This window comes from Oculina patagonica, chromosome 1, assembly GCF_052425735.1.
Source record: "Oculina patagonica isolate OP01 chromosome 1, crgOcupat, whole genome shotgun sequence".
Taxonomy (NCBI): Eukaryota; Metazoa; Cnidaria; class Anthozoa; order Scleractinia; family Oculinidae; genus Oculina; species Oculina patagonica.
The window spans coordinates 13,418,270-13,489,791 of NC_135758.1; the positions used below are offsets into that span (position 1 = coordinate 13,418,270).

General features: G+C 39.6%; 4 protein-coding genes across 4 annotated transcripts; 2 read left to right on the top strand and 2 right to left on the bottom strand.

The window, feature by feature from the left end:
• Nucleotides 1–9,867: 9,867 nt before the first annotated feature.
• LOC144657456 (testis-specific serine/threonine-protein kinase 3-like) lies at nucleotides 9,868–14,305 on the bottom strand. Its single transcript, XM_078517796.1, has 5 exons — nucleotides 13,974–14,305; nucleotides 13,276–13,522; nucleotides 12,181–12,351; nucleotides 10,980–11,149; nucleotides 9,868–10,513 (listed from the first exon to the last, which is right to left on the bottom strand). Exons 1-5 carry the CDS (start codon nucleotides 14,253–14,255, stop codon nucleotides 10,418–10,420), a joined length of 966 nt encoding a protein of 321 aa, XP_078373922.1. The 5' UTR covers nucleotides 14,256–14,305; the 3' UTR covers nucleotides 9,868–10,417.
• A 2,104-nt stretch (nucleotides 14,306–16,409) lies between these two features.
• On the top strand, nucleotides 16,410–40,123 carry LOC144657466 (non-lysosomal glucosylceramidase-like). Its single transcript, XM_078517805.1, has 20 exons — nucleotides 16,410–16,724; nucleotides 16,851–16,939; nucleotides 20,211–20,326; nucleotides 21,201–21,242; nucleotides 22,078–22,272; nucleotides 23,351–23,656; nucleotides 24,232–24,343; nucleotides 24,677–24,830; nucleotides 25,374–25,499; nucleotides 26,193–26,347; nucleotides 26,828–26,932; nucleotides 27,335–27,442; nucleotides 29,181–29,266; nucleotides 29,348–29,413; nucleotides 30,084–30,190; nucleotides 32,813–32,955; nucleotides 33,764–33,882; nucleotides 36,378–36,491; nucleotides 37,371–37,448; nucleotides 37,790–40,123. Exons 1-20 carry the CDS (start codon nucleotides 16,570–16,572, stop codon nucleotides 38,051–38,053), a joined length of 2,640 nt encoding a protein of 879 aa, XP_078373931.1. The 5' UTR covers nucleotides 16,410–16,569; the 3' UTR covers nucleotides 38,054–40,123.
• Nucleotides 40,124–41,120: 997 nt separating this feature from the next.
• On the bottom strand, nucleotides 41,121–56,754 carry LOC144657677 (proton-coupled zinc antiporter SLC30A5-like). The gene is made up of 17 exons (XM_078518036.1): nucleotides 56,629–56,754; nucleotides 55,230–55,352; nucleotides 53,792–53,858; nucleotides 53,623–53,708; nucleotides 53,005–53,092; nucleotides 52,022–52,100; nucleotides 51,695–51,771; nucleotides 50,910–50,994; nucleotides 50,468–50,550; nucleotides 49,740–50,022; nucleotides 48,566–48,756; nucleotides 47,393–47,550; nucleotides 46,809–46,938; nucleotides 45,239–45,431; nucleotides 43,410–43,636; nucleotides 42,587–42,715; nucleotides 41,121–41,777 (listed from the first exon to the last, which is right to left on the bottom strand). Exons 1-17 carry the CDS (start codon nucleotides 56,703–56,705, stop codon nucleotides 41,589–41,591), a joined length of 2,265 nt encoding a protein of 754 aa, XP_078374162.1. The 5' UTR covers nucleotides 56,706–56,754; the 3' UTR covers nucleotides 41,121–41,588.
• Nucleotides 56,755–60,730: 3,976 nt separating this feature from the next.
• LOC144657571 (neuroendocrine convertase 1-like) lies at nucleotides 60,731–69,713 on the top strand. Its single transcript, XM_078517920.1, is given in 14 exon segments — nucleotides 60,731–61,186; nucleotides 62,437–62,541; nucleotides 62,996–63,121; nucleotides 63,864–63,963; nucleotides 64,133–64,170; nucleotides 64,448–64,524; nucleotides 64,958–65,046; nucleotides 65,704–65,876; nucleotides 66,551–66,763; nucleotides 67,091–67,191; nucleotides 68,061–68,291; nucleotides 68,553–69,031; nucleotides 69,075–69,367; nucleotides 69,369–69,713. Coding segments are annotated over 14 exon segments (2,496 nt in total). The 5' UTR covers nucleotides 60,731–60,976; the 3' UTR covers nucleotides 69,630–69,713.
• The last annotated feature ends 1,809 nt before the right edge of the window (nucleotides 69,714–71,522 follow it).

The following is a 71,522-nucleotide window of genomic DNA, read 5'->3' on the forward strand; positions in this document are numbered from 1 at the left end:
TCCCTTGTTACTTCGATGAACTTCTCCTGCGACAAGTTAGCCCTGCGTTACTAGTTGGTTCTCTGTAGAGAATAACAAACGATCTTTTAAAACGTTCTACATTTTAGGGGTTCCAATTAGAAAAATATGAATGACAGCTGACAGTTGACGGATGAGCAGAACTTAAGAACGCGAGAATATTGCCTAGAAGCAGCGCATGCCTAGTGGCGTTTCTCTGTCAACGAGAAGAACTTGGGAGTGCCATAATATTGCCTAGAAACAGCGCATGCCTAGACGCGTATCTCTATTTCGAGCAGAGCTTGCTAGCGCCTGAATATTGTATGCGTCAGAATATATATTTTTAGAGATCTCATTAGCCTATGCTGCAATATGCTTCATTTTGAGCGTGGTCAGAACGAAAAATTACATAAGTTGATAAGTTCGCCGCTCAAAAATCATCAGTAGGCACAGAAAAATATTACTATTTTTATTACGTAATACCTTTAAATTGGACCTTCAAATGCTGGAAACGCAGTTTAATTTTGATATGTTTTGATTTTCATGTTAGTGAAAATTTAAATTTTAGCAACCATTTGATTCCTTTTTGTAAACATACAAAAAAGTGGGCCTGTCTTCGCCGGCCTTAAGAGTGAGTCCGCACGAGAACCATGCAGGCGAGTCTACAGCGCATCTCACCAATTTCCCTCAAATTTGGCACACTTGTGTAACTTCACTAGTACATTAACCATGTGCAATATTTTGGTTCAATTGTTTATTGTTTTGGAGAAATGTCAATCAAACTGTCAGACAGTGGAAAGTACTTAAATTTGACCTAAAAATATTCACCATGTTTGATCCCCTGCTACATGCTAAATATAAAAAGAAATGATACGAAACTTTTACATAAGACAAATCAAGTCCCGAACAATAGAAAAACGTTCAGTAAATTTGTGTCATTTGCTGCGTTTGGCTGAAAGCAAAATTCCAAATCTCCTTATTCAATTCGTATCAAAAAAGTGGGGTTTCAAAAGTCGTTGTTTGTAGACATGCGGCGTTTCTTCAATCGAATTTGAAAGTATCAATAGATTGCCAAGGAAATGGTGTCCCTATTTATCAAATAAAATCTCTGTTAAGTTTAAGAGGAATTACAGGTTCGCATCAATAAATGGTGTTAACTTCGTGACAATATGCAAATGAGCTCAACACGGAAATCGTGATAAGTTCAGAGTTTGTAAAATATAAACTAAATAAAATGTTGCTATAAGAAGTAAAACATCGTTATGAAGCTTTTTGCATAAAAATACTTTTAAATCGTTAGTAGTTTTAACTACTGGAAGTCGTTGGCTGGTAATAAGCAAATTAAACAAATTCAAACGAACACAAAGGTCATACCGACCTGCTGGTCGTACTGCACCAATTTGAAAGATATCCCCACAAGCAAGCATCATTGCATAAAATTAATTTCCTTCAAGGATTTTTGGCATCGCCCTCTTGGTTTGTAAGCTGCATTTTGCCGTATTTGTCAGCACCATAGTAATTTAAGAACAGATGTTATCAAAACAAGTTGGCGGCGAGACATCGAATACAATATCCACCGATCATGAAAACCGACTTGTTTTAGAATTCGGTCGCGTGTTTTGTTCACATATAAAAAAACATGTTTCCACTGCAAAGAAATTATGTAGTCATCGTTTTCATCCAGTAAGAATCTGTGGCACAAGTGGTTTTTGGTGCTGTCGTTCTTCGAAGAACACCGACAATAGTTGATTGCGTGACAGACCGACTTGTGAATTTTATCTCAAATTTCATGTCTCAAATTTCACTCTGACTCAGATTATATTGCGATCGTCATGGCTTCGTTTATGTGCTTTCAAGAAGGACCTGACATTCAGGGGCCATGGGATATGTATTGCATTTGACTCATTTATAAATGATCCAATACGCCACAAATCGCCATGGCTTTAATTTTCCACTTTCTTTTAATTTTAAAAATCTGAAATCGAAAAATTAGCCTTTAATACCGACTTACCGTAAATAATCTTATAAACGCCAGGGCTTTTTAATTTAAGGGGTACATGCGGGAGTTTTAAATAAATATGAGGCGTTTAGTAGAAAAGGGGCATTCATTTCACCAGGAGCCCATGATTTCACTCTAACTGTAACGAAACAAATAGACAAACAAGTATGTAAATATGACGCGTAGTTTGCTCCCGGATAAAGATAGGAAACAGATTTTGTGAGTAGGAGACTACTCTAATCTTTTCTAATGCAAAGCCTAAAGATGTCGTTCACAGATTGTTCGATATCGATGTCTTAATCGTCATCGCATCGGGGTTAACCATGTTGGCTAGCTAGCTCCTTTGGCCCCTTCGATGTCCGAGTGAATCAATTAACTAACTAAAGAAAATTGCGTGTTTTTTACTCCATGAAACGTTTACTTGAATTTTGAGGCGAATATATTTTTTCTTTTTTTATTGAGGAGGGGGGGGGGTGATGGGGGCAGGGAGTGTCTATTAGACACGGGACGTTTATTAATAGAGGCCTCTAATACAAATTTTACACCTCAGGCGGAGGCGTTTATTTAAGAGTGGGGCGTTTACGAAATCATTTACAGTATTTCACTCATTTACATTTATTCTAAGGATTGCCTACGGGAAAAATAAAATAGAACAAAAGAGTATGATTATGAGTATCATTGAAAACGAACTTTCAACAACCTGGTCAAGGCAAAGAGGAATCATGAGTTGTAAAAAGGCACGCTGATCTACACTTATACAAATATTTAATTCCGTCGATACGTCGGTCCGTCATTCTAGCTTTTAATTAGGAAATCAGTAGGAGCACTATCAGAGATACAGGTGATTCCAAATTTGTTGAAACTGTTCTGGATCCTTGTTCCCAGGGTCTTCGTTTCCCTAAACCAGCGGTTGATAAACGAGTTTGGACATTAAATTTCGTTCCAAGAACTTGCGCATTTTCCGTCAGCCTTGACCGAACTGGGCCGTCCTCTGCCCTCTGGGCTATTTATGGTTCCGGTTTAATTGTGCGCATGCACCGGAGACTTGAGATGGAATGATCCGTTCTCGCTCCCAGAGTCTATGGTCCTTCTGTTCTGCGCCAGGGATCGAGACCTCTGCCGTTAATGTCTGTTAAGCTACGCAACGAATTGAAGGCGGGGTTTGGCTGGGAATGAAAAGGAATGAGGCACCGGCGGAGTGGCCCCGAGGCGAAAGCGGAAACCCGACTGAGAGGTAAGTGCTTGGACGGTTGCTATAGAAAACGGCTCCACATCGAGGCCCTTTGAGTCACACTAGGGCTTTCCACAAGTTGCTCGGCAACTTTTTGGCATTTTTTCATGTTTCGAGCAACTTTTTCCCCCTTGGAGCAACTTTTTTCCTCTCGAGCAACTTGTTGCATTTTGAGCAATTTCCAGACCGAAGATTTCCGAAGATTATACGAGTGCTGTTCTAAGGCAAAACGAACTTTTCCGAAGACTTACGACGTTTGCCGAAGATTTTCGAGGGACATCTGAAGACGTTTCAACATTCGGCTCATTCTGTATAAAACATTACAAAACTCGTCAGCAAACATGACGTCATCAATATCTTCACGATTTTTCCCAGTTAAAGGAATCCTTGTCACTTAACAAAATAATATTCCCTTTAATATGTCATTTAGATACTTTTGCTGTAAAATTGCTTAAAACTGCTTTGAAGATCTTACTCTCAAAGGGAAATTAGCATATATTTAGAAAAAATTCTTTTGGTTAGAAGTAGCGTTTTGGATTTTTTGGAGCAACTTTCGATCAACCTTTATTATATGAAGCAACGTTTTTGGATTTTTGGAGCAACTTTTTGAGATATTACGGGCAACTTTTTGGGAAATCTCGAGCAACTTGTGGAAAGCCCTAAGTCACACTGCCCGAAGCCAGTGGAGAGCACGGATGAAAGAAAGAAGGATATAGTGAAGGCTAGAGCAACGAAAAAGAAACTACTTGCAGCAAGCGAGCAGAATGCAAATATACGCGTCAGCATGACGACATGTCGACAGCGCACGAAAGGCATGATCCACGAGGGCGAGGCTGCACCAGGCACGAACTCAAACCAGTTTAAATTCGTGCGACTGATCGCAGTGACAAAATGAGTGAAAGCAGCCTTGTCGCAGCATGTGTGCACTTCTGCGACAAAATATAAACTAACCAATGAGAGAGCTTCATGTATTGAATTCAAAAACTAGTTTACATTCTCCCTCTTCCAAATTCGCTGCAGGTGCACCGAACAAACGCCTTGTTGCAGGGACTTTTTGAAGTAGTACACACGAAGCGATTTGTCGCAGAGAACCTCACTTAAGGTTTATTAGTACTTCATTAGAGTTTTCATTAATTTGAAAGTAATATTGTGTATAATTAATATAAGCTACTTTAACTTTTTCATACATCACATTGATCTGCAATATGGTACGAACAGGAGCTGGAGAGATGGTGGATATAACCCCAGTGTAAAAAGATTGAGTGAAGTCCAATTGGGTATGTAATTATACGCGTTATTAACAAAATCGAACTGCGCGGTCGTTCGATTTTGTTAACAAGGCCTTTGAAAGACCTTTCAATTGGCATTGATGGTTTTGACATCCACACTATAAATCAGACATTCAGTTAGGGAAGCAACATTATTTTTTTGGAGGAGTGGCCAAGTGGGATCAAAAATCCTGAAAAAAAATTGTTTGCAATAGCAAAATGCCCACATAAATTGTTTGAAGACATCAAAAAACATTGTCTGCAGAAATATGCAGCTGGAAAAATTGTTTGGACAGAGAGCGCCACGGAAAGAAATCGTCGGTACTGTACTATACTACGCTTCGAGTAAAACAATGGTCCATTCCAGCGTTTCGATCGAGCACTGAGGCAAGTCTTGAGAGACTGGGTACTAGTCCAAAACAACATGGCGCCCGGGTGAAAAGTAACTTACCGGGCTTATGAAAATGTGAAGTACTGAGGCCATCGCTTACGAGACAAGTGGAAACTAAATCCTTGCAGAATTGTTTGTGAACATTATAACTACCAGGTAGACAGGAGTAAGCGACGTTTTCTCTTTCCAATCTGCACGTGAAGATACGCTTGAATTCGATCGATGATGAACATGTCAAGTGGCTTGTTTACCTTTTCTCACGCTGTAAGTCTGTATTTATGGGCACTAAATAGCCGGATAATTAACATCACGAACCACTTTAGATGCTAAAAGGTTTATTGGATTTATGTAAGCGGTATTTCACACATCCTCAGCCGACCTATCCATCATGTTATGAAACTCGTTCTAAAACTTTCAGAACTTTGTTTTTGTTTTGCTCACATGTACCACATTTTTGTACGCTAAAATCATACGTTCCGATTGAACTTAACATACTTTTTTTGACTTTAATTTATTATTTAGTAAATGTTTTACAAAATAATGGCTAATGGAACCATCAGAATAACGCCGCATCGGCGATATTCAAACGTAATTTTAACCTAAAATCTCTAGTGTCACGCATTGCCCGAAATACCTTACTTTTAAAATAGGTTTACTACTAAACGTAAGAGTGATGAAAAATCTTGATGATATCATTTAAATTGTACTAGGTGATACTAATTACAGTGGTATTTTTATATGGAAAGCTTCAATTCTTGCAGAGATATTTTGGTCGAAAGATGGGTCAAAATTTAGGTATTTTTTGGCTTAAAACCGACCATGGGCACGTTGACCACGATATCTTCCACACGTTAAAGAATTTTGCGATAATATTCTACCTACAGCATTATCATCTCAATATGTAACCCCATGCAAAATATAATGGAAATCTGAGAGGGTCGATGTAGACTCAAATTTTAATATTGCATGGATTTCATATGGACCCTCTCTTAATTTCTCAAGTCCAAATCGGGCCTTTTTTAAATTCCAGCTGAATCCTGATAGACAGATGTTAGAACCATAGAAAAATACCCCGCGCCTTTTTGCATTCGACGAAGGAGAACGCTGCCTAATTCCGTTTTTATTCGAGTTTTTTGGGCTATCTATGTATGTTTTCAATTTGGCCGCCCCAGAAAATTCTTCAGGGGCGAATGACGTCATCTCTATGCCACGTGCTTCGCGATCGTGGTGTTTCAATATGGCGTCCATTTTAGAATCACCCAAACGTGTTTTGTTTGAAGAAGTGGCCGAAATGTTTATCCGATGTTAAAATGATACCGAAAATGACGAGGAAAGCATAACAGGGTTTTATTCAGGGAAGTAGAGTTTTAGTGGCCGTTCGTGAAAAATTATGCGAGCTTCTTCGCGGCGACAGGCACTGGTATTTTTGTTTCTCGCCAACACAACAACAGCGATGAAAGCATAACAGGCTCAAAGCTGGTAATTCATGTACTTTCGACTGTGCTTTCACAGGTGCTTTCTTCGTTCTTTTGCCTTCGCTTATTAATATTTTGAATATTTTTCGCAGTTTTCTCCAAGGTAAGCTGTATAAAGTGAAGTTGTATCTATATTCGAAGCATCAGTACTGAGTAGCAAATATGACTAAAGCTAATTATCAAAAGCTGTGTAGTGGTTTGTTTTCTAGGAAACAGAGGCTGCAATTCGCCCCCGGTGTAGACACCGAATTGTGACGTGTCAACTCAGCTGCTTTACTAAACCGATTTAACTTCTCTCTGCGTACAGACTTGTGAGACTCAATATTATAATACACCAATATATTCCCTTCGGCCACCCTAAGCAAAGCTTAATGCAGACTATTTCAAGTTGTTGAGCCATTTTAAATTATTGTAGAGTTACATCTATTGTATTTTATGATAATTTGCAAGGAAATAAAAAGCTGGCTACATTTCAGTTTAGTAGTCTGTTGTTTACAAATAACTATACAGTGTATGAACATTTTCCAGAGTATCTTCTTGATATACATTGTACTCTATTTTGAATTCATTTAAGACCTTTAACCACTTCGCTTGGCACAATCAAAAGGGTTTTAATATTCTTCTTTTATGGTTTTATAGAAAGATGGGTTGGTACAAGCAGATCAGGTTTCATCAGCTTAGCAATGTCATACATTTTTATACATGGACTTTTCATTGTAGTTTGCACATGACAAACAGTCCTCAGATATCAAGAACATATGGAAATATAATATCATACTTCCCACCCCATACCTCCAGCTTTCCCTGCCCTTCACCCCTATCACCCCACCCTACCGAACGCATTCCACTAAATTTAATTTATGCTAGTTTTATCTTTATTTGCCATAGTGACTTCCGACTGTCCGTGCTTGTGCGAATATTACATACTCATTTGCCAGATAAATATGATTAGTATAATTATACACACTCAGTGATCTTGGTGTTTCAAGCAATCTGATTGGTTCGCTATCTCGGGCTAATGAGCATTATTCACTCCCTACGGAGTGAATAATGCTTGATCCAAACTGAAACAAAATGGCCGGCGTAAACTCGCGTTTCGCCGGCGTTTCTGAATCACAAATACTAAGAATACAAGAAGATGCTGAACCAGAAAAGACAAAAAAAGGCTAAGAAATTTGGCCTGATGGTTTTCAAAGTAAGAGAAGACTACATATTTCGCAATTTGCAGCACAATGTCCACACAACTCGAGTACTTAAACGATAAACCGTCAAGTCGCTCTTCGCCCGGCATCGGCAGAAATGAATACCGCAGATATATCGGCAGGAACATCAAGTGTTATTCAACCAAGATCCTCCACAAATATTCAGGAAAAAGTCTTTGTACGAGAAAACATCCAGTTTTCACCACAGTTCTGCAGACATTCAGTAAGCTTATAATCCAAACTTTCAGGTGGATCCTTCGCCAACTGCTCTTTCAATTTTTCAATTCAAGTGAACTTCAAAAGCTTTGATTCAACGGTCAAAATGTTTTGCAAGCAGGTTTTTGATCAGATTGCAGGTTTGAGTGGTGTTAAAGGACCATTTTGGTAGATTGTGACGAGGATTTTATCGAAGATTAACTAGATTTGCCATGTTTGAACATTCTGTAAACTGTTTCGCGCATGTCTGTTAGTGCCGCTTAGATGTACGTTTTCCACGCATGAATTGAGAGGTCAATTAAATCGACTTTAAATGGTTTCCTTCTGAAAACTTTGAGATCGCTTGGTGTTGAGATCACTTCGTGTGTATATACTAAAACAATTATTCTTTGAAATTTCGGTGAATAGCGGCAGAATATTCACCTCGATTTCAAAGAATAATTGTTAAATGTACCCGCAGACCGAGACTAAAAATTGGCTTAAGCCGCCAGATCGCTAGCCTTCCACGCAGTCGTTCTTAGGGGCGATCGTGTTTCACTCCTCCTCCCCACGAAGGAGGAGGAGTGAAACACGATCGCCCCTAAGAACGACTGCGTGGGAGGCTACCAGACCGCCAGAGTATAATTCACCCTCAGAAACGTTCATATTTGAACCGTTCAGTTACGCTCCGTGAGAGCAAAAACGCAGGTTGTAAGCGAAGTGTTTAATACAACAGTAAATGTAATGTATCGATGTCAAGGAAAAATTTAATGTATGTTTCTTGATAAATTCACGCTAATATGTTCCAAGCGCGCAGTATATTCTCGAGGCCATAATTATATTTTATGAGTACTGGCAAAGTACAACTTTCCAGTGATAATTTTTTTTTTCTACTATAGAAACTGATCTATATTCATTTTATAGAAAGAATTTGATCGCTACACTCAAAGTAAGACAAAAATGATAGGTCACCGTGCTCGTTTACGAGAAAACGATGATTTACCTCTCTTGCGAACCAAGCTGCATAAAAAAAAGCTGAAAATTTTTGTTTACGTGTGCGTGCTAATCACTCGTCAAATTGTACTCAGCAAGGATGCGCAATGCAATACTATGTATGGTTCTATGAATCTAGTCGACGTCGATTACTTCAGTGGGGGCAGTTATCCACAATACGGGCGCTTTTTAGAATAGAAGCACTTATAAGAATGGGGGCGCTATTAGAATGGGGGCGCTTATTGGAATAGGGGCGCTTATTGACAAAAACGCATTCGAAGGGGGGGGCGGTTATTCGGAAGGGGGCGCTCATTGGAAGGAGGGCGCTAAATCGAATCATTACGGTAGTCTAGCTCAACAAAATAGACTTTGATCTTATATGAAAAACTATTCTTATTGTACAGGAATTAAGATAATGAAAGAAATTAAAGATTTTGCCTCGTGCGCACGCCAACGGCACTACCTAAAAACGTGTTTTTTACGGCATTAAAATTTTAAATATCTCAATATCTCTCTTTAAATCGCGATATATTGTAGACAACCGTATGACATTTAAATTCATCATCATTTATCCGTTCTCCAAGTGGAGAATTGGGCCGTAAGCTCTCTGCCTCCAGGCTGTTCTGTCCTCCGCAGCCGATGCTGCTGCTGCCCATGTTCTTAAACCTTTCTTTTCTAGCTCCCTTTCGACAGTCCTTCTCCAAGTCTCGCGCGGTCGACCCCACTTCCGTTTGCCTTCAGGTACCCATGTGAGAGCAATTCGTGGATGTGAGTGGTGATCCATTCTGAGGACGTGACCCAGCCACGTCCATCTCCTCCTTGCCACTTTCTTGCTTATTGACTCCATTCCTGCTCTTGCTCTAATCTCCTCGTTTGTTATCCGCATTGGCCATTGAATTTTAAATTAATGCATTAAAAATGGGGGTCACCGTGCTCGTTTAAGAGAAAACGACCATTTATTTCCCTACCGACCTTAGCCTGAAAGGAATATGACAGTTTTCCGTGTGTGCGCGCGCTCGTGCGCGCGCTAAATGACGCGAAAACTTATGCGCAGCAAGGATGCGCAATGCAATTCAGTGGAATCACCTTAAGCTTTCCGTGCTAATAACTCAAAAATCAGCTTGTTGAGTTTTAATCAGCATGTCATGGTACAGCTTCAAAAAAGTTAAAAAGCGACTCTAACATCTAGGATTGCCTCTATGATATTTGCATGGAATCATGATAGAATAGCACCTGTCCAGATACCTTCTGCTTGTAGGTTATCACTTAGTTACATTTGCTTCATCTTGCGTTTTTCAAAGCTAAAGTTTTCCGGCGTTATATTTTAGTAACTCGTTTAATGGCCTCTTACGGACTTCAGTCCTCAACCTAAATACTCAGCTTATAAATCATGATACTCGCCTATTTTCGGTTCTCGGAGAGGCATGCTCACAATCAACTGCCCTTTAATAGAGATGCAAATACAACTTGCAATATTCCAAAAGGCAGTTACTCCCTTTACTCGGTTTATCACGTACTGGTTCTAAACTTGGGACAACAAAAACTAAAGTAGTTCTGTTTCCGTCATAAATTTTATCTGATTGACTCTTAAAATAATTCCTTTTCCTTAGACAAAGAAGTTAAATTAAAATAGATTAAGTGCGGCATCTAATTTGACAGTTAATGTTCAGACATCTTTTAACCAGGGATGTTCCATTGTTTCCGTGAGAGTGATTCGTTCTCTAACATTAGTCGTCAACATTTTCCTTATCAGGTCTCTTATCTGAAAAGAAAAAGAAAAGAAAACAAAGAATATAACCTGGGGGCTCTAGAAATGATAACCGAATTAAACTTAGACTGCAAGCAGTCTCTCGTTTTGCTTTAAAATCCATGGAACGAATTCAAATGTAAGAAACGCGAGCGAGATCGAGCGCGAAGTTTGAGCGGCGAGCAGCGAAGCCGCGGAGCCGCGAGTAGCGAGCACGCCAGGTCGAGCAAAAAAGAGGGACAGTCTTTTTTCGCTCGGACTGGCGCCTGCACTACTCTCAAACTTTTGCGCTCGATCTCGCTTGCTATTCTCACGTTCGTTTCACAGATTTTAAAGAAAAAGAGAGACTACTGGCAGTCTAAATTAAACTAAGTTACATGACGATGGAAAGGCTGGGAGACTGGTATACTGGTTCTTCCCTGAGATGGCACGAAGAGGGAATCTGGAAACTAAGTTAAAACAAATTCTGAAATCGTGTTACCTGAGCAGACAGGGTAAAAGCCGTGATGGGATATTCCAGTTTCCCAGAGGTTGTTTCCTGCAAAAGTTGTTTAGGATCAGAGTCATCAAATGGGAAGCGGCCACATACCATGGTGTATAGAACTACACCAAGACTCCATACGTCACTAGCCATGCCATCATACGGGATACCTGACGGACAAGACAAGCAGGTAAGAGGGAGCTGCTAGCTGTTATACTATGAAGAGTGTTGTTTATCACACAAGAGGATTTTGCGTATCAGAGTATTAACTAAACGCTTCACAACGGAGTATGAGCACAAGTTAAGGAACAATTCTGTTATGTTCTGTGTTTTTGTTTCAAAGTTCACGATTTATCAGTAAACGATCTAAATCCTAGTTTATGCCAAAAATTTCGCCGCGTTCTTCTACACAGTACATATAATCAGCCAAAGATCTCTTGGGACTGAAGGTTTGGACACTGCAGACCAATCCAACCAATCTTGTTCTCAGGACCCTCGTTCCAATTTGAGGCTGACTAGTTAAGTAGAGGTCCTGGGAAAGTGAAAGGCGTGAAATCGCGTAACACGTGATAATCGTGCTCACGCGCACTGGGCCTGGATGCCATTCTCGTGGGCGTACTTGTACGTGCACTTCGATGTGAAGGTTCTTGTGTAGACTCTCATGAGGGCATCTGATCTTTCTTGAGCATAACATGGCCTCAAACAGAAAACAGTGGACGGACTGGACTTGTTCACAGCTAATACTAGTCACGCTACTACAAAACTGACCAATCAGGTCAGCTAGCAGTTCTTCACCTAACTGTTTTAAAATGAATAACAGTCTTTGACAACCCTGGACATTACAAGACTTCTCTTATACAGACAGAATAGTTTCAAATTAGACTCAAACTTTTGTTTCAATCGCGCAACCCATAAGCCAGTGCAGTTTCTGGTCTCGGTTTAACTATCTCTGGTACTCAGGGTACCAGAGTGAGATGTCTTGATATAAATTAAATTATCCATAATATTGCTATGATAATCGGTACTGTAACTCGATCACCTATAAATATACATATATGTCAGTTTTATGTTAACTTTTTTTAGATAAATAAGTAGATTGAGCACATTTTTTCGGAGATATTAGTCATTCTGCTGACCCTGTTTGTCCGAGGAAAAATACAGTTTATCAGATCAGCTAGGAGAATTTGTATATTGGAATTACCTTGTAGTATTTCAGGAGCCACGTACGCGTATGAGCCACAGAATGTTCTACTTCGAGTTCGCTGATCCTCATCCATTCCTATGTAACGAGCGAAGCCAAAGTCTGTCACAATTGGCTCGTTATTTTCAGATAGAAGAATGTTTTCAAGTTTGAGGTCCCTGTGTGTCACTCCTAAAAGGAAAGAGAGTACAAGAATCAGATTTAGATTTTTAATTAAATATGCAGTTATCAAATTTTATCTATACATCTGTTCTCTTATTGTAACCTCGTTCCCAGGGCGTTTCCCTGTTAATTACCAAGGAAAAAGCCCTAGGAACGTGGTTCAGTTGATCTTATTGCTGACTCCTACCCAGCCGCTATTTACGCGATTTTAGAGTGAGAGAAGATTGGACACAGGAGTGAATTGCGGTGCTGGGAGTCTAGCTTTCTTTTGCGTCTTCGATCCCAGAACGTCTTTTGCGCCACCTCCTTCAAGCCGCCAAAACTGATCTCTCTCCAGGCTCCCTTTGCTAGATCGTCTATAGCGACTAGGCTCGAGTCAGCTCTTATTGATGGTAAATTGCGTCGTAATATTGTCAATTGGAGTTACACTCAACACACTGTGAACAGTTTGGCAAAAATTTCAAGCTACGCATAATGGAGCAATCGACGTGTCTGCGCATTTATTATAAGTTATCCAATGAGCATGCGAGAAAGTTGACAATTATTGTAAAAAAAATTGTTACTATCTGCTTCGACTGCAGAGGTGGCATGACAATATAATAAAACTTTCAATAAAAGGTTTAACGCACTTGTGATGTCGCGTTTCAAACACGTTACGCTGATTATTCTGCTGTTAATTGCTTTTGATACCGCTAAAGATTTATCTTTGACAAAAAACGGTCCAGTCCCGCGAAGAAAACGGAAGTTAAATGGTAAAGGTACGGGCAGCGAAGCCGTGACCTGCGAGTAGCACGCGCGTGGTTGTCCGTGCTACTCGGTACACGTTGTTTCGACGCTCGTGTAGTATCGCGCTCGCCCGCTATCGCGTTCGTCCCCACGGGTTTTAGAGAAAAAAAACAAGACTACTCGCAGTCGATTTGTTTTGACACTTACCCTTCTTCTGGCAGTGTAGAACACCATCTACGATCGATTTAAACATGACCTTGGCCTCATCTTCTCCCAGTTTGCAGCGCTCATGTAACAAAGAAAGAAGATCTCCTTTTGGAGCCAATTCCATGACAATGAAGAACTCGTGCGCTCCATCAATAAGGTCGTATACACGGATCACATTCTTGTGGTTCAACCATTTCAGAATCTCGATTTCTCTCTTTAGAAATCTGTCATGTTTCCCTGTACCGCTCTTTAAAATATTAACAAAAAATAAAAGTTTTATTTTATGTAACATAACGAGAAACACCTCGTAAAAGTCCTGAAACACATATAGATGGCTTAATGAGAACCAAACCAACCATTTGCATCCATTAAATTAAAGAATAATCTTAGAATAACGATTGATAATTATAATTTGCGCAACTCTGTTGCGCGTGCGCATCAATTCGTTAAGCCATGAATGATGGAATCAGTCTCTTCCGACCCAAAAGAATTTCAAATCAGAGGAAGGGCCTTAGCTTATAAAGGACAATACAAAGCTATCTATGTGCTGTATTGTAATTTGGCTAAGAAAACACAAAAACATGCACAGTATTGAATGCAACCCTGACAGTGTACCTTTTTTTTTTATAGTTTACTGAGCCTTGCCACTAAAATGATGCTATCATAGATTTTGTTACATGTACTACCACTATTTTTACCTCTCGTTTGTTAGCAATTTTGATGGCGACTTCTTTTTTTCTGGCGATGGAGTAAGCTTTTCTCACGTCGGCGTATGTCCCTTGGCCTATTTTCTCTCCGAGCTCATACCCATGGCTCCGCAGCAGAGCGGTTTGATCTAGTTCACTCTGAGTATCATCACCTCCCCGACTTTCTGATGGTGCTCGAAAGATTCCTAGAAAGGGAAACCATTTCGTGATGATGTATATGACAGGTATTACAATACAACCAATCAGAATCAGGAAAAGCGCAAACCCAAGCATATCTAGTGCAACCGGGCCGCGCGCAAAGGCGCATTCTGCTCAATTACGTCATAAATCATATTCGCTTATGACGTCAGCAAAATGTTATGTTGAGACAACAAATAATTGTTTAATTGCTTCTGGGTGGATTTCATTAGTACTCTTATGAGTCTCTAATGAATATGTGTCTTTCGGCATTACTCATATACAGTGAATATTTTGCGTATAAAAGGGCGGCTTAGTTTTTGTTCATACCATTGGTTGCTAGTCTCTGTGGAATATTATGTTTGTTTAACTCAGTATTTAGATAGACGTTAACTTCTTTCCATTGAAAGTGATTCTCTCTAATAACGGTACCTCCTAAATACAAAGATCTTTTGCGCGGTTCGTGACTATGCGGAAAACGTAGATCTTAGGAAGGGCTATTGGAATTCAAAAAGAAAATTGGGGGTAACCAAGCATTTTTCCGAGATAATTAAGCTTAAATCTGGAACAAAAATGCTGACTCGGCATTGTTTTCAAAAAAACCAAAAACGTTTATTTCTTTGCAGATTTCCTTAGGATTCGCCTTTTATTACACGAAAGTAACACTAATTGTAAAAATCTATAAAATACATCACAAATATTAATACAAAAACTATTGTTTATATGATTTTAATTCCAACATCATGGCAACGGCGTTATTATTGTCTCTGACAGCTCTCCTCTGGGATGTGCAGAACCAAAAATTAATCACGTGTTGCTTACCACTTCCATTTTATAAGAGAAAAAGCAGGGGTCACCACGCGTTTTTAAAAGTTATATGAGTTGTTCTTAAGTTGTATATATGGAATAGCTACTAGAAACTGTTACATTTTTACCTATCTTTTCCTAGTGAGCTAAGTATTTGTGTCTGGCGCAATTTTTCGCGCGTGCACTATGCCATCTATAGTTAGCAGTTTGCGGTTTAATATTTAGCGATAACCGATTAGCTTTTAGTTGTAAACCATTTTTAGCGTTGCTAATATGTTGCATTTCCAGTGTTCCTAGATTAGTTTATGTTCTTTTATGTAAATTTGGTTGCAATATACAATTTTTCTTGCATTTTAGCCGCGCGCTAAGGCGAGCACACTCCCCTAGCGCGCGCGTCCAGTGTGATCAATGTGTTGCATGATGCACAGAATATATATATGTTCACGACAAAAAAGGCAGGCACCGTCCTGAAAACTTCTGTAGCTGCTTAGTCTGCTTTGGTCGTGAAAACATAATACAAATCTCACGAGTCCCCAGCATTTCTTATTTCAGATATTGAGGATCCAGTAAAACTTTCCTCTAACATTTTCAAAGTTGTTCCATGACAGGGGGGCGCCTTAGTAGTTAATTTTTTTTTGAAGCATCAGACCAACCCGCTGTCGGAGACCAGTTTCTCTTTTTCCTTGCATCTCAGTTATATTTCCACAAGTTCTTTCGGTTTCAGCTCTAGTGGTGAATTACAATAGAGTATGGACTCACGGATGACGTCATGGCGTGGTGTGGCTCGCCCAGGTGATCTGCATTAAGAGTCCAAAGATGTCCGTTGCCCACTCAACTTTCTCTCGTGAGCCAATTTTTGCCCTCATCACGTTTTGACGCTGTTTCTGCTTCAAAGAACACAAAGGACCATGTATGTTAAATGTAGAATTCACAACATGTTCCAGTCAGGTCTGTTATGATAGCTCTTTGCGTACTTCATTCTGTGAGGAATTTCTTTGTTGGTAAATTTTGCGTGAAATACACTTTTTTATAAGAACGTCGAGGCTGAAAAGGGCCAAAAATTAAGAAAATTTTAAAAACACACCCAAGGCTGAAATTTGGTTAAGAACGAATTTTATTCTTCCCTATTTGTTGTGAGTGACAAAGACATGTACTAAACCAAACTGTAACCAGCATTGTCGTCACCCATTGATGACGCGAACCTGTTAATATCGGTTAGGAATGAATTAAATGCAATACGGACGTTTAGCCTCGGCTGAAGATTAGCCGAAAAATCCAATAAGTCTGCGGTCTTAATTCACCGGATAAATCAGTTGCTTAGCAACATGGCGTATTCAAAAATATGTTGTTTATTTTCCCTTTATTTTGTATATATTGCACTTTGCGATGACGCCATACTGACAAGATAACTTTATTAGACTGCTTGCAAGTGTTCGCACTTTTTTTGTGGTATTTGTTCTTTTTATTTTTCCGAGCCTGGAACAGGCTAAAAATTGTGGGACAGTTACAGATCGTTATCATTACATCAAGCAGAGAGGTCAGCGGTTGAGTCCGCTGAACAATAAATAAAGTATTGCTGGCCTGCAGTCTTGTCCTCGCGGAAATGGCGGCTTCTTCCTCGGGGGATGACAGCAGTGAAGATTTGCTTCCGAAATACGGATGGCGGGTGCATCTCGATAATACATTTTCACACAAGCCTCAACCATGCTATATACCCCGGTGGAGTCAAATACCAAGGCTAATAGGTCTAGGATGGAGGTATTATCCGATTCTGTGAAGTTGTTTATGTTTTTTTTTTCGTGAATAGGTCGCACCGGCGATTGTTGCCGGCGAATTGGCAAAATGTTGTCACGTTTAGTTGAGTGATCGCTCGCTCGATTTCAGGTTTATGAAGTATGCTACAAGGGAAAGGAAGAACGGTAGAGTGCCGTTTATTGACCCGTTTGCCACAAATCCGTGCCGTCAAGTATACGGTAAGTCTACACGAGAAGTTTATACTGAGAGCTTTGTATTTTCTGCGAGATCACTGCAATAAATGTCAGAAATGCTTTTGAAAGCGTTTGGACAAACTGTTCAAATGTCTTATAAAATAAAACTTCCACCATGTTCGTTTGTGTTAACTTAAGACATGACTGTGGCAGATCTGTCGCAAAGGACTTGTCATTGAATTTGAAATTAATCGTTTAGATTTCGGATGTATCATTTTTTTTTTTCACTAAAATAACGGCGATGTCAGTAAAGTACGCGCGACCTGCTTTTAAAAGAGAGATTTAACTTTAGTTTACCTTCAATTCGTTTAAACGATTTTATAAGTCGTCTACTTGTTTTATCGTGGAAATCGTCAAATGAAAAATACAAAGTCGAGGGTCTCATGTCAATTTCTTATTTATAAGATTATAATTAATGTAATTATTAGCGAAAGATTTTTCACCTTAAATATAGACAATCGCGGGAACGGGGAGAATTAAGCTTTAGATTCCCTCAAGCGCTATGTTAGTTGTATTGCTGTCAAAAAAGAAGGTGTTCTTTTAAATAAGCATGCTTTTGAATACATGTATTTCCACCAAGATATCTCCTGTGGTGGTTAATAATAAGACGGGTATGCTGTAAAATGTATGACAGGTGAGATAAGTGTGATATAAACTGGCAGGTGTAAATAATTCCTGGTGTCCTTTTCAATTTCTTGTCTTTTCTGACTTTGTCATCCAGAAAATAATGTTGGAAAGTTATTTATAAGTATATGTGTTACAGATTTTTTTTTTGTTTTTCAAAAATATCCAGCTTATCTGTTACAATTGTTTCTTTTATTATGCAGACTGATAATTGAGTTGAAGACTAAATAAAGTTGTTGACTAATTAAATTTACTTTCTACTTCTCACAATAAAAAAATGTAGAGAAAAATATATTTGGTTCAAACTTCTGGTTTTTTTTTAATTTTCTGGTATTATGCTATAGATGATAATAAATTATTAGCTACAGCTACACCATGCTTCTATTAAAATTATATAGAGGATAATACATGGTTGCACGGAGATATGAAATTTATCTTCAAGTGTTCAAATCAATATGGAAGATTTCCGAAGATTACCGAAAATTGCTGAGGAAGATCCAAAGATATTTTAACTTAATATCGATAAACTTTGGCTCATTGAGCATTGAAACACGGCAAACTCTGAGAGCTGATTGGTCAAAAATGATATCACACGTGTGGATAACATTTTATTGATTTGCTACCACTCACTATACCACTGCAAAATATAATAAAATAAATTTATAAAAGCAAGAAAGTAAATATTTGCATTTCTCACTTTCCACAAGATAAATTATTGTTTTGCATGTGTGACAAATTCAAATTCTCAAGAAGCCCTGGTTCTGGTTGTGTATGAGTTATCAATGTTAAACAGTATTTGTGACCTGTTGTAGTTTATCTGTATCTCTATCAGCAGGGTGACAGGGAAATTAACAGAGGTAGATTTTTTATAAAAAAAAAAAAAAAAAGTTGAATGCAACTCTTCTAGAAATAACAACTGTGGTGGCAAATGAATTGATAACTTTATATCTATATTTAAACATATAGTTTAAGATAACTGAATTTTTATCTTGTTTACTCGTACCTTTATTTAAAAATATTACAAAATTTAATTTTTACCTTGTTTGCTCATAATTATATTTATTCTCTAACAAAGCCATAGGGCTTGAACTTGAAAATCAAAATTTGTATTTGTCACCGGCAAAGTTGAGATTCATTGTTTTGTTCTCAAGGGTTAATGATGGGCTCAATTAGAAATATCAGTATATATTCTCAATTAGAAATATCAGCATCTATTCTTCCTCTTCCTATTCAGTTTTGTTATTGGCTTTTGTTGTCCAGACACCTCTCCTCCCCCTCCACCCCCCATAGTAGTCACACTGTTACTGCATCTAAATCAACCATGTTCTCCACTTACATCGACCATTTTGATATAGTTAAGATGGATTAATACAGTTTTGAGAGGGAAAATCAGTCCAACTTTTAACTCTTGTGTAAAATCTCCAGAAATGTTTTATCCTTTTCTTATTACTGTTTAATACATCCTAAAAACCATCATATGCGACGTTTGAAAAGTAAAAATCCTAATAAAAAGCTTAAAATGAACAGCCGAGTGCTTCAGAGGGGACTGTTACTAGTAGTTGAAACAGTGTTTTTCTCAAAATCTACCTGTATGACCCTACCCCAAAATTTCAGAAATTAGAAATTGGCTCGGATGAAACATTCATGCAAAATAATATAAAAATCTGTAAGACACATTTCTCGCAAAATAAGAAAATGTGATATTTTGCAAATTTTAAAAATAGCTCAAAATCTGTCTTACAGATTTTTCTCAAATTTTGGCTGTGGACATGGTTCACCCCTTAAAATTAATAGGGAAAGTTTCATAAAAGGTTTTATACCATGCCATAGAAAATACAGCCAATTAGAATACAGGTTAGCCGTTGTATATTCTACGGTATTCAACCCAACCTTCCCATAGTGCGCTGCGACTGTATTCTCGACGAAATTTAGTAAGCGTATTTTCTATGACATGGTATAAAATAGTTACACAACACTTTCTCGTGGTATACTATGGAATATCCCACGAGTCACTTGTATTTTCTCGGTATACACACGAGCCTAAAGGCTCGTGTGTATACCGAGAAAATACAAGTGACTCGTGGGATATTCCATAGTATACCACTCGAAAGCGTTGCATAACTAGTACCGGGGGTATGTACAGTAGGCTTTCGAGAAAATCTAGATCAAAATCTGGCTTTTTTGATCTCCAAAGATAATCAAATTGCACATGCGAGTGTGCGCTAATACAACAATGCATGACGCCATGCGTCGCGAGCGATAATGAAAGACAGAATTAAAACTCCGCGGTCGCTTGTTTATTTACCTTTTTGATGTATCGTTTTCCTTTAAAGACCTTATGAAAGTATTGTGAAGTGTTCTCTTGTATACAAATTTGGTCAAGTGCAGTAAAAGAGCTGTAAAAGAGTTTTTCATTTCTGTTTAGAGTTGCTGGCGCAAGTTTAGCCCGCGCAAGCAATATTGACGTCAAGCCGAAAATCGTAGCGCGCGCCTCTGAGATATGTAAAAACTGTATTCGGCCACCTTAAATAAATACTTTTTTTTAGTTTTTAGTGCGCAAGATATATGTTTTAAGGCATTAGACCCTTCTTCTTTTCTGGTACAATTTAAAATTCAATCCCTGTGATTGTAGGGGTACCTCTTGGAGGAATCGGATGTGGTAGCATTGGACGAGGATGGAAGGGTGATTTTAACAGATGGCAGCTTACTCCAGGAATGTACAGCTACACCTATGTAGAGGCAAACCAGGTAAAGGCTTAAATAACAGTCAAGTTCCCATAAACTGTCAATCTCTATCGGAGATCTTTGGGAGACCAAAGTGAAATATTTCAGAAAATGTATGGTCCATTAGGATAGCTAAGCTTGCAAAAGGCAGATTATATGGATTGGTGAATTTCAGCACGGCCAAACATTTCAGCCACCTGGGTAGCCATGCTGAGATTTCAGCCCAGGCCCTCTTGAAATGAAGTTGGCAAATACATATTCTACATCTAAAGTTATAAACCCAACCAAAACTGGTCGTGGCGAACATTGTCTTTTGTTCCGCTTCTGATGTCATCATCTTACACCAAAAAAGGCATCACTAAATCTGTACTCAATCTCTGCAGGAGGAAAAGATTCCAAAGATACCCAGAAAATTATACACATTGAAATACACATGATAATGAAAATGCTTAGAAATTTGAGTGAAAAACTCTGAGAAAAATTTGCCTCAACCACCCTTGAACTGAAAGCAAACCCAGTGGAAGGCCAACAACTGCGGAAAAAAGATAAAAATAGGAGCAAAAAGGAAAAGTGTAGGGGGGGGGGGATAGAAAATTAGAAAAATGGAAAGCCCAAAGTGGTAAGGTACTTTCAAAATTTTAATTTTTGCACATGCCCGAGCAAAACTGCCGTAAAATGTGGAAAGAGAGGCGTACCTTCAGGTTGCAAATGCTGTTTTGAGTAGTTTTAATCAGATTTAGCTCATAAATGACCAGAAAATGTCAAAGCTATCCAATCATACACTTTTCACATATCTCCACGCAACATTGGGTTAAGGTTAATCTTTATTAAAGTGAACTGTGATCGTGAATGACACAACATGACACATAAACATATTTGTTTGTTGCATAATTTCTAGTTCATTGTTTGCGTGAGGAAAAAAGGAAGGACCACTTACCAGGTTAGTGGAAATTTAGTCTGCATGTACATTGTGAAGAAGAATGCACATCATAATTTACACAATCCATATCACATGGCATTGTTCCTCTTTTTCCAATCCCAAGTTGCACTTATTAATAATTGTCAACTGCCTTTTGTTCCAGAAAATATCCATAACTCTCCCAGAGAAGGGTTTTGAGTTCCCTAAACACGTACAGGAGTCAACCTACTATGACCTTCCAATTCTGCATGTTGATCAGAATGCTGCCCCTAAGCTACAGGACACTTTGTAAATTTTGTGAACAAAATTATAATGTACCAGTACAAGCACTCTCTATTAATAATACAGTTGAATCTCCTTGCCTGTAAGCAGACATCCTTGGGACCTAAGAAAGTATCCACTTGGGAGAGGTGTCTGCTTGTAGGAGGTTAACAATGTAGTGTTTGTATGTGGCTGGGACCATGACCTTAGTGTCTGCTTAGATTGCTTAATATACAAAAAGTAAATACAAAAGCAGACACTCGGTCATTATCCCAGCCACATACAAACGCTACATTTTTCCCTTAGTGGAGGTTTAATTGTATTATTGCTTATTATGATTAAAATATTGTGCAGAACTTCCAGGAAATATTCATACCCTCCCATGGAAGGTCATTGGAAATTCTAATGGGGTGGGGGATCTCAAAGCCAAAATTATTAAAGGGAAGTATGGGGCTTAACTGGAATTTTCAGAGGTGTAGGGGGATTCAAACAAAAAAGCTACCATGGGAGGGGCATGGATATTTTCTGGAACATTGTATTTGTTTTTAATTCCATAATTGGTCAACATGTTTTAAAATTTTATTATTACCTATAGGCTGTTTTGTCACCAAACCGTCCAAATGGTGTCCTTTGTGGACGCAGTTTGCAAGGCTGGAACTGGGGGTTTAATGGTGCCAATGCCACGTATCATGCTCTGTATCCACGTGCATGGACAATTTATTATTTACCAGGACAAAACATCAGGCTCATTTGCCGTCAAGTGTCACCTGTGTTTCCTCATGATTATAAAGTGAGTACATAGACATGTAACCTGGGAGACACGGTGGCCTATTGGATTGAGTAGACCAGGTTCGAGCCCTGGCCAAGGTCTCTGTGTTGTGTTCTTAGGCAAGTCACTTTTCTCTCATAGTGCCTGTCTTCACCCAGGTGTATAAATGGGTACCAGTAAATTTAATGCTATGGGGTAACTCTGTGATGGACTGGCATCCCATCCAGGGGGGAGTAGAAATACTCCTAGTCACTTAAGAGTGTCAAAACATTAACCAATCTAATTAAGTTGATAAAATGGAAGATGTGATATTGGATCACTTGAAGTGTGTTAAAACTTAATTTAGGAAAAAGTACTTAAATTATTAATATGTTTTTGATTCTGGAGAGTTTATTATGTTTAACTCACTCACTCACTCACTCACTCATTCCCTTTACGCCTAAGTGGCATGTAGGGCAGCAACGTGCAATTTTTTTTTTTTACACGTTGCTGTTTCCGTAACAAAGGCTTTTTACATGACAGGGTTGTTAGCCCTGTGTAAAACCCCCAAACCTGGAGGACTGGTAGATTGCTCTTTGTCTGGCCCCTAACCTTTGACCTGTCTGGCATGGGTGCCCCTAACAGGACCTCGAGAGGTCCAGCCAGCATAGCTCTCGGGCTCACTGGAGCACGCAAGCCCCCCCACCACGGCAAGGTGGCAATCTTATTCTGTAATTGACTGACTGGGTAACTAACTGATTGATTGATTGACTGATTGACTGATTGACTGACTGACTGACTGACTGACTGACTGACTGACTGATTGATTGATTGATTGATTGATTGATTGATTGATTGATTGATAACTGTAATCCATAAATAAACTAATAGTACTAGCTGCACCAATCATGAGGTAAGCCTCCACCCCTTCACCTCCCCTGGGATATGTAAGGATAAGTTGTGAATAGCTCTCCAATTCTGCAGCAAGTGCAAGCAAACAACTTGCATGGCACTTCTAGTCTCATTTACCTAAGACTGATATGTGACTGATATGTGACTTAGTCAGGTTTACATGTACCGGTCCAGCCTTATACAGTAATTGAATGATTGGAATTCTCAGGACACCAGTCTACCTGTTGCTGTATTCATTTGGGAAGTGGAAAATAACAACGATGAAGAAGTTGAAGTAGCAATCATGTTCACATTTCAAAACAGTGACGGGACTCTAAATGAAGGACTAAGTGGACACTATAATGAGCCATTCACATGTAAGATTGGAAGTCACTGTGCCATGGAGGATCATTCTGCAGATAAAAGAAATTCAGTTTTAACAAATGCATCTACTGAGGTGACAGGAGTTCTTCTTCATCATAAACACCCAACACAGCCATACACATTTGGCATTGCAGCCAAGGCACAAAATCAGGTACTCACTAGATAAGTTTATACTCATGAACATTCTGCCATTAAAGAAACATTTGTTTGTAGATGATTGACATGTATTTTTATTGTATTCCAAGGGTACTGTGATTTTTTATGGTAAGTTTAAGGTAAACTTCACGTCTGATGCAAACCTTCAGACTGACATATACTTTGAGAAACTGCCCTACAACTACAAGAACTGAACTCCCAGTTTCTGTTGTGTAAACAGACTCCTAATGTGGTGCTTGTTTCATGACCACAATTTTCCTCCCTATAGTATCTTTGCTTCTTATGCACGGGTCCATCAAAGAGAAGCCTGTGAATTAAGAGTGTTGCCTTGCAAGGACGTTATGTGAGGCATCAAACCTCATAGATAGCAGCCCCTTTTCTTCTAGTCCATGGAGTGTACTGTGAAGCCAAAACAAAGCTTGAAAGGAAAATTGCCACATGAAATCTTGGCATGGCCATTTTAATTTCCTCTTCTGTTTTTTTCTTTTTGCTTAAAACTTAACTAACTGTATTGGAAGGAAAAAAGTGGCAGCTGATACAAGTATTTAGTTTTTTCTATTATCTTTATAGGCTGGAAAAAGTGTTGTTACTGTGACAACAAAAACTGCATTTGATGCACATACACCCTGTAGAAGAGTATGGGAAGACTTAATGGATGACGGCAAACTTAACTCTACAGCAGGTATTTATAACAGTACGATTTAAGGACATGGAAACTTTATGTGCATTGAACTAAAGATGAACAAAGTTGTTAAATTCTAAAAAAAAAATAATAATCCCACAATCATCAAGGATCCTTTTCAAGTCCTCTATAGCTCAGTGGTTGCATGTCCTCTACTACATTTAAGTTTAATTTTACTTTTGCATCAAGGCAATATTATTCAGTCATTGACAATTTTATCATTTCCTGGTAACTGTCTGCCTCATTAAAAACTATTTTAAATTGAGATATTAAGAACTAAGCTGAGGTTTATCACAGAGAATGTACTAAAATTCCTTATTGACCGGCACACAGGGCGCAGTGAGCCATCCAAACCAGAGCAGACTCTATGTGCCGCTGTGGCAGCTACAACCAAAATTCCACCAAAGAGCAAAACAAAACTAGAGTTTGCTCTCAGTTGGGATAATCCTGTTGTCCATTTTGGGTCGTCAAAAAACAAACACTTCAGGTAATGAATTTTATGACTTGAACATTTAACAGGTAAAGAAAATCACAAAGAGTGTACTGTAGTTCATATAAAAATAGAGTGATTTCCAATATGTGGTTCCAAAAAAATGTCCACACCCACCTCATGGAAGGTCTTTGGAAATTCCGAGGGGTGTTGAGTCTCAAAAGCCTATTTAAGGAAAGTATGAAGCCAAAATGGAATTTCCTGATGGGTGGGGAAGTTTAAACCAAAAAGCTTTCTGTGGGGGAGAAATGGATATTTTCTGGAAAAACGCAATTAACACCCTGGCCAATCACAAAGGACACAGACAATTCACTGAACAAGTCAAAAATCAAAGCAAATACTTGAGCAGGTGAGAATAAAGTACAGGAAAACGTGTGTGAGTGAGTCACGATTGGTTTTGGTTTTACTTCTAATTGGTCGAAAAAGTGCCACAACCTTTTTAGGCCAATCACTAAGCATGCTTAGTAATGCAAAACCAATGCAAACATAAAGGAAACAGTTATTTTTTTAATTGACATATGTTATCTTCATCTATTTAAGGTATTACACTCGCTTCTTTGGTCGTCATGGTGATGCAGGCAAGGCTCTTTGTTGCCATGCGCTGTTGCGTTATCCTGAGTGGGAGTCCAAAATAGATGCCTGGCAAAACCCGATCTTGCAAAATGAGTGAGTGTGTTTTTTCATAGGACTACAAGCTAAGATGATCCAGCTCCCTAATCACAGTTAATATCAGAAAATATAGTCCACAACAAAATGATCAATATAACTGAATAAGGCAGCTTGTGACTGACTGACAGCTGGCTGCCCTGTGGTTGAACAATGATGGTGAACATGTCAATGATTTTTTTTTTTTAATTAATTACTCAGAGTGTAGATGTACAAAATACTTTTTTCCTTGGAGGGATGGAAATTTGTTGTGGGTCACATCTCAAAATTTTGTCAGGCTTTGCTAACAACTAACTAAGATCCATTTATATATAGTTACATACAGTGACAGTTGTGTCGTGGCCAGAGGCAAGAGGGGTACTCTCAACAAAATAAAGGGGAGTGCTCCATTTACATATATGAGGCCTAGTTGGGGAAAATGGGATATGCATGCATGTCCCCAATCTGGAATTTCAAACCTTTTCATGTCGTAATTTTGAAAGGGGCTGCACTTTGCTGTCAGAATTTCAACGCAAGTGTTGTCATTTGTAGTCATTTTCAAGTCTCTGTATTGCTCAATTACTCCTGTTGCTTGCTGAAATGTTACCCTAACAGGGCCTCCTTTATGGACAAACAAATTAAAAACCACTTTGCTTACTTAAGGACCTGAAGTGAAGTCAAGTAATTTGAATTATAGTTTATTTTCTGTTGCAGTTCATTGCCCTCATGGTACAAGTCAGCTCTCTTTAACGAGCTGTACTTTGTAGCTGATGGTGGAACAGTTTGGTTGGATGTGGATCACGTCACAGACAACAAGACTCCTATCCCTGAGTTTGTTAAAGAACATGGCAGATTTGCGTATTTGGAAGGTATTCTTACATGTGATGGTCATCTTTGATACATCTGTCCAGTTTATTTCATACAGTTACCATGCACTGAATTTAAAGGGAACTTAGCAAAAATGTCTGTAGCATTTTGTTTTTATTATCTGCAACTGCTTTGGACTGTACAGTAGCTTTAATTGATACGTGTACACCTTCACAGCAGTCAAATGCAAATATCGCCACTTTCGGTTTTCATTGCCTCATTGTCTAATATAAGATGCTTGTTTTAGAAAGGGCAGGATTTGACAAACCCATTTGCAAGCCGATAAACTAGGTGGCGATTCCCTTTTCAGTAACTGCCTCAACTTTTGGAGCATTTTCAAATTTTCTAAACGATTTTAAAAACGTTTATGGCTGTGTGATGTGCAACTTAAAACTACAGGCCTCCGTCCCTTTATGATGTTAGACTGTGCTGTATGTTTATACTTTATATTCATAATCTAATGTCAACTTTTTTTCCCAAAGGACATGAGTACAGAATGTACAATACCTATGATGTTCACTTCTATGCATCATTTGCTCTTGCCCTGCTGTGGCCAAAGCTACAACTTAGCCTTCAGTATGACATAGGTACAGTAACATGTTCGATATTAATAACGAGAAGTAAATAAGGCAGAGTATCTAAACTAGCTAAACTAGTTGCAAAAAGGTATAACTTTCTTTCCCCTTGTAAAAAGTCCTTCAAATTTTAAAAAGGCAGTCTCGACATTTACGAATTAAAGAAACTGGACAACTTACATTTGTTGCTAAGTCTAATACTGTGAGAGATCCTTTAACTTTTTTAACAAAAACTGTACTTACCGTGGTTATACCAAGTCTAGGTATTCTGGTAGTTCACAGTTATAAATTTTCCACGCTAGCCAGCTTTTAGTGCATCCTCTCACACCACTGACTATTTTTGTGTGACAACTGGTATACCAGTATTTATTTTATAAAATAACATTAACTTGTGTGATGGTTTTGAACTTACAGCTCAAGCCGTGAATCAGACAGATAGTCAGCTGACAATGACGATGATGAATGGACGGAACTGTCGAAGGAAAGTAGCCGGCTATGTACCACATGATGTAGGAGATCCAGGTGGGTTTGTTGCGTTAATTTAGATTATCTTGCTACCTCCTGACACTTGTACCCCATGTTACAAGACTCAGATGAACAAACTGTACAGAAATATTACGCATTCATGCCTTAGTCCCTTTCTGCTTATGATGCAAAAAAAGCCGTAGGCATTGGGGCGGTTGAAGCAAGCGAAAGAAAAATTCGCTGCTTCGTGGTTCATATTTGATGAAAATTAAAAAATTAAAAAAGAGAAAAACACTGGAACCAAGGTAATACTCCACTCACTTAACCACTAAACAGCCATAAAAAAGAAAAAAGAGTTAAAAACTAAGGTATAATTTTCGCGATCTCAAAATAATCGCGGAATTTAATACACGCGAAAAAAATATTGCACGCTAAAATTAATATCATATTAAAATTTATACTCGCGAAATTCAGCTCCCGTATTTTCGCAAAATTAAGTACGGGCGGAAATTAACAAGAATAAGGTAACTAATTTAATACTACCTAACGATAAAAAATATAAATTAAGCTCCGTCGATTTCCTCCGCCTTCTCCAGTCCAATCTTGGCTCATTTTCCCGAAAAGTGGCTGGAAATCGAGTCTAATATTTAGCAATTATTGGATGAGGCTGAGTATGATATGAAGAATTATGCAGATCGAGGAGGGTGTTATCCGCCTCAGCCGAACGGATAACACCCTCCAAGATCTGCATAATTCTTCATATCATACGAAAGCCGAATTCAATAATTGTTTTATTTTTCATTTAAAATATTTCCAGAGCTCCAAAATAATGCACAAAATGAATTCAATAGGGTTGTGACGGTAGGCAAAGTACATAAATACACAACAACGTTCGCTTTCAAATTTGATTTTAACTTCAAAAACTCGGTTACCTTCATTAAATTTCTTGTCCTTTATAATGTCGATATTTAGCACTTGCTTGAAGTGTATATTGAAGCTAAATCCGATGACACAAAGCAATGTTTTCGAGTACAGGTTTTTATCGTTCTTGCTTACTTCGACATAGAATTTTCGTAAAATCACTCCAAGTCCTCCGCTGTGGCTGGATCAGGGTTTTTTCCTCTTGAAGATACGCTTTCAAAATCGATCGACTTCCCTTCGTTGCTTTTTCCGTGTTTTGACTTGCCTTGTCTTCTAATAACTTAAATATTTTACCTCTTCGTAATGCTCAAATCTAGCGGCCATTTTCGCGCTTTCAACCTGCTCGAGCGCTCGGCAGCAAAGCCGTTCAGTTGCGTGACGTCAGCAATCCTTGGGAACGAGGTTGCAATCGGATAATCATCCTTGGGAACGAGGTTGCGATCCAATAAATATGGGTTATTGACCAAGCGTGAGGTCAAGATGGCAGGATATTGGCTTGTTATCGAACTCCCTTTCGCTAGAAACAGACAGAAAAAATGGTTTCATAGCTCAAGTTTTATAATAAGACAAAGAAGCTTTTTGTAGTAGCGTCGACGAAACTGAAAAATTTTTTCGCTTGCGGGAACACAGCGGGCGATCCCGAGCGGTCAAGATGGCTCCATCTTGACCGCTCGGGTAGCCAATCAGAGCACGGGATTCGTTTCATCTTGACCGCTCACGGAGCTAGTCATATAATAATTTTTAATAATTGGAATTTCTTCCAACTTTGGTCGGCGCTAGCCGGTTAGCTGGAATTAGCCGGGGATCGAAAGCCAATCAGAAACAGAGAAAAATTCTGAGTGAATAATAATACATCTTATTGATGATTTTGTAGCTGAAGAGCCATGGGAGAAAGTGAATGCCTATACTATTCATGACACAGCACAGTGGAAAGACCTTAACCTCAAGTTTGTTCTTCAGGTGTGGTTCAATTTTCAATGTTTCTGTTACTTTTACTGTTTTAGATATGAATGTTCTAATTTTTTAATTTGGTAATTGCAGGTGTATCGAGACTACAGGGCAACAAAAGACATTCAATATCTGAAGGACATGTGGCCCATTGCAAAGGTACCTACAACTATAGCGTTGCACAAGGTTTTGTCAGTGTATAGTGGTAGTAATTATTTCAACCATTTTTCCTGCCAATAACATGTCAATGGCTTGTCTAACAAAAACGCAATACACTGGAATTCTTTTTTCTGGAATCCTCGTTTTCTCGAACCACCCGATAACTCGAACCATGATTCGTTTCCTTTGGATTATTTTACCTCACTCAGTCGAACACTAATCCCCCCCCCCCCCCCCCCCCCCGACTTCTCGAATCTATTTTCGCTTCCCTTTGGGGTTTGATATTTCGTGATTTCACTGTATTATTTGACTTATTCTCACCCGCTGTTCAGGTTGTAGTCTAGGAAGAGATATCTTTAAAAGGTCTTAAAAGAAAGATGTTATTCAGTAAAACAAGCTACTCGGAAAAAAGGCTCCGTGTTCTACCAAAAGGAGTAGAATCAATGACCTTTTCTACACACCAATCGGACATTGATTACCGTCGACTCATGGGAGCTTGGCCATATAAAAATATTGGAGCCGTCAAGTTACCAGTTCCTACATGATTGACGACATGATTGTGTGTTATCATGTACAGTCCTTTACTCATGCCTTTTAACAAAACTTTATTTTTCTCCATCTATCATTTATGCGATTTTAATTGGTGATTTTTGTTTTATTTTATTTTCAGACAGTCATGAATAAGACTGTAGTGTATGATACAGATGGTGATGGCTTGATAGAAAACTCTGGCTTTGCAGATCAAACTTTCGATGCATGGCCAGTCACAGGCCCAAGGTATTTTTAGATGCTGTGTTTCTCAAGAATACTTTGAGTGAAGTCAACTGTGGGCTTTCTTCCACAAATCTCTTTGTTTTGCTTTTTTCCCTTTTTGACGTAAACAATACTAAGTATATGCATGCAGCTAAATTTTTAAAGGTCAAATGAACAGAAATTGCGATTTTTTTATTTTTTGCCCGTGTGTTTATTAAGAGCCAAATAAACATATCCCGAAGTTTCAAAGTAATCGGACATTGCATTACAGAGATATTGCAAGTTGAAAAATGCTTTTTTTAGGCCTTCATAATCGTAGAGTGCTCGGAAAAATTGTCGGAAATAAAAACTTTTGACGTCGTAATTGGTGTTTTTGAGGACGATCGCAGACCAATTCCGCCGACCGCAGGTTAGAAGTTAAATAAATGTGTTTAGTGACATTTCAAGCAGTTATTTCGTTCTGTTGGTATGAAAACAAATCAAGAATCTCTATTGTTCTTCTCATTAGCATTTAACGTTAATGAGCAGAACTATCTGCAGGTGCTTTAACTTTGCACGTGCGTTTTGAATCTTGGTACACTTCAAAGCCGTTTTCTGCGAGTTTCCCTAATGGTCGCGGGTCGCGGGTCGCGGGTTTCAAGTCGCGTGTCGCGGGTTTTAAATAAGTCGCGGGTTTTGAAAAAGTCGCGGGTTTTGAAAAAAGTCGCGTGTTTTGAAAAAAGTCGCGTGTTTTTAAAAAGTTGCGAGTTTTCAATAGAATGCATTTATTTCTCAGTAGAATTCATTCAAACAAATTTAAACCGGTTGCAAAGACGCCGGTTTTAAAATGATCGCGTTTTCTTAAGTAACGTTGCGAGTTAGACAATCAAATTGCGAACTTCGGATCAAACTTCCCAAACTTTGCCGACTGAACTTCTGAACTTCCCAAGTTTGCAAGTTGAGGAGGAACGAGACACGTTACAAAGTGGTGGCAGAAATATTTCAGCGATTCTAGCTGCTCGAGTTTCAAAATAGTTGTTTGAACAAGCACGGCGTCGGTATCAACGTTCTGACCCACAGTAAGTATAAGGATTACATATACCGTCCGTTGCATCACGTCCTGACAAAAAAAAAAAACATGTTCAAATTGGGTATCAAACATTGCATGATTTGCAATCAAGCTTTTAAGTTTGAAAACAACGTTGCGCGCGAGCGATCATGAAGTTGAACCAAAGTATTCATGATTGAACGCGTACGGTTGATAAATATATTTTGCTAGTATTCTGTGGCAAAAACTCTTTAAAATATTTTTAACTGGCGCAGATTTTAAAAAACCCTTTTGTAGTTATGTTGACAGAAATGGTTTTGCTTCGCTAAACCATCGGAAGAAAACACGTACCATAAAAATAGAATTGAGCCGTAAACGTGTCGCGACTTTTATAAATTCAAATTTGTCTGACTCTTTCGCATTTGTATAAAATTAATTTTACGTGAAGATCGGTAAAGCCGTCCAGTTTCATTCAGTTTACAAACGCAGAAGACTTGACATTGAAGTTAAAGCCTCACAAAAATTTTAAAGATGTATTTGCTGTATATAAAAAGTTAAATTTGACCAAATTTCAGCCGACGTAAAATTTATTTATCGGCAGATTGCTCATGCGAAACGACGTCAGACTCTTCAACTTCAACCAAATATTTTGTAACTCTAGCCACTGGAATCGCTGAAACATTACCGCTGCTGCCATGTTTTCTTCACCTGAATTTCCGACATGAACACGACTTTCGAGCAATATGTCTTGTTCCTCCTCAACTTGCAAACTTGGGAAGTTTAGCCGGACCAAAGTTGGGGAGTTTGTTCCGAAGTTCGTAATTTTATTGTTTAACCCGCAAAGTAATTGGCTTCTTTGTAACGTAGTTCCCAAAAAAAAAGAGTTTAAATTTGTTTGAATGAATTTTACTGAGAAATAAATGGTTTCTATCGAAAACTCGCAACTTTTTAAAAACACGCGACTTTTTTCAAAACCCGCGACTTTTTCAAAACCCGCGACTTATTTAAAACCCGCGACACGCGACTTGAAACCCGCGACCCGCGACACGCGACCATTAGGGAAACTCGTTTTCTGCCGAACAACAACGTGAAATGACAAAATTCTGCGTATTTTGGACAACGTCAGCCACGACGGCAAATATTTGGTTTTTTTCTATTTGGGGTTTAACGCTCTCTTTGAATATTCAGCAGGAGCTAGTTCTTAAAACAATAAATAAGCAGAATACGTCCGGAAAGATGCGAGATTCTCAAGTAAAATATAAATTCATTTTCCACCAGACGTTGTCGTTGACGTTGCCGTCGGTGCAGTCTGTGGAATCGGTCTGCGGTCGTCTTCAAAAGCACCAATTATCACTTCAAAAACTCGTTACATTCCTTCCGTTTCAGTGCGCAGTCATTCAAAAACGTTCTCGTGAAGCCTTCGGAAATCTTCGTATTTTTGCTGTTATTCACGCTTTAAGGCTCGGAAAGCAAAAATTTTTCTTACTTTTACTTAATAATGGATAGTTTTAGCGTTTGGTTGGTTAAAATGGCATTTTGAAATTTCTGTTCATTTGTCCATTAAGTGTTGTATGTTTTATAGGGCTGTTTTCTTAATGCGTAGTTATGTTATTTTCTAGTGCTTATTGTGGAGGGCTGTGGTTAGCATCTCTGCGAGTAATGCAGGAAATAGCCAATGTGTTAGGAGTCCCAGACGAAGCTGTTAAATATGTCAACATACTTAAAAGAGGAAAGAAGGCTTATCACGCCCTGCTGTGGAACGGTAATATTTTTTCACTGATGTTTCTGTCTGTCTGTCTGTATGTCTGTCTGTATGTATGCCTGTCTGTTTGTTTGTTTGTCTGTCTGTCTGTCTGTCTGTCTGTCTGTCTGTCTGTTTGTTTGTTTGTTTGTTGAGCAAATAAAACCATAAAGGAAATAAGAACGTAATTATCCAAAAGGCATGTGATTTACACATGGCTGATAACAAACTGTTTGAAGCCACATTACACAAAAATGTTAAATAACAGAACATTTGTTTTCTCTTATTTTGCAAATACAAACTTGCCTTTTGGTCTTTGTCATCAGTAAAAATAATAATAATAATAAACTGGAATTTAGAAATGTTGGTTTTTCAGAAAGGAGGAAAACCGGAGAACCTGACGAAAAATCCTTGCAGCAAGCACGAGAACCAACAACAAACTCAACCCACGTACGGCGCCGGGTTCGGGCATCGTACCCGGGCCACATTGGTGGGAAGCGAGTGCTCTCACTACTGCGCCATCCCTGCCCCCAATAGACCTCTTTAGCTTCGTTTGTTTGTTGTCCCATTTCAGACCACGTGGTGTTACCCTTGAGAATTATTTCTTTCAAATTCAAAAGAATCCACGTTAAAATGAATGAATAGTTTCTGTTAGATGAAAAGTTGCTTTGTTTGGATTTATAAACTCGGTAAAACTCTCTGGAGGGCATCACACGATCTGAAATTGGCAATTTGCATACGTAGCTAGCTAAAGGCGTCTGTACTCGTCAGATTGCTGTAGATATTTCGATTTTTTTGTATATTTTATTCTGGTGGAATTATCTTGCAGGAGTTTACTACAATTACGATAGCAGCACGAATAAATACCACAACAGTATCATGGCTGACCAGATGGCGGGACAGTGGTATCTAAAGGCGTGTGAACTTGGACAGTCACCCAGTGATCGGGTAATGATATGAACTTTGCAAATTGGAACTTGAACTTTGAACTTTGAATTTTTAACTTTACCGTATAATAGTTATTATTCATTCAAAATATTTCTCTGTTTCTGATTGGCTTTCAATCCCCGGTTAATTCCAGCTAACCGGCTAGCGCCAACCAAATTTGGAAGAAGGTCCAATTATACGACGATTGACGTCATTAAAATGACGTAAAATGACGTCAATCGTCCAATATTTAACAATTATCCTGCGAAATCGCGCGGAATATCGCCTGGTACTTAGCCGACGAGGCCGTAGGCCGAGTTGGCTAAAATCAGACGATATTCCGCAAGATTGAGCAGGATAATTGTTTTATTATTCAACAAATTGTCAACCAAACACATTTCGTAGATAGAAAAACTGTAATTATGCAGTGCTTTACAAGATTTCGGACGAATCTTCGCAACCTACGTATATCGCAGGATATCTGTTATGTGCGGATGACAGATAACGTTAACATTTTGACCATATATGGGCAGCGCGCGCATCTGTTGAATAATATTATTATTCAACACATGCGCGCGCTGCCCATATATGTCAAATTTTTACGTATTTTCTTATATATATATTTTGTGTTTTGTGGGTTGGAAGTTTGTTAAAATTTGTATTTTTATTTTATTTTTTTTTTTTTTTATATTTTTTTTTTTTTTTTTTTTTATAAAAAAATATATTTTTTTCTATTGTATATTTTTCTCCCCCCCCCCCCCCCGCCCCCCCCTCACCAATACCACCCTATAACAAAAATATAATAAGAATTATTGGATCGCAACCTCCTTCCCAAGGATGATTAACCGATCGCAACCTCGTTCCGAAGGAACGCTGACATCACGCAACTGAATGGCTTTGCTGCCGAGCAGGTTAAAAGCGCGAAAATGGCCGCTAGGTTTGAGCATTACGAAGAGGTAAAATATTTAAGTTATTAGAAGACAAGGAAAGTCAAAACACGGAAAAAGCAACGAAGGGGAGTCGATCGATTTTAAAAGCGTATCTTCAAAAGGAAAAAACCCTGATCCAGCCACAGCGGAGGACTTGGAGTGGTTTTACGAAAATTCTACGTCGAAGTAAGCAAGAACAAATGAAACCTGTACTCGAAAACATTGCTTTGTGTCATCAGATTTAGCTTCAATAGACACTTCAAGGAAGTGCTAAATATCGAATTTAATGAAGGTAACCGAGTTTTTGAAGTTTAAATCACTTTTAAAAGCGAACGTTGTTGTGTAATTGTGTACTTTGCCTACTGTTAAAACCGTATTAAATTCATTTTGTGCATTTGGAGCTCTGGAAATATTTTGAATGAAAAATAAAACAATTATTAAATTCGACTTTCGTATGATATGAAGAATTATGCAGATCGATCCTCATCCAATAATTGCTAATTATCTGCCTCTGCCTCATCCAATAATTGCTAATTATTAAAAACTAGCAATAGTATACCGTAGAATTCCGGTTATAAGCCCTGGGCTTATACAACTTCGTAAGGGTTTTTGGGTGGGCTTATAAGCTGAAGGAAAAAAAACGTTTCGAAACGAGCCTCGGGAGTGTTGATCGAAATACGATTTTAAGTTAAAAACGCACAAAAAGCAACATTTAGCCCTGTTCAGTACTGTCATCCGGTAGAGGGGGGCTTATATCCAGGGGGGCTTATAACCGGATGTATTTTTTTGTTTCCAGGTTGATGGGCCTATAACCGGGGGGGGGGGGGGGCTTATAACCGGAATTTTTATGGTATTGCAATTTCTGCGTTTTGATTGGTTAACAGGCAATAGTATATGAGCTCATATACCATTGACAAAAACATGGTAGCTGATACGCGCCAACGAAAACAGCTGGGAAGCTCAAATATTGCAATTCTTTGGGCGTTTTCAATAAAACAATTATTGCACTCGCGCTTGTTGGATATGAGATCGTTATAGCCAACGAGGCGCGTCTCATATCCAACGCGCGCTCGGGGAATAATTGTTAACTATTGTTAGCGGCTATTTATTTTAGCGAGTTGGGCGAAAATCGCTAAATTAAGTACTCGCTAAAACTTGTCTCGGTCAAATTTAATACCCCCCATCCGAACCCTAAAGGAAAACAAAATTAAACATAGTCGGCTTGAAAAATTCTTTAAAAAATGGATGCTGGTAACTTTGTTCTTCCTGGCAATGCAAATTCAAGTGAGTTTGTCCTTTTTCTTCTTACTCGAGACTCTCCTCTGGGAGAATAGGGCCATCATCCCATAGTTTGTTCTTTTACTGAGCATTTATTTCCATCTTAGCTACATGTTCATTAAAAACTGGTTTACACGATATCGCTATTTTTTTTTTTAATTTTAGGGAAATCACTAAATTAAAATAATAGTCACTAAATCTTTTATCACTAAAATTAGTAGCCGCCAACCTTAAGGTACTTATAGGCAGTAATGTGAACTGTTGCAAGTATTTTAAAGCTTATCATTTTTTTTTTATTATAATGTTTAGGTTTTTCCAAAAGAGAATGTGCTAAGTGCCCTCAATACAGTGTACAAGTATAACGTGCTTCAGTTTCAAGACGGCAGTATGGGTGCTGTGAATGGCATGAGGCCCAACGGCCAGGTACGAGAATTACTATCATTAGTTTTATGAAGCTGAAATTATAATTCTTAATAATAGAGCGGCTTTGTAGTGACTGTCGTTAAATATCAAAACCAATTGAAGTGTCCACATCTAACCCATCAGAGAGCGGGTTTTACTTGAGTGTCAAAAGTAATTCACGATTGCTTTGGTTTGCATTGCATCGCTTAATGATTGCTTTAAAAAGCTTTCGCGACTTTATAAGCTAATCAGTAAAACCAAAGGCAATCGTGACTCGCTCGCACACTTTTTCTCGCGCTTCGTGCCGGCTACATGTTCTTGCTTCGAGTTTTGATTGGTTCAGTGGATTGTCCGTGTCCTTTGTGATTGGCCAAAGTGATTACTTTGGTTTTGGTTTCACGACACTCAATCGAAATCGCTTTTAAATACATAGTGCGCGAGAAATACAGTCAACCAATCAGAAGAAAGTTGAGAGTGCAGCCCGTGCCAAGCGCGGGAAAATGTGCGGAAGCCAAGTCATGATTGGTTGAAAATACAGCATGATTGTACTAGTTTTTAACTAATTAGAAGGCTTTAAAAACGCGAGCTATGGCTTAAGAATAGTCACTTTTAATCAAAACCACTGTATTTGAATTGATTTAATGTAGTGTGCTTCCTGTGAAAGATGTGTTTCAATCTTAATGGTCAATCACAAAATTCCAGGTCTCAAAATTTTCTTCAGCACTTCCGGTGAAACAAAGTCCGGACTCGAGAGAGCGGCCGAAATCGTACCTACGGTTTACTGCGGGTGAAGAAAAACAATGAGAACATTTTTATCACAAAATGTTACGTCTTTATTTGGAGTTTAAACAACTGCCTGCTAATCCAAATAAGGTTGATAACTCAATAATTTTTTTCTAGGTTGACACAAGTAGTTTACAGGCGGAGGAGGTCTGGACCGGCGTCACGTATGCTGTGGCTGCTTCTATGATTCAGGAGGTACTGTAAATAGCACCACACGAGGTGTCACTGTTCAAAAATATCATTAATCCTGTTTTACTAAGAGCAAGTGAACTATTCACGATGCACTGGCTGTTTGTTTAGACATGTTTTTTACATTGCTTTATTATAAGGACCGTATTTTGCGCGCGCTCGTATTAGCTAAAAACATCGTCATTCGAAATTTCTGATAATTCAGCATACTCCCCACTGGAGTGAATTTTCGCCTTATTCATGTTTATACGCTAACTTCATTTACCCGAAAGCTTCGTCGTGCTTTTCGATTTTTTTCTAGTTAGTGTTGTTGCCAAGGTAAAATAACCTTTGTCTCATTCTTGTAGGGTCTGGTTGAAGAGGGCTTCAAAACAGCCAGCGGTATTTACAACACGTGTTTTGAGAGACTGGGTATGGGGTTCCAGACTCCAGAGGCCATTGTTGCTAATGGCAACTTTCGCTCACTGGCTTACATGAGACCGCTGAGTATCTGGGCAATGCAGTGGGCGCTGGAAAAGAAGCGCAAGCCTGCTGATCATAGTGATACCGCTGGTCCTAGCCGTGACTATTCTCAATGTAACGGATTTTGTAATGTCTCGAGTGATTCTTAATTGACCTTAACTCAACGCATTTACTAATACACAAACAGTAGTAGGGGACGCACCCGACCATTAGAAATAACCGAAGGGAGGGGGTGACTTTTCCCGAAAACAAATTCCTGCAAGCGGTTATGCCTAAAGAAATTGATGCAATGAAAGAAAAAAAATCCTGCAGACAAGTAGGCCTTTAAAAAAATTTCTCCGCCGGAAATTTCTTCCACCCCCCCCCCCCCCCACCTTTCCGGTTGTTTCTAATGGTCCGTCCCCAATATGAGAAAGTTAGCGATGTTGCATAGAAACCTAATAACATTATCAGCAGTGTTAGAAATGCGTTCTTTTCAAGAATCAGTGATTGTCTTTTCTCAGTTCCGGCATACGCACGCATTACACAAATGTTCTTTTTTTATTCAGATGTTTGGCATAAATTGTAAAGAACAGCTCCTCTCCACCGACTGTCGGTCAACTATCAACCGACAGGTTACCGACGGACCGAAAGGAGCTGGGCAGGAGTCGCCAAAACAAGCGAGATTTGCCCCAATTTATAACTATGGTGCTTTGTTATTTTACATTTTGTTGTGGATGGGAAGGGGAGGAAAAATCACTGTATATACAATGAACTCACACATTTTCGATTAGTAGTATTGGAGTGAAAGTAAACGAATTTTCACGTTATTCATGTTTATACACCAGCTTCTTTTACCGGAAAACTAAAATACAAATTTATCTTCAGTTTTGGAAAGAAAATCAAACGGGAAATGTTATGTATATAAAACAAAACGAGGGGAGAATATTTAACATGGTTATCATATGAGGCTGTATAGTACACAAGAATAAGAAGTGAAGGGATTAAGAACGGTTTTTTTCTTTTTGGAAGTTTGAGGGTTTTTTGCGCTGTACAAAATGACTTACAAATGAAGAGAAATCTGAAAATAATAGTTTGGTTAAGGCTCGGTAATACGAGCAACATTTTTGTTCAACTTGTCTCGCAACGTTGTTGCATTGCAAGTTGAACGAGTTGTTGCCCGTATTACTACCGCGCGCTCAACTTGTCTCGCAACAAATTTCTGTGTTGCAAGTTGAAAAAAATTGTTGCAAAAAGTAGAACTCGGTTCTACTTTGTGCAACATGTTGCTGCAACTTGCAACACCGAAATTTGTTGCGAGACAAGTTGAACAAAAATGTTGCCCGTATTACCGGGCAAGCCACAGGGAGTCAAGGGTGGTTAAAGATTGGGGAGGATTGAAATTGTACTACTTCCGACGTACTTAAAGATGCACCATCCGCGAGAAGCTCTTTTCAGATTTTTCAAAGCTTTCTTTTGAATAGGTACGAAAGTTATTTGACAAAAGCTATCACGGAGAGTTGATCTCTCTATTCAGGCACTTACATAATTTGTCTATGAGTACGTTATTCTACGAGAACGCATGAAATTTTGCTCATTTTTTTCACCTTACATGCGGGCCATGTGTAGGTGAATCAGCACCGCTCGTTACCATGGAGACTGGAGCGGTCGTTTGTGATGAAAAAAATGCTCATGTTTTGTCAATTATCATTTTTCCAAAGTCGACTATTAATGTATCACTAGAAAATTCATTATCGATTAACTATTTATTTATAGTCTATTCATCAACTGAGGTCAAAAAGTATTCATGGTTAATATTTATTTTACATGTAAATAACATTAATTTATTGTTGGTTTTAAATAGCTAATGTTAGTTTAGTCAGAATAGGAAGGTTTGGGACAAAGCGTAGTTCAGCTAGCGTATGAGAAAACCTGGGAACGAGAATGTCTTTGTGCGTTTGATAGATTATTGTCATGGCGACAACCTTTCGGCGTGCTCGTGCCATTCTCTCATTGGGTAATAATGATTGGAAAATCTTCGGGACCTAGGAAAAGATGCGTTGTGAGTTTGAGCTGAATTGGGGTGGGCGGGGGTATTTCTAAGGTTATTAATTGTTAAAAAAAATACCTTTATGAGCTGTGAATATCAAATTGAACTATGATTGTACTGTATCGTACATTAAGAACTATTAGTTGAGAATGCTGAAATAAACTTTATCAGCGGTCTGGGCCATATTTAACTTGTGTGTGATTCATGTATGACATGCTATGCTTCATTATTTCGCAAATAAATAAGTCAAATTTAAGGCTGGCAGAAAAGTGAAACTCCGCATCCCCACATGTGACCAAAAAAATGACGCAGTTAAACGCTCAAACAGGCAGAGAGAGAAAACGGAGATGATGCCTGAGAAAACCGGCAAAAATCTAACAAGCAGCTATTTTAAAAAGAAATAGTGTTTCGTTTTCAGATTGCAGAACGATAAGCATAAGTAGCGGAAAGTTTGAGGAGAGATGGGTTTGTGACATTTTTGAGATCCTTGATCAAGAGTATTACGGAAGAATTGCGAAGCAATGAAGATTTTGTATGCATGCAATTTCCTTTGCCCTTCGCTTTGCTTTATAAAATTTGCCTTTGAGCGGTAATTCCAGATAAGTCTTCCGTGGCTAGCAAATCGTAACGAAGAAATCCTGTCTTTTTGCTCTTCTAAGCGCTCTTATAAGTGTGAAATTTACAAGTCAACAATAAGGTAGAAAATATGGCTAGAGTGTCTACACAACAATTAAACACGGGAAGGGCTCTCTTTACATTTTTCACCAAGAATACGTCGCTTTAATCGAACTTAAAAGCATTGCAGTCATCAGATATTTCTATTTGTAACAAATCTTCCTGACTATTATCTTTTTCGATATTTGAAGAACGTTTTTACCAGGTTGTTTGCCTTTGCTAAAACGTGTTAACATTGTGGTTACGAGCGCTATTCTGATTGAATAGTAGCCCGTGCTGTGTAAATAGTTCACATCGAATCCAAAACAATACCGTTTCGTTTCTGAGGAAACGAAACAAAAAGGGGGCTTACCCCCACCCCTTCTATTTTGTTGAACGAATGCAAGACCCTAGGGGCTCAAACTTTTTCGCCCCAAGAAAGATATATCTTCACTCCTTTCCAACTCCACTCCACACCCCGCTTTTTTCCCCTTTGGACTACATCTGTAACCACTCTATATCTAACGACTCGATGTCTTTATTTGTGTTTTATTGCGTTTCTCCATTCTCTAAACGCATCAGGTTACAACCGGTACCTTTCATGATCTAAGATCTATTTTACAAGAGTTTCTTTATTTACATAATATAATCTGATCGATGTCGCGATGAAAAACAGTTTACAGTGCTCAAAAAGCCCAAAAGTTTGACAACTGTCAATTTATTCACATTCTTACGTGCAGATTTAATCCAATCAGAAATCAACTGTAAGCTATCCACGGCTTTTGCTTGGATAATGACTGCACAAAACAATCTGTTTAATTAAAATAAAGTTGTCACACTTTTGGGCTCCTTGCTGTAACACGCTTGGCCATACTGAGAAATCTCCTCCACCTCGAGATGTGGAATTTAAAAAGACCTCGCTTGAAAGCAATAAATAAATAAAACAATATTTTACAAATTCTAAAATTCACCAATTCCAATTCCCTACATAAGTTCATTGATTATACAGCTTTAATAAGGCCATAGTCGAATTCTCCTCCCACAGAAGATAATCCCATATCAGCGCCCTGCTTCAGAGCTAACACAGATTTGTATCCAGCGGACAGAGCAGACATATGATGAAAGAATGCCTCTTTTTCAACTTGGACGCTGAATTTGTTGATTCCGTATTCCTTAAAAAGAGCACTAACCTAGGAAAAACAAAAATAATTAAATCAAGTTAGATGTACAGAATGCAAAGTATAAACAACGGACAGCTTGGAAATACAGTTAACTCTATCTAAAACGGACACCGCCGGGACCAGCTGCAACTGTCCGTTTTAGAGAGGTGTCTGTCTTAGAGGGAGTTTAGTTACAGTAAAATGACTGAAAAACGGCAGGGATGGGACCAACACCAGGTGTCCGTCTTTTAAAAGAGGTGTCCGTCTTATAGAGGTGTCCGTTAAGAGAGAGTTGAGTGTATTCTAAACACGCAAAGAGACACTACATTTTTAAGTTTGGCGCACTAACATATCTTATTTTCTGAAAAACTAAATGAACAAATTGAATGACAGAGTGGGGCTGGAGGGCGCTTTTTTTTTTTCGCGCGTCTCGCTCCCAGATTTTTAACGGCCATTATTCCCCTTGCCTTTTTTTTCGCTTCCCACTAGACAAAGTTAGGAAACAGAGGGACTGCTCGTAGACTGATGTAGTATAAGTTCTTTTTACCAAGATTTCTCCTTACTTTTTTCTTTCTATTTGCGTTTCAAAACTCTTTCATGGGTTTTAAATTGGACGGGATACAAGTTATTGAGCATTCTCTAACAACGTAAAATACAAAAAAGTTTAACCTCTAAAATAGAGGCTTATAATCGGCAACGTTACATCTTTCATGATCTATGGTCTAAATATATCTATGATCTAAAGGATTTTGCGTCTGAGATTTGGGGTTATTTGTTCTTTTTGTGAGGGAGGGTGGGAGGCTTGTTTCCGATGTATTACATTATTACACCAGACCAACCTGTTGAATAATTCTTTGTTCATTTGCTGAGGGTGCTACCTGGACATGAATAGCACCAACTGTGACATCAGACGAGTGCCGCCAGAAATGAGGATCACGGTATGACAAAACACCATCCAGCGATAAAATCTGAAAGAAAACAAAACACGAATTCTTCCAGTTAGCAAACAAACAAAAAAAACAGTGCAATGATGCCAACTTAAAAATAAACTTACAAAGGTTCCTAATCACAGTCTGTTTAATTTGGATCCATTTTGCTCATGCGCGACGTGTCACGCATCTCGCAGGTAAAACCCGTGTAACCTCTTTTGAGCCTTCTTTAGAGGATAAAATGACCATTTTGAGGTAGCTTTGTTTGGGTCGGCATCAATAGATTTAGAGTTCGAACCTGCCTATTCTGTAGTCCAGGCGTTTTTGGTGGGCGAGCGTTTGAATTCAAAGACGCGAGTGCTTGACTCCTACTCCTTTGTCCGTTTTTCCACTCGCCCAGCCCTTACACCACTAAATGGAATATTTAGTGCTCGCTCGTCCAAAATACGCCCGCACTGCAAACTAAACCTGCCAACCTTGATCGTGATGTATTATTGAGCAAGACACAACAACCTTGCAGCGCTTCAATCCTTATGAGCTATATTTCTGGCTTAGATTGCAGAACAGTTGGTTTAGCGTGGTGCTCGGAAGAAAATGAGGCGCGCGAGTCGCAGAGTCATCCACCCACGCGTGTTCATCGCGTGTGTCTCGCGCTCTGGCAAGAACCCGCAAAACCGGCTATAATTAGGTTATTTAATGCAATGTAATGATGATCACTTGATCAGAAGCAAACCTTGTTAAAAGCGCTGCCTAAAGTTTTCTCCAGGTTAATAGGTGTTCTAAGCAGTAACACTTGTGAAGACTCCTGAAGCAATGGAAGAACACTAAGGAAGATCAAAACTGCGATGAATAATGAGCACAGTGGATCAGCGATGAAGAATCCAAACTGTTCAATCAGTATAGATGATACTATGACTCCTACACTGCCCAAGGTATCAGCAACAACGTGTAGAAAAACCCCTGAAAGAAAAAACACAACGTTTGTACAGAATGCATGCTCATTGGTAAGTACATAATATAACAGTCATATTGTGTACCGACATAGCTCTGCATAGCCACACAGTGACTCTACTTACTGAACCCGCAATTTCGTCAGGGATGTTGCTAAGTAATATATAAAAAAAAAAAAAAAAAAAAATTTTTTTTTTTTTTTTTTTTTTTTTTTTTTTTTTTTTTTTTTTTGGTATTTAGTTTTTTGGGAGGAAAAGAAAAAAAAAAAAAAAAAAAATAAATAAAAAAAAAAAAAAAAAAAAAAAATACAAAGTGGAAGGAAGAAGACCAGTATATAAAAAAAAAGGGGTAGGGGATAAAATCAAAAAAAAACAAAAAAAAAAAAAAAATCGCGGGGGCAGGGCTGGAACCGAGCACCCCCACACAACAACACAACCCCCCCCCCCCCCCCCCCCCCCCCCCCCTCCACATGATGTCATAACTTTCGGAATGTTCGTGCCAATTATGATTGGACAAAACGAATTGGAAATCTTCGGGACTTTTAACGAGGATTTTTGAGATCGAGAATTGAATACTCTTCAAGTTCATTGTTCGTAAACCGCCTCAAAATTTCTCAATATTTCCATCCTTGTTACAGGAAATTATTAAATCTTGACCCCTAAGTGTTTTTCTCGGTGTTCTTGTACCTTCGTAAACTATTTAAAACTACTATTTTGAGGTTTCCATCGTTGTAACGTTAATTTTGTACACCGCAAAAATTAGTATCTATGCAGAGGTTCTTTTGAGCCAATTTAAAGCCATCTTAAGGGTTTGAGATGAAATTCCCAACAGTCACTTTGTCACTGATTAAGAACTTGCCGTGCAAAATTAATTTGCGTAAATTTGCCCATGATTCCTGGTTCAAGTGTGAGTCATACTACTCGCTCACGTTATCTGTACTTATACCTAATCGACTTTGGCGCTCGCGGTTCAGGCGAGTTTGGTCGGCCATGGTCGCATTTGGCGAGACGAGTCGAGCCAATACATGGCGAGACCAAACGAGCTGAAGGCCGGGACAGGACGATAGGTATTACCACCCAATTCAGCCAAAAATTCGGTATTTAACGCTCTGTTGAAGCCATGCTTGCCAGGTACGTAGTGCAAATTGTGTTGACCTGCTTGTGTGATACTTTTGTTCTCAACACTTTTATCTGGTTCCTCTTCTGCCTTTGTTCCACTCGTTGTGAGCATCTCAAATCAAAATCAAAAAGCGAAAAATGTGAAATTCCAACTCCAGCAGTCTGAATGTCAGTACTCGCGGCAAACATCGCACAATTGGCGAGCGCGCTCAAGTTAGTTTTGGCGGAAAGTTCTCCTACTATCGCTTAACACCAGCTAAATTAAATTACGAGGCTGTATTGGTAAACCTCTCAATTCATCGCCGGTCACTACTACAGTGACAGTGAATGGTGGCAATCAGGTCAGTGACTGATATCGAAGATATCAGGACAGTAGATCGCGCTCTGATTGGCTACTTGCGAATTTGGGTACGGTAATCTGACAGATCACAGGCAAAGAACCAATCAAACGCACCAACTATCACTTCATTGTTGATTACCAATGATATCTTACCTTGCATGTTTACACTGCGATCATGGTGATGATCATCGTGGGCGTGGCCGTGTCCATGGCTGTGACCGTGGCCGTGACCATGGTGACCGTGACCATGGTGACTGTGACCATGGGAGCTGCCACCGTGTGAGTGCGCATGTCTAAAAGCAAAGATACCCACCAAGTTTACCAGAAGTCCTCCAACGGAGACAACCTGAAAATGTAAAAAAAATATATATATATAGGGAAAACACAAGAAAAGGCACAGTATCAAATGCTTTTGGTTCTTCAAATACAATTTTAGCGTTAGTTTTTATCTAACGCATTTGTTAATGACTACAATTTTGTTTAAAGTAGTTTTTAAAGGCCCGTTTACACAGGCGATTTTTGTCGCGCAACTCAATGCAGTATTTGTTGCGCCGAAGTTGCATAAGTCTCCTGTGATATCGCAGCGATAAAATCGCCATGAAATCGCCGCAAGTGTGCACGCTTGTAAAGTAGCGGCGATAGATCGCCGCGATATCGCAGGAGTTTCGACCTGTTCGAAACTTGATGCAACTTCGGCGCGACAAAAAATGTCTCCTCTACCAACTATGATTGCATTGAGTTGCACGACAAAAATCGCCTGTGTAAATGGGCCTTCACGCGTTTATTGATGACTATACAATTTTGTTTAGTCATCCTCGGAGACCAGGGGGTTAGTGGGGGGACGGGCAGCACGGGACAGGATGGGCGAAGACAACAGAGCGCAACAGCCCCTGGGCACTGCACCGAACAGTCCAGAAGCGTGACTCCCCGAGGCCACAAGTGGCGCGAGGGACAGAGAGCGCCGAGTCCACACGAAGGCCAGACTCGTCGTGGATGCCGCCCAAGGAGCAAGGAGAGCCAGAAAGCCGACGACGCCAGCACTGGCGGCAGACCACCCGGTGACCGACCGGAACGCACGGCGGGACCACTGACGGGCCACGCGAGCGAAGATCGCTGCGACACCAGGTGCAGCGAAGAAAGAGGGGAACACACAAACAGAGGGCCGCGAAGCAACGCCGCGCAGCCACAACCCAGGCCCGGGGGCACGAGACCCACGAGAACGAGGACGGGCAACACCGGAGGAGGAAACACCGGGAAGACGAGAGTCGCCGGCCCGGAGGCCACAAAAAGGGCAACAGAGGAAGGAGAAACGCCGGAACGGCGGAAGACAAAGTGCCCAGGGGCGACGCCAGGAAACCGCCCGAAAATCCCGGCCCGAAAGCACCCGCGCCCCCACTAACGCCCCGGGCTCCGAGGATGGTTTAAAGTGGTTTTTAATGAATCCTAAAACCAAAACCAGTTTGGAAGAAATAACCGGACAAATCACAGCGGCAGTACATTTTGCAATCATCCCGTCGAAACTCAAAACAAAATCATGCAACAGGTGGTAAAGGCGGGAAAATTCACAACAACAAAAACAAACAAACAAACGCGTGTTTTTAAATTGAATCTGATTGGCTGAATGAACAAAACGCTCGCTCTGATTTGTTAGCTCGAGTTGCATAGATTCTACCAAGCTTTGCAAACACAAAACAAAATGCTCAACTAAACATCAACTACTTACTAAGAGTCGATTAGTGTTGACTTTTGGCGGATCAAACAAACGCTGAATAGCAGCCAGGAACACAAAGAAGGAAATTACCACCAAGAAAATACCATTCACAAAGCCTGATAATATCTCCACACGGCCATAACTGTGAAAAGACACCGAGGATTAATTAACAACCAATAGAATGGACATATAATTTACACAGAAAAATGTAAAAAAAAGTACTTTAAACTTGTCAGATCCCAAAATTGTCTGGCCACATGAAAGAACTGCCTATGGCTTTCAAATGAATGATCACACACTAGGGTTTCATCCACAGTCTTAAATGCTAGAACCACCTTTCATTACCACATGAAAGTACTGCTCAACTGCTTTTTTTTTTAATAGGAATTTTATTAAGAATCATAATTATTATGGGGTGCAGTTTGACCCTGGGATAAAAGGGTTCCAAATAATAACCTGAATAGCAAGTGTTCCCGCATTTTAGACACGCGAAAATAAAAAAAATAAGGGGCTGGGATATAGAAAACTCTTCACTTGTACGGGAAACCCTTGTTACACAAGGTTATGAAATACAAAAAAAATCATCTTAAACACACCCGTAAGAAAATGTTCTAGAAGATTTCCATCTGGTCATGAGAGCTGCACAGAGTCCAATCACAAGAGCTGTGCAGTCAAACAACATGTGAAAACCATCAGATATGAGGCCAAGGCTATTTGTCCACATGCCATACAGCAGCTCAACACCTGTGAAAAGCTGAAAATACAATCGGCAAGCTATTTATGATTATCATATAACCAAGATACATGTACAACATACCCCCTTTGGATTGGTGCATTTTGCACAAGATGCGCGAACAAACACCCTTATTTCCCATTCCTCGAGCACCGTTACTTTAGCAATGGCAAGCCATGCCGCTGACTATGTACATGTCTACATAATTTATATCTTCCCAGTTGACGTGTATTCTGTCTTTTCGTGAATTGCTGGAGAAAGGAAGCATGGGTGACCCACCCACCACCCTGCAGTGATGACCTCCATACCTGTCGTATTGGAGCTCTCGCTCTCTCTCACCTCGGGAGTCGCCTCGTCCCCATAACTTAAGTTTACCCAGGGTAATTGAGAGTAAGAGCTCAGGTGGGAATTAATTACTATGTAGTTTCTTTTTAAGCTCAAATAGTTATTGTTTGTCCACAAAAACTAAGTACAGGGGGTGGGAGAGAAGGGGTGGTCATCGTTGAGCCCGAGGGGTGGGCGACCGTAGGGGGTGGGCATCGCACACACTGGCAGAAAAGGACCAGAATGATCCCAGGAAAGAGGCGACGGCCAATTCAGGGGGAGTGCCCCCTGACCCCCAGAGGGGACCTCGGCCCGGAGGGCGGATGATGGAAGGGGAACCCATGACACTGTGAAGAAGGAGCGGGGAGGAGACGAAGGAAGAGGCAAGGGAAGTGTAGGACACCGCAGACCCACCCCAAGAGAAGGTGCGGGGGGGTGGAATCACCCCCACAGGGGTGGGGGGAGCGAAGGACGGGGGGGCACGGCCACCACGCTCGGCCCACCCCCCTGGTACTTATTGACCAGTCCCTTAGGGTCATAACACTGATAACATTTTTTAAAGGAGAAATAGGTTGAGTCTGAGTCAAACAAGGCAAGTAAAATCAAGAGGAAATTTTCCTGATTCTTTTATAGCAAGCACATGGGGTCCAACATGATGTGAGCAGTGCACAGAAAAACATTTTAACCATAACTTGCAGAATTTATTCCTCACCAGATTGAGACACAGGAAATAGAAAATCTGTCTAGATTCTGACTGCTCCAAAATCTGCCTCAAAACACTTTGAACTGTTGTTAACACAGACTGCGGCGTCTGGAAGTTATAGATAGGCAGGCCACCAGTGGTGTAGCCAATCAGATTTCCTTTAGTCATGCGAGGTGACGGTCTGGACAGTAACCTTGTGGCTGAAAATAAAAACAACAGTCAGCACTTACTAGACTGTCCACAGCCTCTCTATTTTTCAACACAAAAACGCAAGAGAATCTGCGAGCGAAGCGGGGAAGGGGGGAGAAGGAGGGAACTCCCTGACCCCACCCATCCAGTTCTCTTGCTTTTCTTTCCCTGTGCTCATTGGTCGAAAAAATACAAAAAAAAAGAATGCTGTGAACAGTCTAGCACTTACACACTTGTGAGATCAATAATGATAAACTTTATACATATACCTAACATTACTTTTTTTATGGAGCCAGGGCACCTTTGGGACTTTGGGACATTATTTTAAATCAAATCTGAGCAATGTTCTCACAACTTGCAAGCAAAGAAATCACTCGGATGGTAGTCAGCGGATATCTGGAAGGTTCATGAACAGATCCTCTCATTCTGAACTTTCCAAAACAATTTCAACAACAATAACAACAACGCAGTTAGCTGGAGAGTTTGATTCCTTTTTATAGCAGAAAAGGAAGTTTCCCAGGTTGTGTCTTTAAGGGGCGAAAATGTCTCCGGAAAGGTTCTTGTTGTCAACATGTGGTGTTTTTGCGAAATCACACCACGATGGAAATGGTAATGAAAACATGGCAATTAAAATTAACCCATGCGGGTTGGAGCTGTTGTTCTTGCATGTTATTTCGAGGTCGTTCTTTGTTTCAGGCCATGGGTGATCCCCATGTGCAGTAACTATCATAACTGCTGAATCCATGGATAGTAACTGCGTGGTTGCCATAGTTTTATTTCAGGAAAAGATGGCCTGCTGCCGCACCATCCAAAAAACACTGAGTGACTGGAATGTGAACCGATCGTGTTGCAAGTTGTGAGAATGTCGCTATTCAATCCCAGACCTTCTTTCTGCCCCCCCCCCCCCCTCCAAACTGGAATGGTCCCATGAGACAAATAAGGCCTGAAAAACAACCAAGCTGAATCCTGACACATGCTCAACAACAACACTTACCCAGTACAAAGAAGAAAGCACTGAAAAATGTTCCAGCAGATACCAGATGTGGGTCTGACGGCTTGCCGTGGTGCCACTCATGCATGCTCCATGCCCACGGCTTATCCCAAAGCAGTGCAATGATCATGGCAGATAAAAATGAAGCTATAGAGCCGATTTTGCTGGTCCTTGATGATTCAAGTTTTGCCAAACAGAAGGACTCAATGTAAAAATCAAAGATAAAAACAAGGAATGTAACAACAGCCAAAGGGAGTAATGCTTCCAGCCAGTCGACCTCTGTTGTCTGTGAATGAACAAATGAGAAAAAAATAAGATTGGCTTACACTATGACCATCTTTTGTGCTCAATTTCTGCCACTTTTGTGAGTTTGGTCTTCAATTCATTCATCCTAGAAATTTCACCCTGCTGTAGATGCCAGTCAACTTTCTTCAATACATGTGTACATGGGTGAAAAAAATGAAAACAGTTGTACAGCAAAATTGAAAATTGAAGAATAAATTCCTGCATGCTTATGGATGATTCTCAAAAAGATGACTTCGAAGGAAACAGATTTTGAAAAAAACCTGCTCAGAAACAATTTCGTGCTGCACGAAGTTCATAAACAGCAAGCGCAGCATGCAAGGCCTTTTGGGTGATGGTGGGCCTTTAAGGGGTAGACTATGGATTATTTATAAATAATAAGTTAGGGTAATTTCAATATAAACTGTTAGATTAGATGTGCAACTTACCTGGGTAAAATATGACAACAGCGCTAGTGGAAATAGAAACACTGTAGATATGCAACTGGAAAGTGCAGCAAGTCTTTTTCCACCTAGCAACCATGAAAACAGAAATTGATTTGATTAATAGGTATTTATAAAATGCAATATATGCACTCTCACAACCAAAGCTTTAGTTTTAAAACAATAAGAGATAGAAAATCTACAGTGACATGACCTAATGTGTTTACATGGCCTAATGCCACTAGCATGAGTTAGTTCAGGAGATTTCCAATTTAAAGTGTGTGTGACCTCAGTGGCACAGGCAAGGAGCATGTTCACATGGCTCTTCAAGTTCTTTCCTCTTGAAGTGTTAACCTACTAATCAAAAGAGCTGCACAGAACCTCTCTTTGGAGAAAGTCAGAGAAAACTGAACTACAACTCTTGTGAGGCAAAACAAACAGAACTCACCTCCAACTTCAACAGCTAATGTTCTTGAAACATTCTTGTGAGCAATTTTGAATAAAAGAACAAGCAGTAATAGAATAAGTCCACCCTGTATACAAAAACAAAATCAATAAATCGAGAAGCTGAAAAACATATAACAAGATCACAGAAAAGTGAATACTTTTTTTGCTGTAGAAAAGTCCTCAATACATGTTGACAACGAGCGACATTGCCCAAAAAGTAGCGACAGCACACAAAATAAAATCGCAACAAACAACAACCCATTTGGAAAAACTTAAATTCCAACAAGGACAAGTAATTTTCCTTCAATTTTACTACCAACAGCGATGTGAAGTTTGATAAAACAGCAACACAACGCATTTTTAAATTTAGACAAGCAACACGGGAACACCAGTGGCCATTATAAAAGAGGTTCTTTAAATAGGAACATGACTAACAAATGATTGAGCTTTTGTTCGGGTCAAAATAAAATGGCTGTAATTCTTTTGTATGTAAAATTGATGCAATAAAGAAAAGTCTTTCATTCCATCCCCAACCATGAAAGTGATGTCTGGAATTTGTGCCAAATAAATTGATACATTCCAGTAGGCTTGTTTTCTGGTTTTATTGAAAAAAAAAATAACCAATAAAAACATTACCAGAATCTAAGCAGTTAAAAGTCACCTGTAAGGAATTTTCCCGCTTAAATCTCAGCCACCTCTACGGTATTGCATCTCATGTGAGATGGAATACAAATGCAAATAAGAAATGTTTGCCAGGTTAAACAAAGACTTCTTTACGATTTTTACCTTGTGGTCTGGTAAGCCAAGCTTGGATAATACTAAATAATACCAGTGAATCCATTGGCTTTTATGGTGACCCTCGGCTGACAGGATGTTAAGTAAAAATCGACTACACATTGTTAACAGTCTAATATATGTACTTCAATACTGAGATCTCAAATTCTGCATAGATATAAAAAATTATTACAAATTTACAATACTGGTAGTTGCTTTTATGTTACTGAAACTGTTACATGTGTATGAAGCATCTAACCCTGATTAGTCAGTAGACTTCAGTGTAGATTTTAACCTCACTTTAACTGAAATTAATTTACTTTACACATTCAAGGATACGGTGAACCAAATTGCGAGCATCATTATCGAACAACAAAAGGCACAAAATTCCTAACAGAAATAGTACAGACCCTCGGACCTAATAAATTAATCAGAAAAGTAGGTTAGAAAATAAAAACAACATCTTCTGGTACAGAAAAGAACTCAAGTCACATTAACATAATAAATCAACAGACTGATGACAAAGTTGACAAATTTCTGAGTGATGGACAGGCACTGTCTATCAACACATGAATTGACAACAGATCGTGCATGTATAATCCAGCAGAGGTATTTTGCAGAATGCAGAACACAGAACGCAAAATGGTGGTCAGCAGTTTGCTTGCTGTTATCTTTCACTCCTGCTTGCTTGCGGTAAGCTTTCACTCCTGTTTGCTTGGGGCGAACTTTTATTTGTTGGTTAGGGCATTATGCTATTGACGTTGACTGTCGCCATCATTCTGCGTTCTGCTTGCTGTGTATAATCACTGTTTGGGCAGTACAATGTAATTACTGATATTCCCAATACATCCTTTTGCTATAATTTACTGTAACTGAGCCAGGACATATTTATAAATTTTATTTTTTTACTTATTAGTTCCCCAGTAAATTCTTCAATTCTCCATCTTCCCAGTTTTTTTGGATAATTTTCCTAGTAAAAATATGACATTATTATTTATAAAAAAATGAGCGACTATAAAACAATATTATTTATTTTATACAAACAGACAAAAAAATAAAACTTGAAAATAACATACAGTCTTCCTAATTTTGTATCATGTAAACCTATAGAGTCCTTACAACAGTTACCCTCAAATTTTTTATCTTTCTTTTTTGTAATGTACATGTATATCTTATGAATTAAATAAATTATAAAAGAAAAGGAGTTCACAACTCTGAGAATCTTCTGCCAATTGCTCATTAATAAATTGAAATATTGGGGATTAGTAACATAACTATGGATGACACAAGCTGAATAAGAACAAGCTATTCAGTGACATTACCTTCGATGGACCTGTACCACCGGAATGAAAAAGAACTCCTAATGCCGCCAACACAACAACATCACTGTGCTCAAATAATAAAACAGTTCTGTACAAAAAATGACACATACCACTGTTATTACAGAGTAAGAAAAAACAACGCTTATTGAAAAATATACAATTTTGAAGTTAGAATCTGCCGCACAATTTTTAAACGCACAAAACGTATCACCTAGCCAAACTGGACATATGGTACACTACTACATGTACACAATTGTCACCCCAGTTGAAAATGACCTTCCTAAAGAAAAATCAGTGCACAATGTCTGCTATTATGTCAATCAATACTTGCTAAATCAATCAATGGGATGAGGAACCTAGTACCAAACTGTACATTTCATGTCATGTTCAAGGGCACAGTTAGTAAAAAAATATTGTTAAAAAAATAGTGCAAAGAAATTGAAAAGTCATGCTCAAGGGTGTGGGGGGGGGGGGCGGAGGGCAATGAAGGCAGCTGGAAAATAAAAGTGCTAAAATATCAGTCCTCAGCTTCAAATTGTCCTCAACAATTATTATAAATTTTAAGGGCAGTTTGATGCACTGGGCCATAAGTACAAGTATTGTTATTTTACTACTTACCTTAGAGCACCACAGAGAGTCAAACCTTCAAGCCATATAAGGCCTATTATGGTCGACACTAAAGCATGTTTACCAATCTTGTACCACTGCAAAAAACAACACAGGAAGGAATCAAACTTGATCATACATTCAAAGAACGCCACAATAATCTGAGCAATAAACATTGTACCTGGTTGGGGGTGATCTTCTTTCCTGATGATACAGGCCTTTGTAATATAACAAGGACAACAGTAGTGCTATGAAAAAAGATAAGGGAGACGACAATCAAATCACCTAAAGCTATAATGTAACTTATTATCCAACTCTGCTTTGTAGAGTACAAATAACACGTGAAATGAGTACAAATATCTCACAATATTTGTACTCGTCTTATTCCCCCCCCCCCCCCCCATTGCACAAAAGAAAAACTTGGCAAGTCAGCATTTTGGAAAAAGAAATCGTTAGATAATAGATCTCTTATTAGACATTTAAGTGGGTCGTATCACTGTACATTTTTACTCATTATTTGAATTTTGACTCGCCCTTCGGGCTTGCTAAAATACTGCATGACTCTTAAAAATATACAGCAATACTACACACTTAAATGGAAATCTTCGATATATTTAATATAATTTTTATTTCATGGGGAGGAACATGATGGAGGCCTACAGGCAAAAGGTACATGCCCAAAATAAAAAAGTACATTTCTGGGCTGAAATTTCTTTTGCTGTGTGGACCTTAACTTTTGGCTTGGGTCGAGCGGGTGGGGGGGGATGATTTACCAATCAACTGAATGAAATTATGAACGATTACCGTATTTACTCGATTAAGCGCCGCCCCCGAATAAGCGCCGCCCTCGAATAAGCACCGCATTTAGATCTAAAAAGTTAATAAGCGCCGCCCCCGAATAAACGCCGCAGTACCGATGTGGCGCTTATTCCAGAAATTTCGTTTAACCAAAAACAGCACAACAAAGCAACTCTCAAACAAACTTGGACATTTCTTTCCATCAAAAGCGATGTTTTGCAGTTCAAAGTGATTGGTTTACCGCTCGCTCATAAGTTTTCTATTCAACATTCTTACAATACGTTGTTCTGTAAATGTTGTCAAGGCCGCGAACTTTGCTAGGACAGCTAGCGCCACTTCTTTCTTGAGTAAGAGACGAATATTGACAATCAAAAGACGCTATTTTCAATTACTGTAAAAGATTAAATTCTTTGTGGCATCCAAATTTTAAATAAGCGCCGCCCTCAAATAAGCGCCGCCCTCGAATAAGCGCCACACTTGAGTCGCGAAAAATTAAATAAGCGCCGCGGCGCTTATTCGAGTAAATACGGTATCTTTAATTTTGACTTTCTTTTTTTCCTGTTCAAAATACAAGTGAACACAACTGAATCTTTTATTCGTTTTTTTTTTTGCATTTGTGTGCATACATAACATACACATGGTAATTTATGAGAAAATTAAGATCAGGAACTCCAAAAGGTGGCCACTGGTTGTCAGTAGATCAATCAGGTGGTTAAATTGAAGAGAGATGGGCATTTGTGTTGTTCAGAGAACAGTGGTCATAATATTGATGAAATAATAATCGTGTGACCTCATGGTATATAATATGCAACACAACATACCAAAGCCTGACAATAAATAAGAACTGGACAACATGGAAGGTTTTAAGCTGCTCGTAAGTCACAAATAAACCATAGCTGTGTAGAAATTTGGTGATCACCAGCGCTATCACATATGGTGTGGTCCTGTAAAACACAAAATAATTAATATTGTACATTAAATACAACTTACGATTCCCTTATTCTAGGAAATTGAAGCTCCATGAAATTAATGTAGGGGCATCACGGTGGGCTTAATCTGAAGGAAATGGACATGGAATGGAAATGGATTGGACATGTCTCTAATGATGTCGCTAAAGGTTTGTTCTGGACACCAGAGGGAAGACAGCAATGACAAAGGCTTAAAACAACGTGGGGAAGGTTGTTGCTGCATTTTTGGAACAATTTGGTCTGTGGAGTTCATGGTTTAAATCCCACCAAGGTGACAAGAGAATTTGGCTAAACTGCAGAATACCCCGCAAAATGAGTTTCATCTTATTGAATAACAATAGCTCCTCTTGTTTCTTGCCTCCTTCTTCAAAGAGTTCTGACTCGGTGAATCTCATTTGCAGGGTATTCGGCAGTTGCTCCAATAATTTTCTTTGCCTTATGTTGCCTTTCAATTCTTTACTAGGGCTTAAGCTCTGAAGGAATTTCATGAGTATATTTTTAGCACTTAAGATTACCCCAGAGCTAGTTCTCTGATTCGAGCTTAGAGAATACAGGGCCACTTTAAATCACCTACCAGTGAGATGAGCCGGCTGCCCAAGGGAAACAAGCCTACCAAGCCAAGAGCTTAATATATAGACCCAAGACTTATAAACATATCATTTATTCTTTGTTCTATACATACAAGGCCAAGATACTAAATATTGTATACTCGCTCATTCAAAAGTGGCCCTGCATTGTGTATAGTTGTAGAAGCACCAAAAAACTTACAAACTTGCTGTGATGAATTGAGAAAATTATCTCCTGTAGCTAAATCACGTGTAGCTTTATAATGTGCTAGTGTGGTTCCACTTTTATGTTTACAACAGATATTGTATTTACATGAGCTTACACCTGTATTGCACGTACGGAAGCTTTATTCAGCTCAATTCAGCTCAATTCATATATAAAAAGCACAATTTAACATGACGTGTATATAAAGAGCGTTTGTGTATTTAGGTTTATTTTCAGCCTTTTTTAGCAGCGATCTTGTTTAACAACATGAAATAGTAAATATTGCCTTATAGGAAAATCATTTAAGCTTTCACTATGCATGTACATCTTGTGAAACCGACTCTATTTTATTCGGTTGTTCGATTCATATTTACCCGGCATCCATTCATCAGTACTTGGTGTGGATTCTTCTGCATAAACTCCCTTTAAACATTATTTACAAGACCTGGCAATAAACTCAACGTAAAACTATCAAACTTACACTGTGTATTGACCGATCGGTCCCAGCTGGCGTTTTTTGAAAAGCAAGTTGTCCGAATACATTTCAAGATCCTCCATCTTTGAACGGAAGCATGAGCTGGCAACATTAATGGTAGCAACCGCTGACTGGCTGATGGTCTAGCTTCGAAAAGTTTCGACTGGACGCGAAAAAAAGAATAAATGTAAATTTCTTACCAGTTACAACCAGGACCCACGATATTGACTTTATCTGCTTGTCCTCCGCTATGAAATGCTGGACTAACAGGGAGGCATGGATCGCAGAAAACATTAGACTGACTACCCCTCTAGTCACCCTCTAGTCTTGTTACATCGAAAACGAGAAGGAGCCTGGGTACCAGTCTCCCGTCGGGTACAGAACGAAAATATTCTAAGCATTTTATCTTGACGTCCAGTCACTCTAGTGCAAGATCAAGACATTGACATTTGTGAGTCTCTCCACCCAGGTGTATAAATGGGTACCGGCGAATTGGGGACAACCCTGCGATGGACTAGCATCTCATCAAGGGAGTAGAGTAAAACGGATTTAACAGCTCCGGCCTGATCATCCTCGGAGACCCAGGGGCAGTTAGTGGGGGCGGGGAAAAGTCTATACGGGCGAAAAAAAATCGGCGAAGAAAAGTCAAGAACATGGCGACTAACTGGGCTTCGTGTATCTATCCGTGTAAGAACACACGAAACGACTCCTGGTCTTGCTGCTCTCTGATTGGGCACACAAAAGAAAAAGTTTTGTGGCACCAATCAGAAGTCAGAACGACGGCGACAGTTTGGAACTGGTCCGGTAAGAGGTTGTCCCCAGGGGCTATTTTTTTTCGTTCTTGACTTTTCTTCGCCGATTTTTTTTTCGCCCGTACAGACTTTTCCCCGCCCCCATTAACTGCCCCTGGGTCTCCAAGGATGCGACCTGATGGCATGGGCCACTAGCCTGAATTTCAGACATCCCTCTGTGCCACAGAGGGATGTATGAAATTCAGGCTAATGGGCCACTAGCCCAAACGCAGACTTAACCTAGTTAGACTCTACTTACAAGTTGTATGCTTCCGTCCTCCCTTGTGGGTTTGTCATATTTTATTTTTATTTTATTTTTTCAAGTTAATAACATCTGGGCTTTTCGTTCGTTTTTCTTCATGTGTAAGGAGTGTATAGGTCCTGTAGGCCGATGTCCCGAAGGTGATATTCTCTCGGAAAGGTATAGTTTCCTTTCGGAATCTTTCATCTTATTTGCGAAAATAATTCGAAGAGCTTTAACAAAGCTAAAAAGATATTCCCGACTTCAGCCGGAAATCTTCTATATATCTATAGCTTAGGCAACATTTCATTGTTGCATATCGGTTGTTTATTTCTTCATCAGTTTTTAGATTTAGCTACCTATTCACCTGCTGATCGTAATCGTATTTCTGTGTCCACGTGCACGTGGTTGCTGTAAAATCGACGTAGAATTGTTCAGCATGTTAAGTTCATAGTGTAGCCCTCTGCAAGAGCAATAGACTTGCCCCAAGTCGCTCGTTTTTCTTTGCATCTATAGTTACTTAAATAAAATCGCTTTGAAATCGAGCGAGAAAGACCACTTGAGTAAAATCACCTTTGTAATCGCGCGGGATTTATTTCTGTGAACGCGCGCGCGACCTTACCGAGGAATGGCTCGGAACGAGCGACTTGTGTCACTTGCAGGAAATCGATTCTGGCTGACGTTTATTGCCGCGAAAAATTGCATCATGCTTGTGTGCACTGAATTGGTTTCTTTTATCGTATTGACGTCAGTTTCGTGCGCCGTGTGCAGCTGACGCGCGCTGTGGCGTGTGTTAAAATTGCGATTTTCTTCCCTTTTTGTGGGAAATCATACTTAGGGCCCTTGATGGCTCTCTCATTCCTGTAAGATTTAAAAGGGACATGCACAAAAAAGACAATTGTGTTGTTTGTTCTAAAACTGGTTTAACTGCCGATGTGAGAAGGAAACAAGTCTACTTAAGAGCTGAAAAGTTAAACGCAAGCTTGTCTCGCGAGCAGCGCGCGCTAAGTTGGCGGGCACAGCGCGCTCAGTAAGTTCGCGCGCAATACAATATGATTGACATAATCTCGATGGCGTCACCGGTGGTAACATCCACCGGTGACGCCATATTTCAGAATTGGCGCGCTGCAGGTGAGCCAAAACGCTCGTTCCGCAACGATCCTCCGCCATTTTGTTTCTCATGCCTGCGCGCGCCCTCCGTTTCCGTATCCAGCGGTCTCCTGCGAAACTCACGAGCGACTTGAAACAAGTCTACAAGAGCAACTGCCCTTGCTGTATGTTTAAGAATTGCCCCACAGTAAGAGTGGTTCCCTATATATAGGGAAATTGTCTTTCACAGGTGATTGGTCTTGATGTTCGCTGGTTAGCTGGCGTGTTCTTGTCTGTTTCACGGATACGTTTCTTTCACTCCTAAGTGTGCCTCGATGCCGTGGTTTGTTCCATTCTGATAAGAAAAAAACTGAAATGAACTGGTGAAATCCAGACTGCCAAAAACGAGAGTAAAAAAAATGTCTTGGACGCTGTTTTGAATCACGGCGGTGATAAGCTACTTCTGAAAAAAGCCCTGAAAAATGTGAAAAAAAAGTCGCGACCGTTGCTTCGAATCACAAGTTGTGTTAGTCTTAGCGCTTAATGTTCGAGTGTTGGCGCCTTAATTACAGCAGGATCTTTTATCCTTTTAGATTTTGAGACAGTGTAGTATAATCGAAAAGCTACCCTAGGTGCCAGAGGTTTTTCTTTCTCGCGGCTCGCCACTCGTGTCGACGGCCTACAGCCACCGAAGTATCCACCGCGCGCGAGAAAAATCCTCTGGTACCCAGGGTATCGAAAAGCCGGTTAAAAGTTGAAATGTAACCGTTCGTAACATATATACTATTCACACAAGTAATAAATAAACGGGAAAACGTTTCATAAAACAAAAAGGCGGCTATTATTATCGTATTTTTTTTTCTCTTTTAATTCAAAGGGGGAAGTAAAAGATTGTCAACAAGCGACATGTCTAGTTCGCTTATCTTGTACACATCTTACACAGAAATAGTAGCGCGGTTTTTTTACGGAGTCTACGTTTTCATATTCACAGTTTATCGTTGAATATTCGTTTCTCTTCAACATCGACTGAGCTAGTTAGACCAGAGCAATCACGCTGGAGTAAGGATTTGTATTACATTTTAGATGATTTTTCTCATGACTAACCCGGCTGACCGGCCGAAGTAGAAACGTTTATATAAGTGGCGGACTGCATGAAAACTGCAAAAGCCAATTCACTTAGCCATTCTGTTCATTGTCTGATAAATGTTGGTGGTTTGTGTGTCATTAATTTAACCTACTTTTTGCGTACGTACGGTGTGCGCGCCATGTTGAGAGCACTTGTCATATTCAGCATCAGACTGCCGTGGCTTACCGCAGACTTTTTCGAGTTACTTTTAATTATCAGGAGTACTTTCCTGCGTCAAGTGCTTACATGGATAAAACTAATATACTGACCTCATCAAACCTTGTACTGCGTGTATTTGTACCGCAGAGAAACTCGCACCATCATTGCGAATAAAGTAATCTTATTTAAAAAAAAACTTTCGCGTCGTGATCGTGTAAAGAAGACCAACGCCAGTATAGAGAGACACGTTATACCGCGTTCCAAAAGGGAGATCAATCTCTCAGTGTTTTCTATTTCTACCCTAAATCGTTTTTACTGGAAATCATTCCGGAGTAACATTCGCATATTATATTGTTTACTGTTTCACTTTTCAGGACATTTGCCATACGCACGCATGCAGCCTGTATCACTGCTTGTGGGTCCTTGTGATCAACAGAACTACCCACTCATCTGATAAGCTGGAAAACCGGCGAACTAAAAATTCGCCCGCCAGTACTGCGTCAATGCAAATGATAAGGTCAGAATTGCGAAAATTCTGGCAGATGTTTGCCCGATTTGATTTGTGATTGGAATCAGTCACATGCTATAAAATACTCGCTTAAAATAAAACCATTTCATAAACGTTTCTATAAAAAAAAGTGATTGAAAATTAATTCCATAACAGAACGATCTTTTCTGGCTTTCAAACAATTGTTAGCTCTCCAAAAGAATTGAAAAGGAAGCGTGCCCATGTTCCCGTTTGGCATTTCGTCCTCTTCACGTCAGGAACTGTGATTGGCTCATTCGTGATAGAGATCAATTGATTATAACAGTAAATGACAGGTGCCAGTCGTACGACAGATGACCTCCGCAACTAACCAAACATCCGTTGACGTTAATAATAAATAGGCAGAGTTTTCCCTCGACTCTCGGTCAGATTTTCTCCACGAAAAAGTTCGGAGCGATGCGATGTTTCGAGTTGTATGGGCTTTGGGCCTCGCCAAGATAATAATATGTGTCTTCATTACTGCGTGGCCCAAACAGACGAACGTCCTTGCCCAACGGCTCGCTAACAGCGGAGAAAAAGTCTACACCAACGGATGGGCAATACGGGTGGAGGGTGGCATCGAGTCCGCCAAACGAATAGCCAGATCTCATGGATTTGAAAAAGTTGAACCGGTACGTATTGACTAAAGAATAGGTTTCATGTGGTTCTTTTGCCTGCATGTCGCGCGGGCTTTACAAGTACTTGCCGGTCTTTTTTAATATCAATTCTAGTATAATGTTTTTTTTGGCCTGCCTAGCTCTCAAACACTGGCCACCAGGCAGGTCAGACAACGAACTCGGTCAACAAATCTTGATATTTTCCCACTCGATGCAAAAGCTTGTTCGTCAAAAAATGTTTTACCAGGCATTTGCCACCTAACCCACTATATTTTAATATTTTTGGGAGGAAAATCAGGCTTTTAGCCTGATGAAATCGCCAAATTTTCACGCTCCCCGATAAGATACCGGTATTAAATATTATGAACTGGTTGATGTTTTCCACTTTGGCAGCGAATAGAACCACATGCTTCAATCTAAAATAAGTTGCACCTCCATGATATTAAGAGCTAATTCAATTCTTTATCATTTAAAGTAAGAATAATTCAACCGACAATGCCAATTGTGAAATGGAGTTTGGTAAAAGGCAATGTTTTTCTGCCCAGCCATTTTGATCAGAATTCAGCCGGTGACTTCATTACCTTATTTCGACCTACAATCTTGACACCAATTTAATCAAGAAACCTTCATTACATATTTTTCGCGTGTGAAAAGATTAAATGGGATTTTTCAATAGATTCTTGCTCCTTTTTATGCCGCCAATTGTTCACTAAAATCGGATTGTTTGTTTAAAAATAATAAAACAGTTTCGTTCGGGTAAGTCTATTTCGCATTTTTACTTCTTAGTAAAACCTCAAATTTCAACAGCTGCAAAACATTCTGATAAAAATTCCACTTGAAATCTGCAAGGTAAATGAGTAGGGGAAGTCTATTTTTTCCTTTTTATTACTTCCATTACAAATTACCAACAACCATCAATTAGCGATTCTCAAAGCAACCGCTGTGGAAGGCTGTCTGTTGTGTAGAGATTTGTTTAAAAGATTGCTTTTGCAAATGGTGTTAATAAAAAAGTGTTTCCGTCAGGTTGTTGTGGAGATCCGTATACGTCAAATAAATTTAACTGCAATAAATTCTTTCCAGGCCTAACAACAGCATTTTAATTTTATGGCGGAAATCAGCAACTCTTATTTGGCAGAATGTTTCCAACTAGGATACATTGCAACATTGATATCGTCATTTACATCTCTATCGAACTATTTATTAACCAAAAAAAATCCCGTACAGCTAGCTGGTAAATAGCTAATATTGATTTTGTCTCCTTGTAGATCGGTACATTGGAGGGTTTCTATCACTTAGAGCATGCAGAAGAGCCGCACCGCTCAAGACGAAGTGCGGAGGAACGGACGGGAAAACTCATGCAGGATCCTAAAGTACTATTCCCCACTTCAGTGTTTTTACTAAGTATCTTAATTTATCTATAAAAAAGAGAATCTTTTGCAAATGCAAATAAACACGCCTTTTTTTAGTAATGAGCCTCAAGACACATTTTCAAGAGTAAAATCGCGTCAAGTTTTGTTCAGATTGTTTTCCGCCGCCCCCCGTTTAAATTGATTCTATTCAATTTTATGTATGCTTTTAATAGGTTATTCCACCCTATTTTATTAATATTCGCAAAATGCTGAGTGTTTAGTTTTGACAAATCCCGATGAGTTAAAGGATCAAACTTCAAGCAAAATTAATTTATACAGTTAATTAATCGCTCGACGGCAAAAAGAGACCGTATTACTTGCAGCCCAAATTGTTTTAACAGCGGTGCTTTTATCATGACCAATGTGATATCATGACTCAGTCCAGGTTTATAAAACAATTTTATTTACTTTGCAGGTGATATGGGCGGAACAACAACACGAAAAAATTCGCGTCAAACGAGGTCACTTTCACGACCGCATGATTGCGAGAGGGATCGTGCCTCGCTTCTCAGACCCACTGTGGGACGCTCAGTGGTATCTGGTGAGTAAACATCACGTCTATAGTCGTTTATGTCGCCTGAGATGTAACTAAAAATAGAGCTGATTTTAACATTGTACAAAATACAATAAACATCTTCGACGTAAATTAAATCTTCTCCTACACAGTGCATTCAGGGCGGTACAGCGAGTGGTACAAACCGCGAGAAAAAAATTCAACCCTGCGTGCCACGCCAATTATTCTTTCTTACTATTTTTGCGTTTTGTCTCTTTTAAATAGAAGATCCGACTGCTTGCATGCACTTCACAGACAAACATACACATACATGCAAGCTATGAAAGATAGGCTAAGCTATTCGGCTTGTCTGAATTGCCAAAGATATTACCGTCCACAGGAAATAAGATTTCGAAACTTATGTTGGCAAGGTGTTATCCTTGACAAACCTTAACTTCAACAGCTTGCATCACTCTTTCGTGACTTGAAATGTCGCGTATACTTAACAAGATAAAGACAAAACTGTCTATCCAGACAAATCCACGAGCCCGGAGAGATTCTGAACTCTTTTTGTCCAATTAGAAAACTGCATGTGCATCTGAAAATTGTCGACCCTGCTTGTTAAAGCCAGTCATGTTGCTTTAATACTCTTAAACGGAAACTCATCGAGGGTGCAGCTAGTTCTCTGAGAACATATTTCAGTCTCGGACTGCATAACGAACGAATCCTAAAAGAAAGATTATGGTCGTATCTATTTTGTTTAATTTTTTCATTAATTTTTACTTATCAGGACGATAAGCGAGCGGATCAAGACTTAGATGTGCACGTTCTACCGGTCTGGAATCAAGGAATCACTGGAAAGGGTGTTGTTGTTACAATCCTGGATGATGGTAAGTCCACTATCCACCAATAATTGATAAATATTTTAAGTTAAACTCAGCAATCAATGAAAATGAACACTTGAGATCATTTTAACATTTTTTAGCTCAATTTAAAAACGTTTTTAAGTTGGCATAAACTATGATCGGTATTTTGTTTTCTTCGTTTGACTTGCTACAGGCATTGAGCATAACCACACGGATCTCATAAGAAACTACGTAAGTAAGAATAAAACTGTAACTTTAGTACATTGAGTCTCTGAATACTTACTGTCAAGTGGGTTGTAGCTTAAATGAAGTAGCAATCTTGGAATAATGATATGGAAGGTCAGTTTTGATAGCATAGTGAAGCATAGTACAAAACAGGCCCTCCGAACAAATCGAACAAAACGCACGTATCTTTTTTTTTTATTATTAGTATGCACTATTGGCATGCTCATAAAAGAAGAGTCCTGCATGATGACTTTATCGTTATCTTTAAATTTAATTTTGCTAGGATCCTCAAGCCAGTTGGGATGTTAATGGTGAGGATGGCGACCCTTTTCCGCGTTATGATCCCACCAATGAAAACAAGTAAGTTCTTTTTAGATCCTGTACACAATAACACTGAACATCCAGGCAAAGTGCTGGGAGTGGCGGCCTCGAGCTATGTGGAGGTCGAGAAATCAGACTAGGACAAATGTCCTAACTTCATGACTTCTAAAATATGCAAAACACTCGCACAGTGCCTCTCTTTCCGGATGTATATACGAACAACGGAAAACGGTTGAAGAAAATATGTAACGTAAAGAAGACAAGTGCACCAGTTTACGATTACGTTCTCTTTAGTGACACCGACGGTTCCGTCCAAAAGCTTTTCCATTAAAGAAAACAAACCTCACGTTGAATGGATATTAACAACTGAACGGGCCGCTTCGTGATTTCGTTTTAGTCACATTTTATGTCATTAATTTGGGTAGATCAGGCACTGACTGTGGTCGTTAATATTGTGCTTGCTTTGCTGTAGACACGGTACCCGCTGTGCAGGAGAAGTTGCGGCTCAAGCAAACAATACGATCTGTGGAGTGGGCGTGGCTTACAACGCAAAGATTGGAGGTAACGCGTGATAACATATTTTGACCCTCGAGTGCTGTGTAAATATAATAACCCAAATAGCGACTGTAGTCACTCCTTAAAGGGGTGACTACAGTCGCTATTATATTTGGGTTGTTACACAGCACTCGAGAGTCAAAAGCATTGCGTGCGTGATTCTTACCAAAGTCTAATCCACAATCAGGGTTTTGACGGTTAACGAATACAATGTGAACACTTTTCGGAGAGTCTTTAACAGTCCTTTATACTAAGAAGCCAAAAAATTGTAAAAGTGCATGTTTTTTAATAACTTTCGACTCGATCGATTCAGCGTTGGCTAAAACATTTATACTGCTTTTCATTAACTGCAAAAGTACCAAAACAAGTTAATGTGCGATAAAGGTTTACAAAGGCATCCTTTGCAATCTTTTTCTGTGGTACTGAACATTCCCGGCCACTAGCTAGTAGTTCAAATTCTTTCAATGCTAGCAATGCAATGCTGTCTACATGCTCTGACGCTTAGCAGATGATGACCTTATCTTGATTACATAGGCCGGAGCACTTTTCGTGATATTTTGTATATTTTACGGTAGGTTACGATTGGGCGTTTTTCTTGACGTTTTACATTTGATAGCTTTCAATTGGCCTTTCCACTAACTTGAATATATTTATATTATCCAGGAGTGCGCATGCTTGACGGCCGAGTGACTGACAAAGTGGAAGCCGCCTCATTAAGTCTTAATCCCCAGTTTATCGACATCTACTCTGCAAGCTGGGGGCCTAGTGACGACGGCGCTACTGTGGAGGGACCTGGGACTCTGGCAGCTGCTGCGTTTGAAAATGGAATTACAAAGGTATTTGAAAAGATGTAATGCGCCATCTTGCACGTACTTTGGCAGCCCAAACTTCGTAGAGCCGAAAAATCATTAAAACGCAACTGAACTGGGACGGTCATTTTAGTGAGCTATGGCATAGAAAAGTTATGGAACTGAATTGCCGCGCACAACTTGTTTTCGCCTGTCGCAAAACGCGCTCTAACGATATGCCTGCAAAACTGCCTATCCTACAAGTTAATCACTAGTTCATAAGGGAGTCATTATCAAAAGTTCAGTGCATTGCGACTCGTCACATATGATCAACTGGTAAGCCAACTTCTAATTAATAGCCTTAACCAGGCCAGCGCAAGCAAGGCTGATTTTTCGTATCATCATATTATGCTGTGTACAAAAGAGGAGAATAATGTCTCATTTGCTGTATGACTAGCGCGGTGATCATCCATAGCTTTAAACGGAATGACAGATCGGAGAAATCATAAACCTTTCATGGCTGGCTGACGTTTTACTCTGACACGTTTGAAAAAGAGATTATCATTGAAAAACTAAGAATTAAGAAATCTAAAAATAAGGTTATTGGCTCGAAATTCTACTGCATTGTTACATAAGATACGAATGCAAACTGTTTAAGGAGTAGTTGACAAACACTGAAAATAAAAAACGCCTAATAATTTCCTGGTTGTTATATTATATAGGGTCGCGGTGGACTGGGCTCTATTTTCGTCTGGGCGTCAGGCAATGGCGGGCGGCATGAGGATAGTTGTAACTGTGACGGGTACACAGACAGTATATACACACTGTCAATCAGTTCTGCTTCTGATCATGGAGAGTCACCATGGTACTCTGAGAGTTGTTCCTCCACTCTGGCCACTACATTCAGTAGCGGAGCGCACGGAGAGAAAAGAATTGTAAGTATGGAAAATGTCTACTTTTTGTAAACAGTGTCTTTTTGCTAGTTCAGTCAAGCCTCTCAAAACGGCACAATTAAGGGACCACGTGCAATTTTTCCCTGATGGGAGGTGCCCCCTCTTACTAAAGGGTACAAATTCACCTGGAGTGGCCAGGCATGACTCAGCGTCTCCTTTCTGGAAATATCACAAAGTACATCGAGTTACCAACTGTATAGTAATGACAACAGTCAAAATAACCTTGAAAGGCAGGCAGTTGTCTTACCAGTAGCCCACTTGGTCCTACACAAAACTGTACGTTTGAATGTTATCGATTTGCTTTATCAGGTCACTACTGATTTACATAACGAATGCACTGAAAGACATACGGGAACTTCGGCGTCTGCTCCATTGGCTGCAGGGATTATAGCTCTTGCACTGGAGGTCAAGTAAGGATTACAATCAAAACCAATTTATAAAATGGCTAAGATGATGCGCAAGTAGTGATTGGTCAACTGATAGCTAATAGTCTACTAGTTGCTTATCGTTGAAAACAATCCACTTGGAATATTTGTAGAACGTTTAACACTCAAGAATCTTGCAAATTATGGGCAAAGGCTGGCAATTACAAGCTCTAGAAACCCAGAGCAACCAAAAAGGATTTGGTTGGAAAGAGTTTAGAGGGAGTTTCGGGCAAAAATGTTTTTTTTTGTTGAATTTGGCACGACTACAAGCAGTTTTTACTTGTATCAGAAACCCATAAGGGTTTCTGCTTGTATACATACCTTTTTGACGACCTTTTTTGCTTCTTATCTAGCGTGAAATAAACAGTTGGGGGTTCGTTTGGCTTGCAGGTTGCATAAAGTGGGTGCGTTATCGAAAAGCGCATGGACGGACAGTCCAAAACTGATTGTAATACATGTAGTTACTGAAATGACACAGACAAGTTAAAGCGGTTTCGTATGACTATCCTAACCCAAAAACCAAACTTAACACATCTGCGTTATCTGACTGATCACAGCAAACGCAAACAATGGCTGGTAATAAACCAATCATAACACAAAGCGAAACCATACAACTTGTGCCAAGCGCGGAAAAACGTGCGTAAGGCAATTTTGATTAGTTTTTGCACAGTTTGGTCTTGATTGGTTGAAAACACAGCACGTTTGCTCTGCGGATTGGTTAGTGCACATACAAGACTTTTCCTAACCAATCAAAGAGCTCCATTTACGTAAAACCAAGTCACTGAAAAATCGCTCCTATCATGATAGAATTTCTTAAGTGGCAATCCCTTTCTTGTGTTTTATGTTTTACACAGCCCTCGTCTAACGTGGCGTGACGTCCAGCATATTGTAGTGTGGACATCAAACTGGGAACCTCTTAAACACGATCAAGATTGGAGTCCTAATGGTGTGGGCCTACATGTCAATAGGAAGTTTGGGTTCGGCCTGTTAGTTGCAGAAAAGATAATTGAATTAGCCAAACCTACTACGTTTAAAACTGTTCCTGAGAAGACCATTTGCCGGGGACAAATCAATCAGGATCGCAAGTAAGTTAGAAAATAACGTTCAAGTTTTCATGCTGTAAAATCCCTGCTTTCGGTGCAAAGCATTAGGATAGATAAATAACTGAACGAACGACCGACCGAAAGTGCGAACGAACGAACGAACGAACGAAAAAGCGACTGATGCCAAATAACTTTTGTTTTTTCATAACGCTTATGAGAATCAAAACAGTTATTAAATTAAAAACAGTTGTTTATCTCAGCCGTCCATTGATCTACATTCACCAAAATGACTTGTCTCCACAGGCCCATCAAATTTAACGAGCCTTTGAAGATAACAATGCACTCTAATGGATGCTCGGGAACTGCGGCTGAGATTCGTTACCTAGAACATGTACAGATACTGCTAAGTTTGGATTACACACGGCGTGGGGACCTTGTTGTTTATCTGACATCCCCTATGGGAACCAAATCCTGCCTGCTGTCCCCAAGAAAAGAGGACCTCTCCGATGAGGGCTTCACAAAGTGGCCCTTCATGACAACGCACTCGTGGGGCGAGGATCCTAGGGGTACATGGACTATAGAGATAAAGGACCTTGGTGATAACAGACCCAATCACGGCTTACTAACCGAATGGCAGCTTATTTTACACGGAACCAAACAAAAACCCAACCATCAACCAATTGAACACCCCGACAAGCCACGTGACTCGGTTCCAGTGCCCGATTCACCGGCGCCTCCTCAGTTTCATCAGGTGCCCAGTGGACCGACTTACACGTTTGCTTCTCCTCCTTCTTCTGCTCCTCCTGCTCCTCCTCCCCACTCCACCTCCATCTACAGCGCCTGTTAAATACATATCACCTCAAGTGGTAACCTACACCACCTCTTCAGCTCCAAACCCGGCCGTCTTGACCCTTGCAGCTCAACCAATAGTGCCATTACATGAAGCCCAAAAACAACCCAGCAGTGCATTTATGTCGAACAATAAACAGACTGGTCAAACGCAAAGCACCTTTGGTGGACAGCAAACTAATTTAGCACAGATAAACCCTGAGGAGGCTATCTACTCCCCAATACAATCTCTACACAATAACTTTGTTCCTGCTGACTACCATCAGAACTCAAATAGCCAATTATTACCACTATGTCGCGCCTGGGAATCCTCGTGGATATATTCCTCAAGTGAACCCTGCCGTGCCACAAACTAACGACCAGCTGGGATATCAACAAATAACCAACTGGAGACCAGCTACTGCATATCGTAATCCTTTACAATACAATACTTACAGTAATTACCTACGAACATTAGGAAGACGGGGAGCGGGAAGGTCTTATGTAGAATACCTTAAAACCAAGAAGAATAAGTTAAAAAAGGGTAGTTAATTAGTTGGATTTTTTTATGCGTCTCAATCACGTGTGTAAGATATTTGGATTAAGGCTGAATTAATAAAATTGGTTTTCTATAAATGCGTTACTCGGTGAGTAACTTCGGTGACCGAAAATTGTAAACTAGGGGAAGAAAATATGTAGATTCTGTTACGTCATTTATGACTCTAAAACACAATTTTATGAGCCAGGATTGTCGCGCAACAGCTGAATGTCTGTCACAGTTCTAAGCGTTGCGTGGCGACTGGTCTTACATCTGCTCTGATCTGCTGATCTGAGCTCCAGATAATAAATTGGGACACAATCGCGGTCAAACATGAATTCGAAAATGGTGTCCATTATAAATCTGGTTTCTTAAGTTCAGCTGGCTGGATGGGAAACTCAGCACCAGTCGAAACAAAGGAAAATGAAATGGGAGCGGCCCGGGGGGGGGGGGGATTCTCGTATGAAAGGGGCGGGACGCTCGTCGTCTCGCTTACGGGTGTATTAAAAATTTCCGATTTTGGGTCTCATTTAGGTTGTTTCCGGCAAAGCGATTAGCTGTCAAGGTCTCATTTACAGTTGCATGCGAAGAAATATACAAATATGAGTTCTATTTTTCAGTGTTTTGGTATCTTTTAGGGGTCACGAAAAGTTGAGCTTCGCCCAGATTAGTCTCTTTTAATTAGGGGCTCTATAAAATTTCCGACGCGCATCCACGCCCCTTTCATGTGGGAGTCTCCCCCGAGGGGACAGACAGGAGCCCATGGTGGGCTCTGGTCTCCCCGGGGACAGACAGGAGCCCATGGGGGCTTCTGGTCCCCCGGGGACAGACAGGAGCCCATGGTGGGCTCGGCTCCCCCGGGGGTACAGACAGGAGCCCATAGTGGGCTTCTGGTCTCCCCCGGGGGGGACAGACAGGAGCCCATGGTGGGCTTCTGGTACGGACCATTTTATTTTCTGTCGAGAAGGGGTTGTGGGAAAAATCTGCGAAGATTTTGCTCAGTAAATAAAACCGTGCACAGTGAAACGAGGAGAAATATCTTGTAAACTTTATGGAAGAGAATTCATGCAAAGTATTTTAATCGAATGGCAAAAATATCGGGTTATGAGATTGTTCACGCCACCCCCAAGCCGAGATGTTCCCTTGGTTTTTCATCTGACGGCAATATTAAAATAGAGATAAATCTTGCAGCATGTTAGTCAATCAGAAAAAAACCCTAGAACAATTGGTGCGTTTTTCCGCTCTTAGAAAAGGATACCTGTAAGTATCTGGTCTTGCTTTGCCTTTTGTCCAGACACGCTGATCACTGATAAACCATTTCTCCCAATCGTTTAGAAACTTTTGTTAAAAAGCTATGTCACGCAGGACATCGAGTCTCTTTTAGCAATGTTATCTAAGAAAATTAACATCCTCCAAGCCTCAAAATAGTAAAACCTTTATAAGGAAAGAAACCCCAGAGGCGATGGTAAAACCATGGTCCATGGAGATTTTGACGATTGTAATGAATTACATAATGATCACATTCGATTTCAATTCTTGTAGTACCTTTCCCTCTCATTTGAAGTTAAAAATAAATCATTTTCTGTGCCATTGTGTTTGAGGGCAAGCTAATAAGACTCATTCCTGTAAATACGTGGTGACATAGTTTTTTTAAGCCTGGATCTTGAGCAGTGGATACTGTTTGATAGGAAAAGAAAAAGCAGACAATAACATGATTCTACGAAGTCAGTTCAGTCTCTACTATAAAGATGATGGGGGTTACTTTCATGGATAGAGTACAGCCAATGGATATTCCTTTCAGGGAACAACTGTAGTATTAAGGGATTTGAAAATAAAAGGAAGTTTTCTTGAAAGTTTGGTTGCCTTTGATAACTTCAAAATATTTCTTGAACAACACTTCAATAGAC

What these genes read in the sequence shown, in the direction of transcription:
- LOC144657456 (XM_078517796.1), bottom strand. Translation starts at nt 14,255, where the DNA reads ATGCTTGGGTTTGCGCTTTTCCTGATTCTGATTGGTTGTATTGTAATA. An exon ending in TCTACACTGCCAGAAGAAGG is followed by an intron (nt 12,352 to 13,275) that starts GTAAGTGTCAAA and finishes CTTTCCTTTTAG; the next exon opens with GAGTGACACACAGGGACCTC. An exon ending in GGCTCCTGAAATACTACAAG is followed by an intron (nt 11,150 to 12,180) that starts GTAATTCCAATA and finishes CTTGTCCGTCAG; the next exon opens with GTATCCCGTATGATGGCATG.
- LOC144657677 (XM_078518036.1), bottom strand. Translation starts at nt 56,705, where the DNA reads ATGGAGGATCTTGAAATGTATTCGGACAACTTGCTTTTCAAAAAACGC. An exon ending in CCGATCGGTCAATACACAGT is followed by an intron (nt 55,353 to 56,628) that starts GTAAGTTTGATA and finishes TGTGTTTTACAG; the next exon opens with GACCACACCATATGTGATAG. An exon ending in AGAAGATCACCCCCAACCAG is followed by an intron (nt 53,709 to 53,791) that starts GTACAATGTTTA and finishes TGTTTTTTGCAG; the next exon opens with TGGTACAAGATTGGTAAACA.
- LOC144657466 (XM_078517805.1), top strand. Translation starts at nt 16,570, where the DNA reads ATGGCGGCTTCTTCCTCGGGGGATGACAGCAGTGAAGATTTGCTTCCG. An exon ending in CTAATAGGTCTAGGATGGAG is followed by an intron (nt 16,725 to 16,850) that starts GTATTATCCGAT and finishes GCTCGATTTCAG; the next exon opens with GTTTATGAAGTATGCTACAA. An exon ending in ACCTCAAGTTTGTTCTTCAG is followed by an intron (nt 29,267 to 29,347) that starts GTGTGGTTCAAT and finishes TGGTAATTGCAG; the next exon opens with GTGTATCGAGACTACAGGGC.